The sequence below is a fragment of the Balaenoptera borealis genome, assembly GCF_965194805.1.
Source record: "Balaenoptera borealis genome assembly, chromosome: 11".
Classification (NCBI taxonomy): Eukaryota; Metazoa; Chordata; class Mammalia; order Artiodactyla; family Balaenopteridae; genus Balaenoptera; species Balaenoptera borealis.
In genome coordinates this window covers 87669891-87741979 of record NC_138868.1, presented here as the reverse complement: position 1 = coordinate 87741979, position 72089 = coordinate 87669891, and the positions used below count along the sequence as shown (strand labels likewise).

General features: G+C 43.9%; 1 long non-coding RNA gene across 1 annotated transcript; it reads left to right on the top strand.

The window, feature by feature from the left end:
• Positions 1-26909: 26909 nt before the first annotated feature.
• Positions 26910-41224, top strand: LOC309605922. Its single transcript, XR_014231577.1, has 2 exons — positions 26910-32619; positions 39141-41224. It is a non-coding gene; the product is annotated as an uncharacterized lncRNA (long non-coding RNA).
• The last annotated feature ends 30865 nt before the right edge of the window (positions 41225-72089 follow it).

Here is a 72089-nt window from a genome sequence, read left to right as displayed (position 1 = left end):
GCCCTGCCCAAGGACGTGGTTCTCCTTGGGGAACAGTTTTGCCCTTATCATCCTGGTGCTTGGAGTAGGCAAATAGGTTTCTGAAGTTCTGGCCTGGGAATGTTTCTCTTGGGAGATGCGGGGAAGGGGCTGCACCTGTGGTCCCTGACGGCCCTTCATCACAATTCGCCTCTGTGAAATGTGCACATTCTGCATCGGGCCATTTCGGGAAGTTTTCTTTTTTCCTTTGTAATGCCTTCCAGCCACACTTTTTTGGGGGAGTGAATTATCCAGAACCAGTAATCAGTTCAAATAATGTGTGACAGACACGGTGTCAACTTCCTAAACTTTGATATCATAGGCGCTGCTGTTGACGCGTGAACTCCCTGCCTGGGCTCAGCGTGTCCTCGGAAGTTACACAGGCACTTGTCACACTCCCACAGAATGACAGCTCTGCTTTCAGGCTTCTTTTTCTTCCGTAGCTCAAGGATCTCTAAGGTACCTTCTAGCTAGAAATTTCTATATTGTCATTTACCAAATTACCAATCATAAATTGGGAAATTCTTTAAAACCCAGTGCTAGATGTCCTGCTTCATTCGGGGTGGTGATGGCAGATGAGGAGGATAATACTTTGGGGCCAAAGCATGGTCAATTACCTTATTTTTTCCCTTAGGAGTTAAACTTGGTACTTCATTTTCCTCACTCATATGTCTCACAAATATACGATAACCTGTCTCCCAGGCTCAAAGGTACTTATTCACTTAATCATCCATCTCTTTCACAAATATTTACTGAATGTTCATTAGGTGCAAAACATTGTTAGGTGCTGGGATTGTGCTGGGCATGGGGTTTCCAAGAGACTGTTTGGCTCCAGCAGAGATAGAATTCAATTAGATTTATCAAGCGCTTGTTGAGTATTTGCAGTGGATCAGGCCCTGGGGTGACAGGAAACCCAGACACTCCCTGAAAGGTACACACAACATCCCTGCAGGTCATAAGAAACATGTTTTCAGGTGTGCTGTTCCTTCTCCCACACAACTTGCTTTTCTCCTGCTCAGACCGGAAGATTGAGGGTTCTAGTCCCTTTCGTGGTTGCCAAAACTGTTGACTTGAAAAAAAATGCACAACCTAAAAGTTGAGAGTTATGTTTTATTTGGTAAACATACTGAGGACTTAAGCCTGGGACACAGCGTCTCAGATAGCTCTGAGGGACTGCTCCGAAGAGGCAAGGGATAGCCAGGATTTATAAGAGTTTTTTTGCAACAAAACCAGGTGGTCAGAATATCAAAAGATTACTGTCAATTAAAGAAAACCAGATATCTCAAGGAATTGAGTGCTTTTCTATGTATGAGAAGATGCAAGAGTCCGGGCTCACTGAAATCATTCCTCTTATATGCACCTCAGCTATCTGTGGCCAGTATCCTGTGTTTCCTCATCCGGAATTTCAGGGTGCACTGTTGGAGGGTGGCTGCAGTGTCTGATGATTTGACTTCCACCCGGAGATGACTTTGTCATTAGGATTCTCATCTTAGATCCTTTACAATTTGTATGGAAATATAGGGAGAATGTCCTTATGTTCCAGGGATACCTTCTTATCTACCGCCTTAAGCTTCTTTCCTCACCACCATCTTCTATTCATTTCTCTATTATCATACTTGTGGAGATAGATAATCAGGGGTCCTGTCTAATTTTCATTTACTCAGAAGAAGAGGTTGTGTGACTTGGGGCAAGTTTTTATCCATTCATCAGTTGATGGACATTTGGATTGTTTCTACTTTTTGACTATTATGAATAATGCTGCTATGAACATTTGTGTACAAGTTTTTGTGTGGACATATGCTTTTATTTCCCTTGGGTATATACCTAAAAGTGGGATTGCTGGGTCATATGGTAAGTCTGCGTTTACCTTATTGTCGAATTGCCAGACTGTTTTCCAAAGCAGCTGTACCATTTCACATTTCCACCAGCAATGTCGGAGGTTCTACTTTTTCCACATACTTGCATACACTTATTATTTGTCTTTTTGATCATAGCCATCCTAGTGAGTTTGAAGTGGCATCTTATCTGGGTTTTACTTTGCATTTCTTTGATGTCTAATGACATTGAACATCTTTTTCATGTGCTTATTCGGCTATTCATATATCTTCTCTGGAAAAAAGATCCTTCGCCCATCTTTTGCCCATTTTTAAATTGAGTTGCTTGTCCTTTAAAAAACTATGACCTGTAATGAGTTTATATACTCTAGATACACGTTCATTATCAGATACATATTTGCAAATATTTTCTTCCACTCTGTAGGTTGGATAAGTTTTTAAACTTCTCTGAGCCACATTTTCCTCATTTGTAAACTTGAGATAATAATGGTATCCAGCCCTTAAATTAGGATTAAATGAAATAATAAGTGAAGAGCACTTAACACAGGGTTTGAAACCCAGCAAGCCCTAATACATGTTAGCTATTTTATTGTATTTTTGAAATTCTTCCTCAGGTCAAGAGCCTTAGTTACATAATCCTACTTTGTCCTGGAGGCCACTGGTATATGAAATGAACTTTAGTTTCAGGCAGAAGCCTTACAGTAAAGGACAGCATAATAACAAGAATCAGGGTCATAGTGGCTGCCCTTCCCTGAGGGTTTCCTACTTGCCAGCCCTGCTTCTAGTGCCTCTTAAGCTGGGAGGGGGAGGGCTTCAGTAACAACAGCTGCCACTGAACCTCCCCTGGCTGGTGCATGGAAGGCAACTGGGTCAGCTGGGAGTCCAGGGCCACAAGACAATGGACATTATGTCGCCCCTGTGGAATCAGGACTTGGCATGAAGAAGTCAGAGGCCAGAGGTCTGGGGCTGGTCTGGCATGTTCTAAAACAAAACCTAAGAAAGCAGTTCAGTTGAAAGTTGTCATCATCAGTTAGGACTGGGAACTTGAAAGAAGGGAAAAACATGTTCCTGATGAGAATTTTGCCATCACCATTGGCTGACAAGCCGTGGCTCACACTGTGCCAGATACTTGCCAGGTGACTAGACCCAGTCTGAGAAAAAATTACCCCATTGCCATGACTATGATATTTGGAAAACAAATGCACATGTGGTTTCAGGGTTGGTGAATGTTGGATATTTACTTACAAGATGGTGTTAAACCAAAGCCAGGCAGCATAGCAGGTTCCTAGCACCCTCCCCCATGTCCCCCGAATCCCTGAACTACTGATGCTGAAGTTCCTTACAAACCCTACAAAGTGGGAATGTCCCATATTTTTGCCAGTCTTTCCTGCCCTCCTCTCTCAGTAGGTCCCTTCCGGCATTAAATATTTGGTTCTCACCCTGGGTAAACCACTGGGCAAGGTGCGGAGTGAGAGAGACGGAAGGATAAAACATGGTCTTTGCCCGTAAAGGTATCATAGCTTAGGAACCCTAGAAAGTAGAGCCTGAGGCAAAAGTCTGCTAACATGTTATTGGAGGGTAAAAACCAAAGAAGTGGGAGTGAGGAAGAAAGAGGAGCCAGGCAGGGAAGGAGGAAGATGAAATGCAAGGTGGGTCCTTGTGTATAACAAGAATCAGGGTCATAGTGGCTGCCCTTCCCTGAGGGTTTCCTACTTGCCAGCCCTGCTTCTAGTGCCTCTTAAGCTGGGAGGGGGAGGGCTTCAGTACCAACAGCTGCCACTGAACCTCCCCTGGCTGGTGCATGGAATGCAACTGGGTCAGGTGGGAGTCCAGGGCCACAGGGCAATGGACATTGGCGGGTCCATTGGACAGGTGGGTCCATTTCCCAGGTGGGTCCATTTCCAGGTGGGTCCCTGCTTCATACAAAGCACCAATAACTGCTCAGTCTCCTGACACCGTCTTCAGAGAGGCCATTTGAGCTGCTAAATCTCAGGACAGTTTGTCAAAGGGAAGGAAGGGCACGGAGAGTGGGTGCTTTCCATCTCTTATTCCCTTTCAGCAAACTTTGCCCTGAGGAATTAACTAGTTTGCACGACATGGTCCTTCCAGGGTCACCATGGAGGCCAGGTCACGCCACACACTATGGGGAAGTGATTGTCCGAGTCTGGGAGAGGTGGCTGGGCACTGGTTGGTGAATCCACACAGAGCCAATAGCTAGCATGGAGCACGTGCCCAAGGGTCCCGAGACAGGTGAGGCCAACAGGATCTGAGGGGGCGTCTGGGAGATGTCGATGCAATGCAGGCCGGCACCACTCAGCTCTGCCAGTGCTCTCCCAGCCTGCACACTAGGATACGAGCCTCCATTTCTGTGAGAACAAGATACCCTCACTTTTTCCCTGAGGGGGAGATACAAATTAAATCACTCACCAATTCTCCATCAGGGCTGTAACCAGCCACTCTCTCTCTGAAAAGAGGATAAATGAAAGAATCTACAGTTCCCACCGCCACCACTGGTTTGAGGATATTAACATTCACCTCGCCACCCACTGTCATTACTCATTCTAGATTTCTCTCACCTTCAGCTGAAAGATCTAAGTTGCTTGCCTAGTGGGTTGCCTCATAGGCTTCTCTACTTGAAGTTGCATGTGAATTAAAGGTTGTGCTAAAATGCAGCATCTGACTCAGAGGTCTGGGGAGGTGCCTGGGCTTCTGCAAGTCCATCGAGCTCTCTGGTACCACTGCTGCTGCTGGTGGGCACACGGGGTAACAAAGACCAAATTTATTACTCAGTTGCCCTTGGTTGCCATGCTTTTGCTAGCCCATGGTTGCTGCAGTTGCCCCTTTATAGTTTTTACTGCACTTAGAGAAGTCCCAGTGAATCCCCTGGGTTCTAGAAGTAATCCCCTCTGCACCCATTGTGTAGCAACAACTTAGCTCTTTCTGGGGATCAGGGTTATTAATCTCATGAGTATAGTAACTCCTGCCTTTGCCTGTTTGCCTGCTGGCATGAGGAGTGCCAAGGGACTAAGTTACAGTCTCAGCTTTGAGGTCAGTGGAACCCTGACTGACAGGAGAGTTTCCTCCCTGACAACCAGCACTCTTACCTGGCAGGGCCTAGCGTGTAGACAGAGCATAGATTCTGCAGGTGGAGAAGAGAGGCGTGGGGAGGGGGTAAGTCCTCCATCCACTGTTTGGTTCCCAGAGTCTATATCATGGCTGTTGGGGACACGGCACCATATAGGATGTTGGTTTACCTTCCAGATGACAGTGCCCTGACCCTTTGGGGTGTCGTCACTGAGCTGGTACCTTTGTTCATTCTGCCATGCCTTCAGGCTGCTGCTTCTGGACAATGGGGAACATGGTAAGACTAGTGAACCCCACAGTCATGCACCCATTGTGTGTCTCCTTTGCTGAGGCACAGTGGTGTCAGGTGCCAGCGGTTGGGCAGAGTCCATGCAGAGCTGGTCACTGTGGTGACAACGGAGGTGGAACAGTGGTGATAAAGGGCCCGAGACAGGTGAGGCTGGGGTCTGAGAAGATGCATAAGAAATATCGTGATAGATAGGGGTTACACTCTGGTTCAGAAAACAAGATACAAACACTTAAAAGAAGAGGCAGAAGAAACAGTGAATACCATGGAGTTTGGATGTGGTCAGGGCAGAGCAGATGACCATGGCCTGGGGTAGTCAGGGTGTTTTCAGGAACAAGTATGACTGGACCTGCTCTCAAGGTCACACAGACATGAGACTGGTGGAGAGGAAGGGGGAAGTATTCCAGGTGGTCAAGACCAGTGTGAACAAGGACCCAGATGTGGGAGTTCATGAGGTTTATTCAAGGGACCAGAACACAGACCAGCTTGGAGCTGGTGTGTGTGTGTGTGTGGTGGGGAAGTAATAATTATTTTAGTAGTAATAGAACCTTTATTGAGCACTTACTATATGCCAGCCATCATTCTGAACTCTAACATGTATTACCTTATTTAATTCTCACAATTACTCCTTAAGTAGGCAAGGCCAGGCTGGAGCTGGATTTGGGGGTATCTTGAATGACCAACCAAAGAGTTGGGACATTCATGGATGGACCCAGAGATCAACATATTAAGTGAAGTAAGTCAGACAGAGAAAGACAAATATCATATGATATCACTTACATGTGGAATCTAACAAAATGATATAAATGAGCTTATTTATAAAACAGAAATAGACTCACAGACACAGAAAACAAACTTATGGTTACCAAAGGGGAAAGGTGGGTGGGGGGCTGGGAGATAAATTAGGAATTTGGGATTAACATATATATGTATCTATGTATAACATAGATAAACAACAAGGACCTACTGTATAGCACAAGGAACTATATTCAATATCTTGTAATAACTTATAATGGAAAAGAGTCTAAAAATGAATATATATGATATATTGCTATTTTATATATATATATATATATATATAAACTGAATTACTGTGTTGTACACCTGAAGCCAACACAACATTGTAAATTAACTATACTTCAGTAAAAAAAAAGATTAAAAAAAATTGGGACTTTACCCTCACTACACTGGCATTGAAATAGATGTGGGCCTTATGAGGATAAGGCCAACTTCTTGCAAACCTTTATATTCTTAATTCATTCTGTAGGGCCTGGCACATGGGAAAGTTGTCATGATTTCATATTAAAACAGCTCTTCTTAATAAAGCCATCATTACATTCTAGGCACTGTTTTAAGTGCTTGACATGGAATAGATTATTTAATTCTCACACAATTCTGTGAGGTAGGCACTATTAATATTCTCATTTTACAGATGAGGAAGTTGAGGCACAGAGCAGCTAAGTTACTTGTCCAAAGTAGTAAGCAAGCAAGGGCCAGAGCTAGGTTTTATACCCAGGCAGTCTGACTTTAGAGTCCGCACATGAAATTCCTACTCTACATGGCTTCTCAAAAACCATTAAGGAGAAAGATTTGGAAACCGTATTGGAAATGAGGTGGTGGTGAAAGTTTAAGCCTGGGTGAGTGGGAAGTCAGGTAGGCAGCTGTTTTAGGGGGTAAGAGAGGATGTGCTTCATTGGGTCGTACATGGTCTACCTGTCTGCCTCCCCCAGAGAGAAGGCATGTTCTCCAGGCCTTAAATATCAACTCTTAGATATGCAACTCTGAACATCAGTAGGTGGTTTGTGTGTGTATGTTTTCTCTTTTCCTCCCACAGTGTATTTACACTCAAGATTGAGATAAACATCCATTTGCTTTAACACACGTGAAAATACCTTAGCAACTTCCTGCAGCTCTGGTCTGTTGCTAAGCAGTGACCCTAGCGTTACCATGGCAACATCATCCGAGACTCTGGAGTGCTGCTGGTACCAGCCTGCTGCTCGTGACATGACTTTGGGAAACGGGGTTAGCAGGGCCTCGGGAGAACATTCACTGTCTAGGCTCAGCCTCGCCCTGTTTGGCCCTATCAGAGAGCCCCATTTCTGCCTGAGGGAAGCTGCCTGGGGAGAGGAGCTCTCCGATGCCCAGCTGACAAGGCCTGTGGTCGTATTGGCTGTGCTTCACCTTGCTACTGTCTCCCCATCCTGCGGAGCCCCTTGGAGTGGACTGGATTTCAGGATGGATGCCTGAGAAGGGGGAGGGAGCTATTTCTCCACTCTGCTACTGAGAAAGGCCCATTTCAGTACCTCTGTTCGGAAGGGAGGAGCTCTGCACACGTTGGGGTGTGGTCAGGCAAGCAGGGGTATCCGTTGGGGTCCAAGCAGGAAACAGAATCCAACTCAGAAGTTCAGGAGACTTCAATGAAGGGACAGCTTACAGAGGTGTGGGCAGGGCTAAGGGAACAGGTACAGATCATGATGCACTGGAAATGTCAGCGGGAAGCCGTTCCCACCCTGAGTGCTGAAGGAAGGAAATTGTTTTATAGAAACAATTTTCCAGTTTTAAATCTGGAACTGGGGTGGAGGAGCCACCCAGTAGGTTGGATGCAAATATTGCGAGAGATACAGCCCCAAGGAGGAAGGAATGTAAAAGAGATGCTGGAACTCCTCTCCTTGACCCCCTACCAGCCCCTCCCATTAGTCAAACTTAACTGGAAACTAGATGCCCAGGTACTGCAGTCTGTTAGGGCATCAGCCTTAGGGGCACAGAGCAGAGAACAGGGGAAGAATGGATTTGGTCGGTGTGTACAAATGATAAATGGAAGAGGGCTGGGGCACAAACAGAGAATAAGTAGCACCACTGGGTTGAGTCTAACGGGACCAGGTAGGCTGGCAGGACCAAAAACTCCAACTAGATCTACCAGTGTGTTAGGACAAGACCCAGAGAGCAGAGCCCATTGCAGACACTGGGAGGAAGCATGTTTAACAGGTGAGCATGGCCTCTGGGATAACAAGCAGTCAACTTCAGGAAGCCCAACATATCATTGTCTTAAATGATGCCAACAGTGTAAGCCCTCCGACCCATTGGCAAGGCTGAGGGGATTTTATAAAAACTGGATTGCAGGCCTGAAGAATATCATTCAGGTTCTCCCTAAGCCTTTTCTCTTGCTGCTTCTGCTTGACATTCCATTGCTCTCAATCTGGTGGTCCTTTCTCAGCGCAGGTGCTTTTTAAAAATTTTAATTAAATTAATTAATTAATTTATTTATAGATCTTTATTGGAGTATAACTGCTTCACAATACTATGTTAGTTTCTGTCGCACAACAAAGCAAATCAGCCATATGCATACACAGGTCTCCATATCCCCTCTCTCTCTCTCTCTCTTTTTTTTAACATCTTTATTGGAGTATAATTGCTTTACAATGGTGTGTTAATTTCTGCTTTATAACAAAGTAAATCAGTTATACATATACATATGTTCCCATATCTCTTCCCTCTTGCATCTCCCTCCCTCCTGCCCTCCCTATCCCACACCTCTAGGTGGTCACAAAGCACAGAGCTGATCTCCCTGTGCTATGCGGTTGCTTTCCACTAGCTATCTATTTTACGTGTGGTAGTGTATATATGTCCATGCCACTCTCTCACTTTGTCACATCTTACCCTTCCCCCTCCCCATATCCTCAAGTCCACTCTCTAGTAGGTCTGTGTCTTTATTCCCATCTTGCCACTAGGTTCTTCATGACCTTTTTTTTTCCCCCTTAGATTCCATATATATGTGTTAGCATATGGTATTTGTTTTTCTCTTTCTGACTTACTTCACTCTGTATGACAGACTCTAACTCCATCCACCTCACTACAAATAACTCCATTTCATTTCTTTTTATGGCTGAGTAATATTCTATTGTATATATGTGCCACATCTTCTTTATCCATTCATCTGTCGATGGACACTTACGTTGCTTCCATGTCCTGGCTATTGTAAATAGAACTGCAATGAACATTTTGGTACATGACTCTTTTTGAATTATGGTTTTCTCAGGGTATATGCCCAGTAGTGGGATTGCTGGGTCGTATGGTAGTTCTATTTTTAGTTTTTTAAGGAACCTCCATACTGTTCTCCATAGTGGCTGTATCAATTTACATTTCCACCAACAATGCAAGAGGGTTCCCTTTTCTCCACACCCTCTCCAGCATTTATTGTTTGCAGATTTTTTGATGATGGCCATTCTGACTGGTGTGAGATGATATCTCATTGTAGTTTTGATGTGCATTTCTCTAATGATTAATGATGTTGAGCATTCTTTCATGTGTTTGTTGGCAATCTGTATATCTTCTTTGGAGAAATGTCTATTTAGGTCTTCCACCATTTTTGGATTGGGTTGTTTGTTTTTTTGTTATTGAGCTGCATGAGCTGCTTGTAAATCTTGGCGATTAATCCTTTGTCGGTTGCTTCATTTGCAAGTATTTTCTCCCATTCTGAGGGTTGTCTTTTGGTCTTGTTTATGGTTTCCTTTGCTGTGCAAAAGCTTTTAAGTTTCATTAGGTCCCATTTGTTTATTTATGTTTTTATTTCCATTTCTCTAGGAGCTGGGTCAGAAAGGATCTTGCTGTGATTTATGTCATAGAGTGTTCTGCCTATGTTTTCCTCTAAGAGTTTGATAGTGTCTGGCCTTACATTTAGGTCTTTAATCCATTTTGAGTTTATTTTTGTGTATGGTGTTAGGGAGTGTTCTAATTTCATTCTTTTACATGTACCTGTCCAGTTTTCCCAGCACCACTTATTGAAGAGGCTGTCTTTTCTCCACTGTATATTCTTGCCTACTTTATCAAAGATAAGGTGACCATATGTGCGTGGATTTATCTCTGGGCTTTCTATCCTGTTCCATTGATCTATGTTTCTGTTTTTGTGCCAGTACCAAACTGTCTTGATTACTGTAGCTTTGTAGTATAGTCTGAAGTCAGGGAGCCTGATTCCTCCAGCTCCATTTTTCGTTCTCAAGATTGCTTTGGCTATTCGGGGTCTTTTGTGTTTCCATACAAATTGTGAAACTTTTTGTTCTAGTTCTGTGAAAAATGCCAGTGGTAGTTTGATAGGGATTGCATTGAATCTGTAGATTGCTTTGGGTAGTAGAGTCATTTTCACAATGTTGATTCTTCCAATCCAATAACATATACTATATCTCTCCATCTATTTGTATCATCTTTAATTTCTTTCATCAGAATCTTATAATTTTCTACATACAGGTCTTTTGTCTCCTTAGGTAGGTTTATTCCTAGATATTTTATTCTTTTTGTTGCAGTGGTAAACGGGAGTGTTTTCTTAATTTCACTTTCAGATTTTTCATCATTAGTGTACAGGAATGCAAGAGATTTCTGTGCATTAATTTTGTATCCTGCTACTTTACCAAATTCATTGATTAGCTCTAATAGTTTTCTGGTAGCATCTTTAGGATTCTCTATGTATAGTATCATGTCATCTGCAAACAGTGACAGCTTTACTTCTTCTTTTCCGATTTGGATTCCTTTTATTTCTTTTTCTTCTCTGATTGCTGTGGCTAACACTTCCAAAACTATGTTGAATAATAGTGGTGAGAGTGGGCAACCTTGTCCTGTTCCTGATCTTAGTGGAAATGGTTTCAGTTTTTCACCATTGAGGACAATGTTGGCTGTGGGTTTGTCATATACGGTCTTTATTATGTTGAGGAAAGTTCCCTCTATGCCTACTTTCTGGAGGGCTTTTATCATAAATGGGTGTTGAATTTTGTCAAAAGCTTTCTCTGCATGTATTGAGATGATCATATGGTTTTTCTCCTTCAGCTTGTTAATATGGTGTATCACGTTGATTGATTTGCGTATATTGAAGAATCCTTGCATTGCTGGAATAAACCCCACTTGATCATGGTGTATGATCCTTCTAATTGCTGTTGGATTCTGTTTGCTAGTATTTTGTTGAGGATTTTTGCATGTATGTTCATCAGTGATATTGGCCTGTAGTTTTCTTTCTTTGTGACATCTTTGTCTGGTTTTGGTATCAGGGTGATGGTGGCCTTGTAGAATGAGTTGGGGAGTGTTCCTCCCTCTGCAATATTTTGGAAGAGTTTGAGAAGGATAGGTGTTAGCTCTTCTCTAAATGTTTGATAGAATTCACCTGTGAAGCCATCTGGTCCTGGGCTTTTGTTTGTTGGAAGATTTTTAATCACAGTTTCAATTTCAGTGCTTGTGATTGGTCTGTTCATATTTTCTATTTCTTCCTGGTTCAGTCTCGGCAGGTTGTGCATTTCTAAGAATTTGTCCATCTCTTCCAGGTTGTCCATTTTATTGGCATAGAGTTGCTTGTAGTAATCTCTCATGATCGTTTGTATTTCTGCAGTGTCAGTTGTTACTTCTCCTTTTTCATTTCTGAGCCTCCCTCCCATCCTCCCTATCCTGCCTCTCTAAGTCATCGCAAAGCACCTTGCCGATCTCCCTGTGCTATGCTGCTGCTTCCCACCAGCCAACTATTTTACATTCAGTATTGTATATATGTGTATGCTACTCTCACTTCGCCCCAGCTTTGCCCTCCCACCCCATGTCCTCTAGTCCATTTTCTATGTCTACGTCTTTATTCCTGCCCTGCACCTAGGTTCATCGGTACCATTTTTTTTTTTTAGGTTCCGTATATATGCGTTAGCATAAACTATGTCGCCACATAGTTTAGCCATCCAATAGCTCCATATTGAGCCATCCCATCCATATTGGGATGAAGAAAAGAGAAACTTAGAAAGTAGACATGAAGAATAAAATGAGGATTGATAAATTTTACAAAAAGCAGCACAGAGCCTTCGATCATAATAAAATAGTTAGGTTCAGTACATCTTGTTGGATCTTATCTCAAGGAAGCCAAAATGAACATGAACACCAATCCTCAGATTCCTAGTGAAGAGTAGAGCCTGGGAAACTGTACGATACACACAGTACAACTGAAACCACAATGGTTATGAGGAGGTTTTCTAGAGAAATAACAAGGCCAATGAACAAGAACACACTGGCTGCCTTAATTTTCCGACATCACTGCCAAAAACCACAGGACAAACCTGTGAGCAGCAGTGACTCCTCTCCTGCACTCCTGTTAACTAAGTTCTTGGGGGTTTTTTAAACATCTTTATTGGAGTATAATTGCTTTACAAGGGTGTGTTACTTTCTGATTTGTAACAAAGTGAATCAGCTATACGTATACATGTATCCCCATATCTCTTCCCTCTTGCGTCTCCCTCCCACCCTCCCTATCCCACCCCTCTAGGTGGACACAAAGCACCGAGCTGATCTCCCTGTGCTATGCGGCTGCTTCCCACTAGCTATCTATTTTACATTTGGTAGTGTATATATGTCCATGCCACTCTTTCACTTCGTGAGAGAGCTTACCCTTCCCTCTCCCTGTGTCCTCAAGTCCATTCTCTACGTCTGCATCTTTATTCCAGCGCAGGTGCTTTGGATCGACAAGGTCTACACCAGGGCAGCATCAGCACCACCTGGTTACTTGTTAGAAATGCATATTTGCAGGCCTTACCTCAGACTTAGTCAATCAGAGATGTTTGAGGTAGGGCCCAGCATCTGTGTTTTAAGAAGCCCTCCAGGAGGATTCTAATAACACTGAAGTTTGAGAGCTACTGATTTAGACTGTATGATTAGCGTGTAACCCTCCCTTTGGCCTGGGTGCTGGTCTCCCTACCTTCCTTGGCTCCTTGCTCTGAAGCCTCAGGTCATCTCTGCCCCATTCTTATGTTGTGTCCCAGCTCAGAGAGTTCCCACCATAGGTCAGAGCCTTGGGGACACATTTGCCTGGAAAGAAAGTTTGGATTACTCTCTTTACTTGGGGGAGTGCAGTCATAGACAACTCAGGTGGGTAGTTGGCATTAGGAAGCAGGTCTCAGTGACAGAACTGAGTTTCAGAGGTAGGACATGAGCTCTGACAGAACTAAGAAGGGCAAGGGAAGCCCCAGCAGCCCTGACCCTACACAGATGAGTTCCTGCACAGGGTGTTAGAGCTGGGGTGCTGATGAGTGTCCATTCTACATGGGTCTCTCGCATTTCTGCACCTCTTGCAGGCAGAGCACTGAACTATCTTTTCAAGGTGAAGAGCTTGGAAGACAGAGATTGTGTCTCTTGGAGCAAAGGGCATGCGTGCTTATTGTGCATTATAAAGGAACTGGGTTTCCTAAACTCAGGCTTCCTATCTTATAATACAACCTACTTTGTGTGTAGGTGCCATCTTGCCTTCTTCATGCCCTGTGGATATTGGGGCTCAGGGAACTGGTGCAAAAGTGATATGCTGCTATTGCAGTAAGTAATAAACTGTCCCTTGTCTCTGACCCAGGAATATCATGTCTTATATCAGCGTACATGAAAATGCAGCAGGCTAACTTCTTACCTTGCAAGTATTAAAAAATCCCAGACTCTTCACGGTTCTTGGCAGGCACAAGATGGGACCAAGCCTCGAGAAGTAAGGGACTGGGTAGTGTCTGGACCAGCAGTAAAGACGACTGAGCTTAGATTGAGGGACCTGGACTCAATCAAGGATGGTCCAACAGGTGGGGCAGAGCTGAGCCTAAAGTGTGGGGCTCAAGGGACTCCACTTGAAGGGAAAGGAGGGGAGAAGAGACTAGAAATCAAGACACCGATATAGGCACCAGATAATTGGCTCTAAAAGAGATGCCTGGGACCTAATAGTTCATTTAGCCCATTGATTCTCAATATTGCCTGTACATTTGAATCATCTGAAGAACTTTCAAAAAATACCACTGCTTGGGCCCCAACCTCAGAGATTTTGATCTCATTGACAGCAGAATGGGGCTGGTTACTAGCTCATTAGTTTATCCTAATATTCAGCTAGATTTGAGAACCACTGATCTCTCCCAACTGTGTCCTGTAAGGAAACAGGCTCAGAACACTGAAGTGACATGATTGAAGGTCTGCTCTCTTTACATTTTACTAGGCTGAATTCTTTGATCCCCAGGCTTTGTGCCTGGCTCAAGCCCTCACAGCTGAGGAGGTTGCTTTATGAGGCTCAAGACCTAGACTCAGCTCTGGCCAGAGTCTCACCTGGAGCTTGACTAACAGAGGCTCCCTCTCCAGAGACCCAGAGGGAGGGCTTCAGCTTTATCTTATCCAGTAGGAGTCTGGGTTGCTAAGCAACCAGACATTTCCAGGCAGCGTGCTGCTCTGCGGTGGTGCTTTGCATGTTAAGTTTCCTGGGGTAACTTCTGGAGACTCTCAGGAGTTCTGAGTCAAGATGGGAGCTTTGTGTGTGAGCGTGTGGGGTCCCCTCCCCTTTACCTTGTCTTGCCTCTTCCACATCAAAGATTCTGGTGCCTCACAAGATTTGGCATTAAGAGAGTCAGGGCTTTTTTCTTCTGCCTGGTGGCCAGGAGCTTATCTTGAAGGAGGCGGGGGTGGGTTATAGCCTAAAGGCCCCTTAAAGTTTTTAAAATTTGGAAATAATTTCAAACTTATAGAAAAGTTACAAGAATAAGAACAGTACCAATTACACCCAGATTCCTCTATTTTTAACCTTAAAGTGTTTGCTTTATTATCTCTCACTATCTCTCTCTCTCTCTCTGTGTGTGTGTGTGTGTGTAATATCGTTTCTTAACCATATGAGAATAAGCTGGATACATCATGGCCTGTTACCCTGAAATATTTCAGTGTGTATTTCCCCCAAATAGGGGCATTTACTTTTTCTTTCTTTTACAGATCCACAGGACACTTATCAACTTCAGTAATTTAATATTCATACAATATCTTTATCTAATTCATTGTTTGTATTCCAATTTTGTCACTTAACCCAATGATGACCTTCAGGACATTCTTTTCCCTCCAGTGCCGGCAGGATCCAATCTAGGACACTGTGTTACATTTTATTGTCTTGTCTCTTTAGTGTCCTTTAATCTAGAACATTTCCACAGCCTTTCTTCATCTTTTATAACATTGACATTTTATAACATTTTTGAGTATAGAACCATCCCCCCACCTTTCTTTAAAGGATGTTTCTCATGTTGGATATATTTTATACTTCCTAATCTTCAGATTTGAGCTGTGCATTCCAGGCCAGAGCAGTCCTTCAGTGGTGCTGTGTCCTTCTCAGTGTGTCATATCTGAAGTCATACAGTATCAATCTGGCGTTTCTTAATTTCCATCAACTGGTCAAAGTGTTGTTCAATTTTGCTATTGTATAGTTACTATTTTATCATTTGCAACTAATAAACAATCCATGGGGAAACATTTTAAGTCCATGCAGGCATCAGAATTTCCCCCTAGTTTTAGCATCCTACTGATAATACTTGCCTGAACCAATCTTTACTCTGATGGTTTCAAAATGATGATTTTCCAACACAAGCACTCTGAGGACTCTTTTTAGAAGACTGTGAAAGGGACTTCCTGGCAAGATTCACTTCTGATCTTGGGAGGCAATTCAAGGCTGCTGAAAAAGCTCTCTGATTACCCATCTCCAGGAGGGGCTGCATACACTGCCTACCCCTAAGTTTCTCTCCCCTCCAAGTGCACTGCACCTTCCTGATTTGGGTTTTCAACCTCTAGGATAGGATCTCTGTAATCAGTGGCATTAGTACAGTGTTTCTGGGTTTTGGGGACAATCCATCCTTGTATTTATTCTTTCAGATAATTAACAAGCATTTGAATGCCTATAATTATCATGCACTCTACTAGGTGCTGGGGAAAGTAGGAAATAAGGCAGGCACGGAGCCTACCATCAAGAGGCTTAAAGTTGAGTGGGGAAGACTGACATTGTACATATAATTAATAGTATACTGAATTTTACAAAAGGGACAAGTATGGTGCACCTTATGAGCATGAATCAGCAGAAGCTAGCCTCATCTGGCAGCAGGGAAGCTGTTCCTGAGGAAATAAAGATGAGTCCAGCTGATCTCAGCAGACAGTGGGTGAGCTGCAGCAGAAGCTGTAAACTCTTAGAAGTGGGAGTGCAGGGGTGAACTCCCGTCTCTGTGGCTGGGTGTTGGGGAGTGTGGCTCAGGATGAGACCGAGAAATGGGAAGGACCCGAATTCTGGAAAGCATTTCGATTCTTGAAAGGATTTTGGTTTTTTATCCTAAGAGCCAAGGGAAGTCTCCAAAGGATTTTAAACAGAACAGGGATAAAATCTTATTCATAAATTAAAAAGAACACTCTAGCTGCCATGTGGGAAATGGATCCAAGTGAGTGGAAAAAGAAGAAAGCCAGAGTAGAAGTAGGAAAATCAGTTAGGAGGCTGGAGCAGAGTCCAGGTGGAAAATTATGGTGGCCTGACTAGCGTGGCAGCAGAAGGGATGGAGGGAAGGCTTTTGATTTCTCCGATTTCCCGCATCTCAATAGGGATGAGGGGTGGGATATGGAGGGTGGGAGGGAGGTAGATGCAAGAGGGAAGAGATATGGGAACATATGTATATGTATAATTGATTCACTTTGTTGTAAAGCAGAAACTAACACACCATTGTAAAGCAATTATACTCCAATAAAGATGTTAAAAAAAAATAGGAATCATGGATGCTGTATGAAGCTTAAATTCCTAAGAACCTAGCCACTCTTTAGACATAAGACAGTGCTCGTTAGAGAAACCAAGCTCTCAGTCCAGCTGGGAAACACATAAAGAGTTCCTAAGAAAGAAGTTTACTGATATTTACTAAAAATAGCTGACAATGGACCAGGATCTCACTTCTAATTAATGAATTAGGTTTGCTGGCAATTTCTCATTTGCTCCTTTCTATTTTTACAAAAGGAGATGATCCCATTACTAACTATTCCACAGTTTAGTTTGATTTGAGTAACCATTTGCCCTTAGAAGTGTTATGGACATGGCCATTTTGGTTCGCAGACAATACAGAGTTATAGTGGAATCTTCTTCCCCAACCCAGCATTCTTTGCTTTGACTGCAGTTTTTATGGCATATGATACTTCCCCATTAACTTTTATTAGATCCATAATTTTTTTTATTATCATTGAGTAATGACTGTTTTCAATGGCATCATTCTTCTGAGGAGTCCTCGATTTGTAGTCCATGATAACAGTTGCTAAATTGAAGTTTCTTCTGCCAGCATTTCACCTGCAGTAAATCCAACCATTCAACCTCATCTTGCTTAAAAAGCCATGAAATTCCTGGACATTATCAGAAAAATGACCACAAAGTGTTCTAAATGGAGATGGAAATCGAGCTCTGACCTATTTGAATCAAGATGTTTCATAGTTATGGGCTGGGAGTGGGAACATTCAACCCCAAGTGACATCTCTCCTCTCTGTGAGATTTCTATTAAAGGGAGGTTGTTGGTTGATCCACAGTTCCAGATTGGGACTATGTCTGATGGAAGCTAAGGGAATATCTTAACAGTAGCATAGTAGTTGTTTTTCTTCCCTCACATTAAGGATGAAATGAGCTTCAGGTGGGAACCTGCCCAGAACGGAGTGGGCAGGGGTGTAAGACTAGTTGCTCTCAGGGATGTGCTGTCAAGTTCAAACATCTCTTACCTGAGTTTCCAGTAAAGTTTCTCTTATTTAAAAGGACATGACTTTAGTATACCTAGTGTGAATTCAGTTCAATTCAATTCAATCCAACTCAATTCTATTCAATTCAATTTAATAGAAGATTCTTGATATTTTTCATGTTGTGTCCAGCAGGAAGCCTATATTTGTTAGATTAGGTAGGCTGCAAGTGATAGAAAACCGACAATTTCTCTCATGTAAAAGAAATATAGAGCTCGAGAGTCCAGGGCTCATTGGGCAGGCCACAAAGTGATCAGGAACCTAGGCTGATATCTTGCTGCTCTCATGTCCTCAGCATGTGGTTTTCAATTCATGGTTCAGTATGGTTGCCTGAGATCCAGCTATCTTATCTGTATTTTAGTAGAAGAAAGGAAGAAGGGATGAAAACCAATCCTCCCTTTCTTTAAGGATACTTCCAGGAAGTTGCATATGACCCTTCTACTTAAATCCCATTAGTAGAATTCAGTCATATGATCAGACCTATCTACAAGGGAGAATGGAAAATGTTATTATTCTAGGCATCTTGTGGGGAGGTAAAATTTGGAAGTTTCATTACTAAGAATAGGAGAATGCATATCGGGAGACATCTAATAGACTCTAACAAAAGACATGCAAGCTATCTTTTCTAAATTTCTTTTAAACTCTCCCCAGTTGTTTCTGAAGTATTCAGGAAACACATTTTAAAAATAGATGCTACCTATCCTTGGAAAAATGAAGTTCAAAGTTCAAAATCCAAGGACTAGGTGCTGAGAAAAAAGAATGTTTTCTGTGTATATGTAGCTGGTGACTTTTAGAAATACCCAGAGGCTTCAAACAATCATCCATCTATCCATCCATCTATCCAGTCAACACATTTATTGAGTATCTGCTACATGCCAGACACTGTGCTCATAGCTGAGGAAATGGATATGAATAAGATAGTCCTCATACTTACGGAACTCATGATCTGGTGGAGGAAAATGGTAGGTAAATTAGTTATTTCAGGTGATAAATGCTATAGTAGAGATAATCATTCATTTATTTTTTCATTCAACAAATACTTATTGAATACCTCTATACACTAGGTTACAAAAATGAAAAGTCAAGTTTTCTACCAGATAAATTAAAATGCAGGGTGTTAAGAAGGTCTAATGGAGGTATGGATAAGGACCATTGGAACATATGGAGGAAAGCTTAAGTCTGCTTGGCAAGTCAGAAAATGTTTCTTAGAGGAGGTAGCTCCTGAGCTGAAACATGAAGGAAGCATAGAACTTTTCCAGTACAACCTTGGGCCTCCTTCTTCTTCCATCAAGCACTGAGGGAGTTAAACTCCTTTTTTTTTTCTTTAATGCTCTTATGTAATTCAATATGTCATGGGTGGCTGGTATTTGCCAACAATCTATACTGAAGACTTTTGAATAATTCTCTCTGCTACCCAGTTGGGTGCACAAAGATACTTATTTGGTAATATTTCTTGTGCGAGTGGGTAATGGGAGATGTTTACGATATTTCTTGGTTTTAAGTAGAGTTGTATGGCAATATTTTAATCCCATCTTGGTGCTGGAGGGCTTGATGAACGCATTTCCACCACGGTAGGGGACAGGAATCCAAAAGCGACTGTGTCTCAAATGAAATGAAGAGTTTGACAAAATACATCCTATCAGTGGAATGAAATTAGAGATCTGTCAAAATGCATTTGTCCTCTAAATAACCATCCATATGTTTTATGTTTCGGTGTAAACAGACATTCATCAGTTTATCACAATTGCGCTGCCAGAGACCCAGCAATTTGAAACAGAATTTTAAAGATCCTTCTTGAGCAATAACCTAGGAAGACTTTGGTGGGGAGGTGGTTTTTCTTGTTTCTTTTTTCTTCTCTTTTCTTCTTTTGATTTCTTTCGGCTCCCTTTTGAGCCCACAGTTCATTACTAAAGAGAAGCGAAACGTCTATTTAAAATCAATCCAATAATACTATGTTTCAAAGCATTAATACCTGCCTGCAATCAGCTCCTTGCAGAGAGTGTTGTTTGCTTCCTCAGCCTTCCTTCTTCAGGTGTGGCCTGTGGGGGGATGCTGGGTTTGCGACCCCTGGGTGCCTGAGGTGTGGGCTTTCTCTGGCCCTGTAGCTCCCTTACTGCTGGGGAGAGTGGACTTGGGTCAGGCCTAAGAGGGAGAATGGGTGGGGAGGCTCACTGAGAGCTCTCCCACCGTCGCTGGGCCACAGTCTTTCCTCATGTGTATGGGGAGTGGGCCACAGGCAGCCAATGGGAAATTCTGAGGAGGAGAAGTAGGGGCCTGGCATCTATGAGCCTCGGTGGTGGGCATTTCAGTCTGACTGTTTCTGAGCAGGAAACAGGCTGCTAAAACAATTACTATCTTGTCAAACATTCTGTCCAATGAAGAAAATTAATAGAGTAACTTTGCAGACAAAAGCACATTTTGACCAAAGCCCCAAACTATGCATTTAAATAAACCCTGGAATTAATGCTGTGATTAGCATTAATATTTGCCAAGGGCATAAATTCATTCTTTAAAAAATAGTTTAAGAGCCAAGCCAACCAAAGCTGCCCTGGAGGAAGGAAGAAAAATGTGGAATTTAAACAGGTTTTCATGAGGGCGGTTACAGTCCTGATGCAGGGTGGATGGCGGTCTCCTCTTGGGAGGTCAGCTCCCTGAGCCTCTGTTACGTGGGGCTCTAAGCTCTGCTCCTAAGCCCTGATGGAAGGATGGGACAAGGGCGTGGAAGGGGACAGTAAGGAAAGTCGGGTCCAGAATCTCTAGGAACTCAGGTTCCAGATTTAAGTTCCAAGAAGAGAGACAAATGTGCCAGAGAGGAAATATATGGAAGGAAACATAAATTTGTCTACACAGGACTCTCTGAATCCTGGCATTAAACTCTTCACTCCATCTCCACTCTCTGTGTTTACCTGCCCCCATCTCAGCACACCTTGTCCTGTTAACCAGAGCAAAGCTCTCAGCTGGACAGATCTCAGAGCTTCAAACTCCGTCAGCTCGCTGTGATAAATTCATTCCTATTCTCAGGGGCCCAAACATACAGAATTCGTTTATGATATTTGTAGCACATCACCATTAGCCTTAATTCACTATGGTATCTTTATTTCTTAGGTATCTGAACTGCCCATAAGACAAATTTTTTTGAAGGAAAGGAGTTGGTCTTTTCATCTTTACAACCCAAGCCCCTAGCACAGTGCCTGCTCAGGATGTTTTGACTCTACTCTTTGGACCCCACAGTAAAGGTACTTTGTTAGGTGTCACACAATGAGTTTTGACACCATCAATCAATTTGAGAGTTGTTGATACCATTGTGTGATGAGCAATTTGTTTTTGGCTTTTTCAGTGGGTTGGAGAGACAGTATAACATCTTTCAAAGTGTTCAGAAGGACATCAAAGAATTAGCTTCAAAATCTAACAGGCCAGTCTTGGCCCACAGAGTAAGCCTGGAATATCTTAGGAAGAATGCTTACAGTTTTCTCATAGATTAGCTATAAAACATTTAGCCAAATCATAATGAATATCTGTGGTTGAAATAATCAACACAAAATAAAACTGACAGCAACTAAAATTACACATGCTTTATTGGTAGGGATCCATATGGTACAATTTAGATATGCAAAATTGGATTCAAGAAAATGGGGCTTGTTCAAAATGGTGGTAAAGGAAACTTCCTAATGGTAGAAATAATAACTAATCATTATTTGATATGGATAAACTTTATCAACGATCAATATTTGTTTAAAAAGTTATATGGAAAATAATTCTGATAAAAATTAATTTTGTTAAAAGGAAACAGGTAGGGGAAAATGGAAATGATTTAAGGGTAGTAGTATATAAAACAGAATTTAAATCAACTCAGTGGAGTTCATAACTGAAAAGACTTGCTCTCTGGAAGGAAGTACATTAATGTTGGTATAATTTTGAGTAAAATGTATAATATGTATTGGTAAACATGGAGAAAAATGTCTCTGGAGTCAGGGGGTAAAACTGTAGGTCAAAAGATAGGATAAAAACAGTGAGGTCCAAAAGTTCTGTATTTTTCCTGGCATGCACTCAAAAGAAATGTAAGAGCATTTTCTTTACTACAAAAAACATAATTAAAAAAAATTTTTTTTCTTTTTGTTTTTATCTCATCCTCTTTTTTAAAAAAGGAAACTGAATAGGTAATAAAAATAGTACAAAGATATGTAGGCAAAGTCATTCTCCTTCCCACTTCTGACCCCACAGTCCCCAATGTCAGTCTCCCCAAAGACTATTTACCAATTGGTTCCTTGTCTTTCCAGAGAAAATTGATACTAATGCATTTTAAACATTTTTTTCTCTATAACCCGGAGTAAGACATATACTTCCCATCATAACCCACTATACAATTATATAACTGTAACAAAGTCACACAAAACGATTTTTACCTTTACCATATATGATATAGAAAAACATAATAAGGATATCAAATACGATTTAATCAATATTTAAATAAAACATTAAAAAACCCCAAATGAAACATGCAAGCATGAAAGAACACTCGTTACAAATCACTAAATTGATTTTGTAACCTACAAATGGTTGCCACCCAATTTGTATCTACTGTATGTACAAGTATGTATCGACGTAACTGACTTTTTAAAAAAACACAAATTGTAGAATATTATACAGACTATTCTGCATTTTGCCTTTTGCACTAAACATTTTGGAGATTGTTATATATAATACATATAGGTTTGCCTGTTCTTCTTAATGGCTATATTCATAGTCCATTGTACCAGAATTTACACAATCAGTTTCTCACTGATGCACATTTAGATGTTCTTTCTATTGCTACTATAGATAGCACTGCAGTGAACATCCTTGTGTATCCTATCTATCATATACATTTTTAGAGGTGGAATTTAAAATTTTGATACATACTGCCAAGTTGCCCTCCTAACAGGTTGTACTGTTTGGAACTCCCAACAATAATTCATTAGAGTGCCTGTTTCTCCAATCAATGCATTATCAAACTATTGCTCTATGCCTATCTAATAGGCAAACAAACGAAATCTCATTGTGATTTCAATTTGCATTTCTTCTAATATAAGTGACATATATCTTTCACATGATTAAAAGCCAATTGTATTTTTTTTTCCTGTAATGATGTTTTCAAAAAAATTTGTTTCTTTTGGGGTTTTTGGCTTTTTCCGATTGATATCTTTAAAACTCTTTATGTATGTGATGAAATTAACTCTTTGTAATGTTTTTGCAATACTTTTTTTATTGCTTGCTTTCAACTTGATTTATGATATTTTTGTCATGAAGACATTTTAAATTTTGTATAGCCAGATTTATTCACTTTTTTATGTGTTCTGGGTTTAGTGATTTGCTTAAAGAAGGGCTTTCCACAAAATTATGTAATTTGCTCTTATGGTTTATAATTTGCAAAATTATGTAGTTCTCTTATGGTTTATGTGTTTACATTTAGATATTTTATCCATCTGGAATTAATTTTGGCATGAAGAAATGGATGGTCCAGCCAGTTATCCCAAAGCATTTATTGAATAATGTATATTTTTCCTATTGTATTGAAAACCTCTCTCCACATAAACCAAATTTATGTATATGTTTGGGTTTACTCCTGGTTTTTCTATTTGCTTCCATTCATCTGGCTATTAATTTCTGAGCCAGTGTAAGACTATTTTAATTACAATGACTTTATATTTTAATATCTGATATGGCTAATACGTCCCCCATACTCTTCTTTATCATTCATAGCATGGCTTTTCTTGCATTTTATTTTTTGATATGAATTTTAGAGTCCCGCCCTCCCTCTGCCCCTCCCCTAATTGTCTTCTTTTGGTATTGATCATGTTAAATTTATAGATCAAAGCAGGAAGATGGACATCTTTGTAAGGAATCTTTCTATTCAAGAAAAGGGAACATCTTTCTATTTATTTAAACATTTTACTTGCCATTAGATGATTATTTAAGTTTAATTCATATGGATCTTACAGATTGCTTCTTAAGTTTTTACTAGAAATTTTTTCCTTTGGATTACAAGTCTAAATGGTATCTTTTCTTTCATTAAATCTTCTGGTTGACTGTTGTTTCTAGAAAAGCTATTGATTTTTTAAAAATTAATTTTATAAAGTTATTTCAATCTTATTGTTGGTATACTTTTTAGTTGATTCTCTTCAGTTTTCCAGACATACAATCACAATATCTGCAAATACTAATAATTTCCCTCCTCTTGTCTAATTTTTACCTTGTTTCTTGTGGTTTCAGAGGGGCCTTGTTATGAGATGTTTCTTCAGCCTGACTTGGAGGATGGTCAGACACCTGTGCCAGCAGCTTTGACCTCTGAACCTCTAGTTAGAGGTGGCAGAGTGAAGGAAGAATCAGCAAGGTCTCTAGCTCCACATTGCTGGATTCACATTCCAGCGCCACCATTTATGGTCACACACACAGCAATGTGTGTGACCTTGGACACACTTAACCTTACTTAACCTTTCCGTGGCTCAGTTTCTCAACTTAAAATAATAGGATCCACCTCACAGGGTGGTTAGGAGGACTAAGTTAGTGCACATAAAAGTACTTAGTACTGTGTGGTCGGCATATGGAAAGCATTAAAAAATATCTGTTGATATTGTCATTAGAGCCATTAGTCACGGACACTTCTAGCAGGGCTTCCCTCTACAAAAATCTATAATATATTCACTGGATCTTTAAACATTTAAGAACCACCTTCAAACTCTTCAGGCTTTTTCCTTCATTAAAACTTGTTCTCTATAAAGAATCTAAGTCTGATAAGTTTATTTAAATAAAAGCAGGCATGACTGCGGGGTCTTAAAGTAGTAGTCTCTTTTCTGTAAGGACTGTCTTTTGACTGCAGACAGAACCTGAAGAAACGAAGCAGCCCAGAAGGACCACCTCGCATGAGAAGGCAATTGACATCAGAGTTGATGGCCATTCTTTAATGCAACAGCTGTTAATGATCAGGTGTACTCAGTGACACAAAGATCAATAAGACCATTTCCTGTCACTGAGGGACACACAGTCTAACATGTGAGACAGATGCTCATGCAGCTAACTAGGACTTGTTTTGTAGGTGTCTCAGTTTGTCTAGACAGTTTTGGAGGACCTGCTAAACAAACCCTTAGGAATCTCTTTGTATGAGGCACTGATGAGGTTGGGGGACTCACCCTGAGGCAAGAGTGGAGGTATGACATCTTCATCCTAGGCGGGAGGTGGGGGATCATTTTAAGTGTCTATCACTCAGCAGTTAGCTGCTATCAATTGAGTTCTTGTTACGGACCGGACACCTTAGACATGTCCGTATTATCTCCTTTCATCCTCTCCACAGCTCTTAGAGGAATACATTATGGACTTCATTGCACAGCTAAAAACAGAGGTTCGAGGAGATGAAGGACTTGCCTCAGGCTAACCAAGCAGTGAATGGCAGAACTGGGATTTGAACTGCTGTCTGTCTGTCTGCTGCCATCAGCAGTGCCTTATCCTGGTTGTCCTCTGATTTAGCTCACACGGGCTTATATTGGAGCTCCACGGGAGGGGGTGAGGGGGCTGAACTAGTGAGGGAGTAAGAACTGGAAGAATTCATTGGCTAAAATCTCTGGGACATGGATGCTTAACTCAACCATGTTGAGTTAGGTTGCCCAGCAGGGTTACGTAGGTTGTTTACTGCACAAGGGCACTCAGCTCGGGGGTGAGAGGGGCTGAAATTCAGACTGAGCTCCACTTCCCAGAGGCAGCTTGGTGAGGGCTGCCCGTGTCAGCGGAAGGAGTGCCTTTTTCCAGTTCCTGCGATGGCGACTATAGGCTAACTCCAGCCCTGACTCACGTGGCGGCACAAAAGGGAGTTACCGGTATTTTCCTCACTTGGAGCGGCCTCTGGAGGACAGAAACGGCAGTGCCCCGGGCCATGGATCCGGCAGCTTTCAGGTATGTCTAGGTCTGTCTATTCTGCTCCAGGCTTTTTAAATGAACTCACTGGTTCTTGATGCCCAGCTGTGGGCACCCTCGCTCCATATCTGGAACTGGCTGGTTTGTAGTCCGTCCTCTGCTCCACTATTCTGCATCTCCAGTTTTTCTACTTTCTCTACCTGGAACAGAGTCAGGTTTTGTGGGACCTGAAGCTTACAAAATTTTAGACCCTCTTTCGGAAAAAAATGTCACACTTGGAATACAGAGTCAGGTGCAGAGCCTGGGAAGGGGCCCCGGGCAAGTGAGAAGGCCCTACAGCGCATGCTTCATAGCCTCATTCTAAATCTGCCTGTTTTCACCATACCCTTCGCTCACCCTTTCCCTCGGGCCTTGTCTCTTGTCTCCGCCTGGTCCTTTGGATGCACGTGGCCTAGACTTTGGCCTTCAGTGTTCTGCCAGCACATGACGCTCAGTCTCGGTGCCCCACTCCCACCCACAGCCACCTGGGGAAAAGCAGCTGCTCCCCCAGCTGGTGTGCAGTCCTCTCCATCCTGACCTGCCTCCATGCGGCACCGGCCTGCAGGGGGAGACGACAGGCTGGACCAGGGACGTGTGGAAGGACAACTGGCTTTGGTAGCTTCACAGACTAGGGGTGGCCTTGGGGGGTATTGCCAGCAAGAGGAGACATCACCACCATGAGCCAGAGCCGGAGGAAAATGGAAGATACCAGAAGTCAGCGCTGGGAACACCCCCCCCCCCCCGCTCCCCCCACCCCCTGTGCCCCAACACACACACACACACACACACACACACACACACACACACACACACACTGGTTGGGAATAAACTCAAGGCTCTGACCTTACTTGGGGCAGATGGGAAACAAGCCAGGGAAGCCTGCTGGGTGGTCGTGGGAGAAGCATGGGTTGCACACACGTTCACGGAATGAACCCAGGGAGTGGGAGTGCAGAGGAGGGAAGCCATGAGGATGCCAGGGTGCTTAAGGCTGCCCAGAGGTGACCTGAGAACCTGGCTTTGGAGGGTAGGAAGGTGTCTTTCAGGCAGTGAGAAAACGAGGGCAGGTGTTAGCTCAGCGTCACCTCGGGGGGAGGTGAATGGGACCTGCGAACCTACTTCAACTTTTCAAGGAAAGCCCAGTGGCAGCCTGGGCACAAGCAAACGTGTCCCGTCCCCGCCCTGGGCGATGGGTGGCTCTGGTCGGTCGCAGGGGAGCATCCACGTGGCCCTGGGGCAGCCGGTGGCAGACGTGGTCCTAGAGCCCGGCTGGCTTTCAGACCCAGCTGATTAAGGCCCCAGGAGGTCCCCGGGGAAGTTGGTACATCAGCATGAGATCATGAAACGCTTTCACTCACAGACACCCTGGATAACCACAAAAGAGCGAGCTAGCAAGGGAGGGAGCATTTTTTGAGTTTAAAGGAAAAAAGGTGGGCAAACCAGAAGGGCTCTGACAAGCTACTGAGGGCAGACGCAATTACAGAGCTGTCAGCGGTGCAGAGATTTAAGGCAGCTCAGCCTGCGCGCCGCTGCTGCTCCGGGAGGACAAAGGGAGCCGCCTGCCGGGCGAAGGCAGCGCCCCCGCGCCCCACGGGAGCCCAAGGCCGCGGCGCGCGGCGGGCAGGGTCTCGGCCGGCAGGGAGGGGGCGGCGGCGGCGGCGCTCGGGGAGGGCGCCCGGAACCCCGAGTCCGCGGCCGGGGCAGGCGAGTCGTCGCCTGCGAGCAGGGCGGGGCCGCAGGGCTGCCTCCCGGCCGGGGTGTGAGTGTGTGTTGGTGGAGGTCCCCTAGTGCAGCCGACCGGCCACCTGTCCCAGGAGAGGCTCACAGCGCGGGTCGCCACGTTACCACCTGGAAATGAGAATTTTTAGTAACCTTCAAAACCCGTGCACTACCTTTTTTATTTTTAAAATTTTTTCTAATTTTTAATTTTATTTTTTCACATCTTTATTGGAGTATAATTGCTTTACAATGGTGTGTTACTTTCTGCTTTGTAACAAAGTGAATCAGTTATACGTATACATATATCCCCATATCCCCTCCCTCTTGCGTCTCCCTCCCATCCTCCCTATCCCACCCCTCTAGGTGGACACAAAGCACCGAGCTGATCTCCCTGTGCTATGCGGCTGCTTCCCACTAGCTGTTTTACATTTGGTAGTGTATATATGTCCATGCCACTCTCTCACTTCGTCCCAGTTTACCCTTCCCCCTCCCCGTGTCCTCAAGTCCATTCTCTACGTCTCAGTCTTTATTCCTGTCCTGCCCCTAGGTTCTTCAGAACCTTTTTTTTTTTTTAGATTCCATATATATGTGCTAACACATATATATGGACTTACTGACTTACTTTCTCTTTCTGACTTACTTCACTCTGTATGACAGACTCTAGGTCCATCCACCTCACTACAAATAACTCAATTTCATTTCTTTTTATGGCTGAGTAATATTCCATTGTGTGTATGTGCCACATCTTCTTTATCCATTCATCTATCGATGGACATTTAGGTTGCTTCCATATCGTGGCTGTTGTAAATACTGTGCGCTACCTTTTAATGTGACCTGCAATGTTGCTTTTTTTTCTTTCGTTTTGAGTCCCCTGCCTCGCCCTTTTATTTTTGTCATGATTGCATAAGAAAACTGAACTTTTGATAGCCCAAGGGAAAAGAAAACCACAGAATCTAGAGTCCAACAGACTTGGCCTCCTGGGCCAGCCTGCTAGCCCTGGGACCTGGAAAGGGTCATTCAACTTTTCAGAGCCTTGGTTTCCTGATCTTAAAATGGGGAAAATAATAAAAACCACAGCCCAGTATTTTTTTAAAAAATATACTTTTTATATTAGAATATATTTAGATTCATGGAAAAGTTGCTAAGATAGCACAGTTCCCAAATATCCTGCACCCAGTTCCTCCTATTACTATATCTTACATTATATGAGCCATTTGTCACAATTAATGAACCAATACTGGTATAATATTATTAACCATAATTCATACTTGATTTAGATTTCTTTAATTTTATCTAAAGTCTTTTTTTCTGTTCTTCATATTTCTGATCCTATATTTCATTTAGTTGTCATGTCTCATTTTGGCTGTGACAATTTCTCAGACTTTGTTTTTGATGACCTTGACAGTTTTGATGATATGGATGAGGTATTTTGTAGAATGTCTCTCAACTGGGATTTGTCTGGTGTTTACTCTTGATGGGTTTTGGGGAGGAAGACCACATAGGTAAAGTACCATTTTCATCACATCATATCAGGATATGTACTATCACCATGGCTTATCATTGTTGATGTTGACCTTGATCACTTGGCTGAAGTTACTCCTGTAGAAATAAGTTGCTTTACACCCCTTGACCTCTTTCCATACTAAACACTTTGGAAAGAAGTTACTCTGCACAGCCCACACTTAAGGGGCGGGGGGTGATGTTGCATCTCCCTGAGGGCAAAGTATCTACATAAATTACTTGGGATTCTTCTGCACTAAGGATTTTGTTTCTTTTCCGCCATTTATTTATATCAGTATGAGCTCATGGATATTTATTTTACACTTTAGGTTCTAATCCAATACTACATGACTTATTTTATTGCTTAAATAGTTCCAGCTTTGGCCACTTAGGCTGTTGCTTTAGTTTTAACTTGATTGTTTGTTTACTTATTGTTGAATTTGAAGAGTTCTTTGCATATTTTGTATAGAAGTCATTTATGTGATATATGTTTTGCAAATATCTTCTCTAAGTCTGTGGGGTTTTTTTTCCCATTCTCTTAACGATGTCTTTTTTAGAGCAGAAGTTTTTTTACTTTAATGGAGTCCAGCATCACTGTTTTTCTTTCATAAATGGTGCTTTTGATGTCGTATCTAAAAACTCATCATCAAACCCAATATTATGTAGATTTTCTCCTATGTTTTCTTTTAGAAGTTTTATAGTTTTGCATTTTACATTTAGTTCTATGATTCATTTCAAGTTAATTTTTGTGTAAGGTGTAAGGTCTGTTTCTGGGTTCATATTTTGCATTATATTGAAAAGACTTCTTTCTCCATTGAATTCCTTTGCACCTTTGTCAAAACTCAGTTGACTATATTTGTGTGGGTCTATCTCTGGGCTCTTGCTTCTGTTCCACTGATCTATGTGTCTGTCTGTTCTTTCATCAATATCATGCTGTGTTGATTACTGTAGATTTGTAGTAAGTCTTAAAATCAGGCAGTGTGAGTTGTCCAACTTTGTTGTTCTTCTTCAGGATTGTTTTGGATACTCCAGATTTTTTGCTTTTCCATAGGAATTAGTCTGCTTGGGCTGCCAAAACACCACAGACTGGGTAGCTTAAACAACAGAAATTTATTTTCGCACAGTTCTGGGTGCTGGAAGTCTGAGATCAGTGTGCCAGCATGGCTGGGTTCTAGTGCGAGCTCTCTTCTTGGTTTGTAGACCGCCTCCTTCTTACTGTGTCCTCATATGGTAGAAGAGAGCAAGACCTGGTGTCTCTTCTTATAAGGACACTAATCCTGTCAGACCAGGGCCCTACTCTGATGACCTTTTTTAACCTTAATTACTTTCACAAAAGCCCTATCTCCAAATAGAGTCACACTGGGAGTTGGGACTTCAACATATGAATTTTGAGGGGGACACAATTCAGTCCACGGCACCACATAAACTTTACAAACAGTTTGTTACTATTTACAAAACAGTTTGCTGGGATTTTGATTGGGATTACATTGAATCTAGAGATCAAGTTGGAAAGAACTGAAATTGTTACCAAATCCAAGCTCAGTCTGTTTGCTGCACAACAGGCCAATAGTCAGAAGACAACGTGTTGAGGCAAGGAATAGCGACTTTATTCAGAAAGCCGGGCGTCTGAGAAGATGGCGGACTAGTGTCCTAGAGTACCATCTTATCAGGGTCTGGATGCTAGTTTCTTTTATAGAACAAAGAAGGGGAGGAGGTGAGGAAGTAAAGTAAAAAGGCCATAAGTCTTGCAAAATAGCTCCTGGTTTTGGCCAGCATCAGGGAGGGGCTGTGTTAATTTCTTCTTTTCTGTAGCCATTCACAGGTGGGCAGGGTCAGGGTGTTTCCCTGTGAGCTGAACAAAGACACTTTAGTTAACATTCAGGCAGAGGGGCAGGGTTCCCAAGGCAGGCCATTATGTATGCCTATAGCTACAGGCAGAATAAAAGCAGTGGAAAGCAAAGGTCAAAGTAAAAGAAACAGATCCAACATAGAGTCAGATTTTGTTCTTTCCTGTTACAAAATCTTACCAATACTGAGTCTTTTAATTCATCAACATGGAATATTTCTCCATTTATTTAGATCTTCTTTGACTTATTTCATCAATGTTTTGTATTTTTCCACATACAGATCCTATGCCTATTTCATTAGATTTATACCTAAGTGCTATTGTAAATGGTATTTTTAAAAAATTCAAATTCCAATTGTTCATTGCCAGTATATAGGAAAGCATATGACTTTTGTATATTGAACCTGTGTCCTGAGACCTTGCTGTACTTGTTATTAGTTCCACATTTTTTGTTTTGTAGATTTTTAGATTTTCTACATAGACTATCATGTTACCTATGAATATAGTTTTCTTTCTTTCACATCTGTATACTTTTTGTTTTCTTTTCTTATCTTATTGTATTAGCTAAGACTTCCAGTATGATGTTGAATAGGAGTGGTGAGAGAGGACATCCTTCACTTGTTACTAATTTTAGATGGAAAGTGTTCAGTCTTTTGCCATTAACTCTGGGTAGCTGTAAGTTTTTTAGGTTTTTTAAAAAATAAATTTATTTATTTATTTATTTATTTTTGGGTGTGTTGGGTCTTCGTTTCTGTGCGAGGGCTTTCTCTAGTTGCGGCGAGCGGGGGCCACTCTTCATTGCGGTGCGCGGGCCTCTCACTGTCATGGCCTCTCTTGTCGCGGAGCACAGGCTCCAGACGCGCAGGCTCAGTAGTTGTGGCTCCACAACTTAGTTGCTCCACGGCATGTGGGATCTTCCCAGACCAGGGCTCGAACCCATGTCCCCTGCATTGGCAGGCAGATTCTCAACCACTGCGCCACCAGGGAAGCCCCTAGCTATAAGTTTTTATAGGTGTTCTTTGTAAAGTTGAGGAAGTTCCTCTTAATTTCTAGTTTGCTGAGAGATTTTTCATGATTGGGTGTTGGATTTTGTCAAATGCTTTTCTGCATCAATTGTTGTGATCATATGATTTTTTTTCTTCAGCTTGTTAATATGGTGGGTTACATTGGTTGATTTTTGAATGCTGAACCAGCCTTGCATACATGAAATAAATCTCACTTGGTTGTGATGTGTAATTCTTTTTTTATAAATTGTTGGATTTGATTTGCTAATATTTTGTTGAGGATTTTTGTGGCTATGTTCATCAGAGGCATTGGCCGTAATTTTCCTTTCTTGTAGTGTCTTTAACTGGTTTTAATGTTAGGGTAATGCTAACCTAGTAGAATAAGTTAGGAAGTGTTCCCTCTGCTTCCATTTTCTGGAAAAGATTGTGGAAAATTGGTGTTATTTCTTTCTTAAATGTTTCATAGAATTCATCAGAGTCTGGGCCTGGTGCTTTGGGTCTGCTAGATCTATAGTCATGACTTCTCTAAGTTATCTTTTTTCATAAATGATTACACTCTGTATGTGTGTTTCCCATTTTATTCTTCCTGATATATGGTTGAAGATACAGAATAACCTGAAATAATTCCAGGAAGGTAACAGTCACTATTCATTTGGCTCCATCTGCCACATTAATTCTGATCAGATATGAACCCTCTGAATAGACAGCAGGTGTCAGATAGAAACCAATGTTTTGTGTGTTTGTTTTGCTTTTCTCTTCCCCATCATATTTACAGGGCTACGAGTCTAAAGATAATGCCCAATAGAATTACAGAATTGTGTTCCTCAGATGGGTCCAAGAAAAGACATTGATTTTCCATTTGTTCAGCGTTTTCTTGTTGTAAAGGTGAGTGACGACTTCCAAGCTTTTTACATGGCAGAGCATAAACAGGAAGTCTCCAACACAGTTTTTATGAGAAATCATACATGTGAAAACTCTTTGTAAACTGTAAAATATTATAGGGTCTTGGTTGGTTTAACAAGTGGGATTAGGTTAAGAGTAAGTGGGAGAGAGAAGGAAAGACAACCATGACCAGCTTCAAGAACATAATTTCAGGGCTTCCCTGATAGTGCAGTGGTTGGGAGTCTGCCTGCCAACGCAGGGGACACAGGTTCGAGCCCTGGTCCGGGAGGATCCCACATGCCGCAGAGCAACTCGGCCCGTGTGCCACAACTGCTGAGCCTGTGCTCTGGAGCCTGAGCTCTGCAGCAAGAGGGACCATCGCGATGAGAGACCCGCACACCGTGGCAAGGAGTGGCCCCTGCTCGCCGCAACTAGAGAGGACCACGTGCAGCAGCGAAGACCCAATGCAGCCAAAAATAAATAAATAAATATATATATTAAAAAAACATAATTTCATTCAAATGGGATATGGCAAAAATAGACAGAAAGGAGAAAACTGAGATGAAGAGAAATATTCTTTCCCCTTGTGCACCTGCCCTGCTTTCTCTCCCCATCTCCATTCCATCAGTCACTTCTCTGAGTTCCACCAACTCAGTCCTCTGGCATCTGCTAAGCAACCAGCCCTGGGTTCTTTCAGGCTGTCCATCTTCAGATGCTTGTTGCCATTATAGTGGTTCTGAGCCCACAAGTGTTGCTTAGAAGGGCTGCAGAGGAGTCTCACGGCTGGCTGTGATCCTCCTCTCATGGAAAGCACAATTACAGAGCTCATCATCTCTGGCTGCCCACACTGAAAAAGCATTTCCTTTACTAAGTTAGCTTGGGATACGAAATGAGACAACCTACACTCCTTAAAAAAATGAAGGTGAATAAGTGATGTCAGTTCACATAGAGAACAAATCCCACTGCTCTCCCAGAGGAAGGGGCAGGCTGAGGCCAGCTGGAGTCTCAGCTCCCCAGTTCTACAAGTGAATGGCTTTGGTGTCTGACATAAAACACACAGAGGGATCCACTACCCTGGTGAAGAGGAAAGGGCACCAGCTCTGACTCTGACATTGGCTCAAATTCTAGCTTCTCTCTCATTATCTGTGTGGACTTGTGCAAGCTACTTGGTTTCATTGAGTCTCAGTACGCTAATTAAATAATAGCTAACCCTTAAATAGAACTTCCTATGTGTCAGACACTTAGGCTCTTTGCATATATCTCATTCAGTTCCTACAATAACCTCTTGAGGTGGGATAATATTATTCCCATCTTTCGGTTAAGGAAATTAAGGCTCAGTAAATGGGGAGAGGGGCAGAGATAAAATGTACCTCTCTGGCTCATTAGGATGATTATATAAAGTAGTTTATGTAAAATGCTTAACGGAGTGCCTGACACACAGTAAGTATGCAATATATAACAGTTATAAGAAAGCCTGACCCTATTTCTTTTCTTTAAAACTTTTATTTTTTTGCTGTGAAATTTAACATAGAAAAGTGAACAAAAGTGTCCAGATCAATTATTTATCACAAAATGAACACATGTAAAACAACACTTGAGCACCTCAGAAGTACCCCATAATCATTACCTTTCTTTGTCCCCAAAGGTACTAATCCCTTGACTTTTATGGAAATCATTACTTTACTACTATTTATACATTCCTAAACACTAGTTTTACATGCTTTTTGAAATTTATATAATAAATTATGCATTCTTTTGTGTCTGACTATTTTGCTCAGCATTGTTTGAGATTCATTCATTTTATTGCATGTAGCTGCAGTGAGTTTATTTTTAGCAAAGCTTTTTTTTCCCAATAAAGCTGCATATTGCTTTTTTGTGTGAATATACTGCAATCTTTATCCATCCTGCTATCCATAGGCATTTATGTAGTTTCCAGTTTGGAGCTGTTACAAATAGTGCTGCCATGAATTTTCTTATATGTATTTCTCGGTGCTTATGCCTGAAATTACTGAGTCATAGGGTATAGGTTTGTTCAACTTCAGTTTTTGAAAGTTGTTGTACCGTAAGCGTATGAGAGTCCCCTTTGCTCCACATCTTCATCAACACTTTATATTGTCTACTTAAAAGCCACTTTAGTGAGTGTGTTATGGAATATCATTATAATTGTAATTTATATTTTCTTGTTATTAATGAAGTTGAACATGTTTTTGTAAGTTTATGCCTTTTGGATATCCTATTTTGTGAAGTGCTTGTTCAAATTTCTTGTCCTTTATTCTACTGGGTTGTTTGTCTTTTTAATTTTAATTGATTTGTAGATATTCTTTAGATATTGAGTAAGGGGCCCTTTGGAAGTAACCTGATATTTTCTCTGGCTGGTATTAAGATATTTTTGTGTGTGTTTAATTTTCAGAAGTTTATGAATGCTGTGCCTAGTTGTGAATTTATCCTTAATGCGAATTCTTGAACCCATGATTTTGATGTCTTTCATTAGTTTTGGAAAATTCTTAGCCACTGTCTTTTCAACTTTTGCTTCTATCCTGTTTTCCATCTCTTCTCCTTTTGGAACTTTAATTAAATTCATATTAGACCTTCTCATTTTATCTTCTATATCTCTTATTCTTTCCTTTGTATTTTTCATTCCTTTGTTTCCTGTTTCTTTCTGGAAATTTTCTTCATGAATTATCCTTTCATCTTTGCTGATATGCTGTTTAACTTTCAGTTGGGTTGGATTGTAACTTTCAATTATTATAGTATTTTGTTCCAGAAATTCCATCTTAAAGTTTCTAGTTCTTGGCCAAAATTTTTGATCTTCTCTTTTATATTCTTGAACATAAGAAGCACAATTATTTAGCAGTTTAAATGTGATAAAACTAATATCTGTAGCCCCTGTGGGCCTGATTTTATTGCTTGGTCCTCTTGCTAGTGTTGTCCATGTAGTCTTTTTTCCTCATATGGCTGGTTATTTTTGATTGTGTGCTGGGTATTGTTTTGCAAAATTGCTTGTAGGAATACTTTGAGGTTGAAAATGTTATCCCTTTCCAAAGAAGATTTATTTTTGTTTCTGCTAGGTACTTGAGAGAACTAACAATTTGAGATAATCTCAGTTCAATTTTAGGTTCTGAAATTATTTGAAGTCCCTAGGAAGGTCTGTATTCTTTTGAATCCCAACCCAAGAGAATTCATCAGGACTTTTCGTGTGCTGACCTCTAGGCTAGTAACCTCTTTTTTTATTTTTTTGACCCCACAAGACAGTTAGAGGCATTTATCAGCTTATAGGTCACCCCCTCTGGAGTTAGTAAACATCCCAAGGGTTTTGAAAAGCAGCCCTAAATGCCAGTTCATCTCCCAGGGGTTCCATCATTTCCCCCAAATCCTGGAGCAGTAATTTTACCCTATTTTTTTGTTTGTTTATTTGTTTGTTTGTTTAGTTCTCTGATGCTTCAAGCAGATGTTCTCATATATTCCTCAGATTTTCAGTATCATATTTGGTTCTAATGATATAGTTTGCCATTATCAGAATCTTAAGTCTCCCATCTTCACTTCTCAAATTTAAATTCACATGTCTTTCCCTTTTTCCCTTGTATACGTTGATAAACCTACAGGTTACTTTAGTACTGTGATTGTACCAGGTAAAATCTTAAAATGGATGATCTTCATTTTCTAGGTCTCACTGCTTCAAATTTTGTCTTTCAGCCCATTCAGATGTCCACACTTCTACCCGACTCCTACCATTCATTATCTCTCACCTCTTATCAATCAACTCCACCTTTTTTCTTCTTATCAATAATCTTATCTCTTATCAATAAACTCCACCTCTTCCCTCAAGGTAACATCTCTATATAGGCTACCCGTATCACCAGAGCTCAATATGACCTTTCTTTCTTTTGAATTCCTCCACCACTTTGTGGGTAATACAAGTTTAACAGTTAACCAGGTATATGTTAATTCATTCCTTAACATTTTGTGTGTGTGTGTGTGTGTGTGTGTGTGTGTGTGTGTATGTGTGTGTTGTGAAGTCCTTGAGGGAAGGCACATGTTATCTTCTTTATAATCTCCTCAGCTTCTAGTCCTATACCTTGAACATGGTGGGTACTCAAAATATTTAATTGATTGAGCATCTCAGGTATGCCTTGCAAAAACTGTGCCATACCTAGGCCTTCATATCACAGCATAGCACAACATCATGTACATCACATCACAATGCGTCCCTGTATTTGAATGGTTCTACTGCCTTCACTGATCACAGACCTAATCTGGGAGTCCCCACTGAAGGCATATACCCAGTCATGAGCCCCATTTCCCTGTTATAGCTGAGTTGACTGGGGTATATCCCTATCTAATCCCTCATCAGTTCTTCTGTCAAGATTTTAGATAAAGAGATACGGAGCTTGAAACGGAAATGCTTCAATCATAGCATATCTGTAAAAAGGTCATATAGATTCCATGTAAGAATCCAGAAAGAGGAAATAAAAGTTATGGAGATAAAGAAACTGTGAGTAAACAAAGGAAGCTGACCAATAAAGCAGAGGAAAAGAGATTTTATGCAAAAAGACTGAAAGAGTTGAGCGTCCATGTGGCCTCTGAGGGTCAGCTTTTGTTCCTAGCAATTTCCCAGTATCTTCTCCCACAGTGCCTCAGTCTCTGTGTCTGTGATCTTAGGCCTTGCATCCATCTGAGGTAAGTTGCATGGGCTTCTATTTCTGGTAACCAAAGCACATGGACTAGAATAATAGTACCTATATCCTTAATTCTATCAGTTTGGGTGCTTTTGGTTGCATGTAAACTAAACCTGCTCTGGCTATCTTAAGCAAAACAGGGTGTACTGAAAAGACAAAGGGAGCCCAGAACCATCAAGTGGCTAGAGGATCAGGTATGGGAGACAGACAGGAACTGAGCAGCACTGGAGGACCAAGAATAGGAAGCTCAACAACTGCGTTTAGCAGGACTTGTCTGGCCAGAGCACTTCCACTCTTGCTGCTGGACACTTTGTGCCACCACTGGACTCCACTGCTAGATGCTGCTGACCCCTTTGTGATGCAGTTCTCTTCATTCCTTTTTCATGTGTCATTTCTCTAAGACTGAAGCTACTGAATAGTAGTGTCTGATTGTCATGACTGACTGGGTGGGTCCCATGTTTTCACAATTATCAAAAGGCAGGGAGGGAAGGATATGGTTCCTTTGGGTTTTGTAGTGGGAAGCAGGGCCCTGTTCCTGATAAGAGGACACACAGTGACGAGGAGGGGGGTCCTCCAAAAGGAGAAGGAGATTGGATATTATTGGACAACCAACAACGGCAAAGACAACATGAGTCTCTACAGGAAACTTTCGGGTTAAGATAAATATACTAGAAATGTAAATATTTATATAAGGTTGATGGGATGCAAAATGATTTTGTGGGGGAAAGAAATAAAGCAATAGATTTGGAACAGCCTCTTAAGGATGGGATATACAGCTAGCACGTGCCTTTTCCCCCTTTCCTCCTTCTTTATCCTTCCTGTCTGAAATATGGACATGATAGCTGGGATACCAATAGATGTACTGGAATCTTAAAAATGGAAACCATGAAACAAAGATGGCTGAGTAGAAAGGAGCCCACGTGCCGCAACAAAGTAGACAGCAAGCCGCAACTAAGTAGACATCAAGCTGCAACTAAGGAGCCCACCTGCCGCAACTAAGAGCCAGCGCAAACAAACAAATAAATATTTTTAAAAAAAGATGGCTAAGTAGGAAGATAAAAGACTTCTGTGTCTTGATAATGAGGGAGGCACCCTACCAGCCTCCACATTTCTTTTACACGAGTAAACCCATGTGTATTCAAGGCACTGTGGTCTGGTCTCTGTTTGTAGCAGCTGAACACAATTCCTAATAGATAGAGCCATTATTATTATTATCGTGATTGTTGTATTGGCCACCAGATTGAGTCTTTTGCAGCATGGCTATTGTTCCCTGATTTCAGAATTCCTGTCACTCCTTATGTTCTCCAAAAATAACTGAGAGGTGGATAGTAATTTTTTAACAAAAAAAGCACTAAAATGAATTGGGTATAGATTTTTTAAAAGACTTTCACAATGCACTTTGAGAAACTAGGAGATTTCCTGGCATATAACTTGCTCTCCGGTAAGGGCTCTTCGCTACAAATAAAGAGGAACACTGTTTTAAGAGCATATTACATCCATTCATTAATGATAGTGATGTGGGGTGAAGGTAGAAACTGAAGCATGAAAATCCAAAATAAAGAGAATCGTAAGAGTAGTTTTGATTTTTGATGTTTTAGAATTTTGTATCATCATTTGAAAAATATCTAAAAAACAAAATCAACTTGTGACTATTCAGCTTGGGGTAGGTCAATGTCTAGGTCCCTCTTCGTGGCATACCTCTGTCGGCACTGCTCAGTTCTTCCTCATTCCCTTTGCCTCTGGCATGGAGTGCAGACAGCATCTCTCTCACTCCAGCCATGTATAAACCAGAGAGGCTGTCTTCTTGTTGAGATCGTTCTATTCATTCCCTTTTGTTTTCTTTGTCAGAGGTGAGTGCTGGGGTGGCGGTGACAAAAAATGAGGTAGAAGAGGGCTGCAAGTGCTGAAGAGCTAACTGACAAACTGTTTAAAGGTAATTAGGTGTTTTGTTTTCTTTTTTCCATCTCTTGTTGGATTGCAGGCTGCATTTAGGAATAAAATGAAACATGTTGATAATATTGCATGGACGTTAAACAAAGGAATTAATTAAGGGGAGGAGGCAATAATAGCAAAGAAAACTTTAAAAGGTGGCTTAGCACAGATTATCCACAAGGAAGGTGTTGACAATACAGAGTATAGTACAATTGGCAGCAGTTATGTTGTTAACCAGAACATTAATACAGGCAACAGAGGCTCTCAGAGACCAAAGTCTAAACCATGGGGAATGATATCATCTCATCTTTCCCAGGTAAAATTTTCTTATTTTCTCTTCAAAATAAGATTTCAAGCTCCCAGAGGGCAAAGCACCACATCCACATAAACTAACCTACCCGCCCTTGTTATAACACCCAGCAGAGAACTTTAAATAACAACTGCTTAACAAGTGTTCCATAATGAGGTCTGCAAAGAAAAGAGCCAAGTGTTGCTAAGTCATTGACTATAAAGGGCACTAGTGGTGGCGGTGGAGTCTGAGCAGCCTGGTCCAGGGCCCTGCTGGGTGATGGGGTGGACAGCATGGCGCCATCTCACCAGGCCTGAGCCAGAGCTGGGTTTTCTGCTCCCATACCCATCCCTCCACTTACCAGTATGTGGGGGGAAGTTCCCAGCCTGAATTTAAGTGTCCACCCCTGGCATTCAGGCATGTCCAGATATTTTTGAAGACAAAGAGAGAATGGGTCTCTGGGATGCTGTTTCTCTGAATAGCTGAGGAGCTCTGGGATAGAATAAGGTCAAGGAATACAGGAGCCAGAAACAATTTTGTCCCATCAACAGAGCCTTAGCCATTTGTGGTGAAAAGGGATGAGTAAGCCTTTCTGGGTGATAAAGAATAGAGGTGCATTTGGGGTGCCCCAGATGCTGGTGATGTGTTGCAGGACACAGGGGCAAGTGGGGGACCACAGAAAACACTGCAGGCAGACTTTCTGCAGACCAGGAATGTTGTCCAGAAGCAACAGCCACTCCAGCAGGTTCTCCTTTCCTTGTGGTTCAGCTTCTGCTTTCTTTTAACAGCTTATTCTTCAAAGAGCATGATAAACCTCCCTCCCTCTACTCAGCTTCTCTACCCCTTAGGGCTGCCTTCACTCATAACTTCAAATCCCATGGATATTGCTTTCTTCTTTCCATCGGAAGTTTCTCCACTCCTGCCTTCCCTACAGCTTATCTCAGAGGACCCCCTTGGGCCAGTTGAATCATCGTGCAGGATGGAACCTTCTTTGGTCATTATCTTCCTGCCGAGTCATGTCATGTTATGAGTCAGAAACCTGTTTGGTCTTGCAGATGGGATTTTGGTGTCTGAATCCTACCATTCATTCCTTCTCTACTCAGGGGTTCCCTGCTAAGGGAAGATACCAGAAAGGAAAAGAGCCAAATGGAAAACAAAGCACTATTTGTATTAAGCATTACCTTGTCTACCACACGATGGTAAAAATTGCCTTGAAAAATGTGGCTGAAGCTGAGGATGTTCAGTGAGGCTTCCAGCTTCTTCCCCCGGAGTCTGTCCACCCAGTCTTCTCAGGTGGAGAGGCTGGAATGGAGGATGGAGGAGGGAAGCCAGACCTGACTCAAGGGCATGAGCCCTGCCAGGTGGGAAACATCCAGTATCATCTGAGAAGCTAGACCTGCTTATGGAACCAACTAGTTGGAAGAAAGGAAGCAGAAGCAAAGAAGACGAACATTGATCCTGACCATGAAATGTGACCCTCTTAGAGCCTCACTGTCTAACATGGGAGCCACTAGCCACATGTGGCTACTGAACACTCGAAAACATGGCAAGTATGAAGTGAGATGTCTCGTCAAGTGTATAATACAAACTTGATTTTGAAGACTTAGTACAAAAGAATGTAATGTACCTTATTAATATTTTGTATATTGCTTATTTGTTTAAATGATATTTTAGATATATTAGGTAAAATAAAATATATTATTAAAATTAATGTCACTTGTCTCTTGTTCCATTTTAAAAACATGGTTACTAGATAATTTAAAATTACATATATGGCTCCCGTGATACTTCTATTGGGCAGCATCATTTTAGTTCAAATGTGTCAGCTGTCTGGGGAACAGGGAGGAGGGAGGTGGGGAGAGGCAGGGCTGCAGCGGGGAGAGGCAGGAGCAGCCCTCGCCAACATTGCAGATCTCTGGTTCAATCAGCAGTGGCCAGGGTCACAGGGTCACATGATCCAGAACATGGCAAACCATGTGGAAGGACCTGCTTGTGGCTCCTTTGCTCAGAAGTGGAGCCTGGGCTGGGCAGGCACCTGGCATCTTAGATTCTTCTCCATTATTATTAAATAAAAGTTATTTTACTTGTTCATCTATTCAACGGACCTCTATTGAACTCCGGCTACGTGGTGGCACTCTTCTAGGCTCTGGGAATACAGTCTTGGGTAACACAAGATCTTGTGGAGTGGATGCTAGCAAGGGAAAAAAGGCAATAAACAAATAAGAAACCCAGTCTACCTGTGCCATAAGGGATAGGGCTGTGAAGCAAAACAAGGTAAGTTAAGTTTACAGAGAGTGTGTGGGAGGTGGGGTGCTATTTTAGAGGGTGGTGAGGGGAGGACCTCACTGACATTTAGCGGAGACTAGAAGATGGTGAGGGCGAGAGCCCTGAAGACACCTGGGGGAAGAGAAGACCCTATGGCAGGAGAAGACCCTACACAGCATGCTCAAGGACAAGGCAGGAAGGCAATGTGCATGGAGCATGGCGAGAGGGTAGGTGCAGGAGTGAGGGCCCTGGGTCATATCCTCAGATGGATGGGAAGCCATTGGAGGGATTGGAGCAGAGCAGTGATGTTATCTGTCTAGGTCTTAAAAGGATAAGTCTGGACACTTATTGAGAATAAAGTGGGCAGGCAGAGCCAGAAGCAGAGAGCCCAGTTACAAAGTTATTGCAATAATCTGGGAGAGAGACAGTGAAGCCTTAGGCTAGGGCTGTAACAGTGACAGATAGGTCTTGGAGGCAGAGCTAAAAGGATTTGCTAATGGATTGGATGCTGGGTGTGGGGGAGGGCCGGAGTCAAGGATGACTCCAAGGGTCCTGGCCTGAGCAATTAGAAGGGTGCAGCTGCCATCAGCTGAGATGGGAAGAGTGGGAGGAGCAGGCTTAGTCAGGAAAGATGGGGTTCAGTTTGGGAGCCGTTCGAGTGTGAGATCTCCAGCAGATGAGGAGATGAAGGGGGATGGCAAGTAGGCAGTTGGATATATGAGTCTGGAGTTTTGAGAACAGGTCAGGGCATGAGAAATCAATTTCTCAAACCTCAAGGAACAAGTGAGAGTCATAACATAGAGATAATATCTGAAGCCCTCAGGGATTACCTAAGGAGTGTGTATAGCTGGAAGAGAGAAGGCTGCAGCCTGGGACCCCTTCTCTGCTTAAGGGTGGGGAAGATAGTGAGGAACCAGCAAAAAAATACAAAAAGAGAATGGCCAGTGGGACAGGACTGGGAGCCTGGAGACTGGTGCCCTGGAGTGCTGGCCTTCACACCCACGTCTGTCTGATTCCAAAGATCACACTTCACCGCCTGGCATCTATTTTAACACTCACGGCAAAGACTTGTTTTGATGTCTGTCTCCCTCTTGTATCCCCAGGTCTAATACAGATTCTGGCATTCAGTAAACTCAGTAAATATTTGTTGAATAAATTAATAAGCATTTAAAAAAGGAGAAAGTGTATCTGACATATTTATGTATTTTTCATATGCATTGAAATGCAATTTTTTTTTTTAACACATATTCTCTTGGGTTAGGGGTAGGGAGGAGGAAGGGTGAGGGTGACAATGGGGGATGGCAAAGGGGCACCACTGAACACAGCCTTGGTCCAACTTTGCCCTGTGCACAGGCAGAAAGTACAGAGGCTCCGCCATCCTTGCAGCCCACGAACCACGTGAAGGGTGAAATCACCAGCAGGCAACCCAGGCGTTTCCATTGTCACAGTCCCTCGTGCTCCCGTCAGGGGACTTAGCTGAGGTGTCGCCAGACCCAGAGCTCAGCCCCGCATCTGCATGAAGCGGAGTGCCCCCAGGAATCATCCTCCAAATTGGCGTCTCTCGGAAAATCAAGCTCCATTTTGTGCTCAGCCAGAGTGTCTGGATGGCTGCTTTATTATTGATCAAACAGGGCTCTACAGAGAGCCGCCCTGAGATGTGAAAAGTCTTAAAAGGCTCCCTTGGCTATGATTCAAGTCAGAGAAACAAGCCCTGAGCTTATTTCAGGACCAGAGGCCTGCCAGTGTGGAGACAGAAGCTGAAAACCTTTCTATCTGACTGCGCTGGACCAGGAAGTCTGTGTAGCTTCCACTCCACGCTGTAATGCTTTCATTACTGTGATCAGAGCAAACCACACGCACAACTCTTCCCAGACCATGCTTCCTCCCTTGGCGGTATGGGGGGAAACGTCAGCCATTTGGAGAGCCGCCGGCATCTGGGTGTTCAGCGCCGTGTGGTAAGTCCTCATTGAGCCAGCATGGGGCTGTTGCTTCCTGCACGTGCTTTATGGACGATGTCTCCCGACTTCTCAATCTCAATGCATAGGGAGGATGCAGATTTCTCTTGAAGAAAGCCTACTTAGGAAAGGAAAGAGAGAGAAATAGGGATTTTGACCAGGCATTTCATATTCCTTTCTCCATTTACGCTGCACAGATAGTGTGAATTTGACCCCCTGCTGTGAATGCTCTGAGAACTGATGAAACTCACATGCTTGTGAGGAACAGAGGTTGGAATCAGATCCAGGAAAATAGCAGAGGTGAGATTCAAACCCACCACTTTATGCTGCTGAGGTGAAGGCTCTAGAAAGAGAGTGGCTAGGGATAAAGCTGAGGGGATTATTGATGGAATCACAGCAACTGGAGGGACAATCTCCCCTCCTCCAATTATCCTTCCCCCAGACTGGGAAAAAGAATGGCACCTTGTTTAAGAACTTCCTTAATCAAGCCCTTGTAAATGGTGATTTCACATCATCAGCAGGGTCTTTATGTAGCTAAAGGAACAGTCATTAAGGAGTGGGAGGTTAGTAATAGGTCCATTTTTTATTCTCAGTGGCGCAAAGGGGTACAATTTGAAAGGAGTTTGGGGATTGGGAGAGAAGAATTAAACTAACACTGGTGCTCATAGTGATGTAGTTTATTAACTCCATTGTGGGCTGAGCTGGCCTTGCAAATTATGGAATATTTGGTAAGATTTCTTTTCCTTCTTATGCTCTGAGAATTAATGTTCATCCTTGGGAGGTGTGTGTGAGTGTGTGTGTGATATCTCTAGGGCTCTTTGTGTCTGTGTGTTTGTGTCTGATTAAAAAATTGCTTCTAGACCTGAACAATCTACTACGGTAGCCATGAACCACATATAATAACTATTTAAATTTAATTTAATTAAAGTTAAAATTAAATGTGATTAAAAATTCAGTTTCTGGGCTTCCCTGGTGGCGCAGTGGTTAAGAATCTGCCTGCCAATGCAGGGGACACGGGTTCGAGCCCTGGTCTGGGAAGATCCCACATGCCACGGAGCAACTAGGCCCGTGAGCCACAATTACTGAGCCTGCGCGTCTGGAGCCTGTGCTCCGCAACAAGAGAAGTCGCGATAGTGAGAGGCCCGCGCACTGCGATGAAGAGTGGCCCCCACTTGCCGCAACTAGAGAAAGCCCTAGCACAGAAACGAAGACCCAACACAGCCATAAATAAATAAATAAATAAAATTTAAAAAAAAAAAAAAAGATGAGAAAATACTTATATGTTAAAAAAAAAATCAGTTTCTTAGTCACACTAGTGACTAGTGGACAGCACAGACGTGGAACATTTCTATCATTACAGAAAGTTACACGGGACAGCGTTGCTCACGACCCTCGGAAGAACAGACAGCAACTCACACCTGCAGGGTGACCTCAGAGGGGACCAAATTTATGCCAAGTCATACCTGAATTGTCTTGGTGCCCGATTCTAGATTGATGGATTGAACAAATGGATGAATACATGTGATTACTGTAGTGAGATGACTGTCAGGGTGGGAGGCTAAGCACAGAGGAGTAGTATTAGACTTTTTAGACAGGAAGCATGGAGTTAGGGGTGTGGAGCCTGGTGTGTTTGGGGGTTAAGGCCATGGGGATGATGGAGGTCAAAGCACTGTGAAGCAAGAATGTTTGGTGAGTCACCATGGGTGGTCTGTGTCTCTTTTCATCTTTCTGTCGACTGGAAGAAAAGGGGTGAGGGCAGAACCAACAGATGGTGCCAACATGGCCCTTCCTTCTTACACGAGCCTCCTAGAACGTGGTCTACACTTGTCTGCTTTCTCACCGAGTTCTTCTGGGATTGTCTCTGGACCCTGAGGGAGGCATCAAATACCTTCCCCCAAAGGTCCCTGTATTAGTTTCCTAGGGCTGCTGTAACAAAGTGTCACAAATTGGGTGTCTTCAAATGGCAGAAATTTATTCTCTCACAATTCTGTTGTCTAGAAGTCCAAAATCAAAATGTTGACAGGGCCATGATTCCTCTGAAGATTTTGGGAAGAATCCTTCCTTGCTTCTTCTAGCTTCTACTGGATGTGGGCAATCCTTGGCATTCCTTGGTTTGTAGATGCATCACTCCAATCTCTGTCTTTGTTTTCGCATGGTCTTTTCAGCCGTGTGCAATATCCCTCTGTGTCCAAATATCTCTCTTTTTGTACGGACATCAATCATATTGGATTTAGAGCCCATTCTCATCTAGTATGGCCTCATCTTGACTTGATTACATCTACAAAGACCCTATTTCCAAATAAGGTCACATTCACAGATTCCAATTGGGCATGAATTTGGAGGGGGCACTATTCAACCCAGTATAGTCCCTGACTTGGAGGAGCCCCTTACCTACTGGTTTAATGCAAGTAGAAATAAAGATCTTATATTTTCACCTTATTCACTTAACTCATTTTAGAAAGTTTCCCAGGATCTACCATGCCCAAGGCTGTAGCTGGAACCAGGGACACAAGAGACACAGCCTTTGACCTTAAGCTCCTTGCAATCTCACATGTGGCTGGGTCTGAATTTCAGTTTTCCTTTGTGAAGGTGATAGTGAGTCAGAACTGTCTTGTGTTTCTAATTTATGGAGTTTGGGTAGGCACATGGGGGAGGAAATCGGAGACAGCAGTGGAACCAGGAAGCTTTGAGAACAAGCCTGCAATGTGCAGAGTCCCATCTGCAGCCACACCCTTAGTTGGAAGAGTGTCTTCTTAGCCTGGATGCTTAAAGGACCCTAAAAATCTGACCTACACGAGGTGTTAATAACATCACCTCCACATTATCCCTGTGCAAATCTCATTTTGTGGTGGTTATATAAATCATATTAATGGAAGTTCCTTTGCAAAAGAAATCTATTTTGATACCATTATAATTTATGGCAATGAACAATTTTAATATACTCAAGAGTTATCTGGATGTGATAATGAGTCATCCACACAATGGGATTTAAAAAATTATCTTTTTATTAGAATTTGATATTGACTCATTAAACAATAATGAATTTCCCTCAGTCCAGCCCAGGGGATAGGGGTGGGTGGAGGGAAAGAGCTGAGGATTATTTTTTCAAATGGGATTGATGAGACCCATATATCCAATTGGACACACTTCCTAGACTCTGCCAGCTGCACCCCACCTTCCCCCCAGGCCTGTCAGTCCCGCCCTTGGCTTGGATATAATGCTCCCTGTTCCTTAGGAGGGAACCACTTGCATATATTTTGTATAGAAGAAAATGCCTAAAAAATGGCTCTGGAATTCATGGTGTACAATTGGACTTTGCATTAATTACCCCCTGACTCCAATCAAAAATTTTTCTCTCACGGTGAAGTGCCTTAGGCTGGCCCAGTTCACACCAGGGTGGAAGGACGTTCTGCTGGTACCAGATAAATCTGATAAACAACCTCACTACTGCCCACATTAGTCCTTTAGAAAGATCTACAATGGTTTTTGTACAAAGCTAATGTGAATGTTGAGTGTTGCAGGGCTCTCTCTGGGTGACCTCCAATTACTGTGTCATTATTCACAGAATCTCTTCTTCTGTTTCCTCTCATTATGCAACTCAATTACAGAGACTTGTTCTCAGCTGTTATGTCCTTTCCATTTGTTGATCATTGGTGTGTGCGCATTTTCAGGTGGGGCCGATCCACGGGGTGCTAAGGAGTGTGGCCAGTCCTATGTCTTCTAATAGAAGCATGTGTCACACTATTATTTTTCAAAACAAGAAAATTGCAGTGGGGACAGAAGAACACTGATTGTAAGTGAAGTGCTACTAGAAACAATTAAAGAGCTGGGAAGGTGAATTTCATTAATGTTGTGTTATCGTGAGAGCTCGGCCGCTGCAAAGAACCATCTGGCAAATCTCATTTTCTCTCTTCAGTGGTAAAGGTCCTGGGAGGTCTCGGGGAGTCTAATGAGGCCTAGGAGAAGCTGGGTCCAAGGAGGACCAGCAGTTCCTCCGACTGCTGGTCAAGAATTCGAAACAAGCCTTCAATTTAGCACAAAGATGACCTCCCTTCTACCGAGACCCTGCACTTCAGGTGCAGAACTCTTAACTGTGATGAGATAAAGTGGGAAATGAGGCAGTTAATTGAATTGGGTGATGAGGACCTGCTAGGGAGAGAAAACACTGTTTGTAGCTTCAGATTTTCCAGGTTTACCTTTTAAAATATCCATCTAGATTCCAACCTTTCAAATAGACTCCAAACCAAACCCTTTATCTGGCACAGTCTTAACTGTCAAAATGTTTCATTACACAAGAAAACATGTGTACTGCTCATATTTTCAAAACAGACACATACTGCAGCAATCACAGGACAGGCGAACAGATGACTCGGGACTGTTAGGAAAGTCACATGCTTCTGGAAGTTCCTACCCGTGTCGTCTTTTGAGGGTAGGGCCACCCAGCGGTGGAGATAGATGAAATTTTTTTCCCAAACACTCTGCTTGTTAAGATGATCCAGTCAATGGGAAAAGTGAGAAGACTCTGGAGAAAAGGTTTAAAACAGTGTTTCTGTCTCTTGGTGGCACTTTAATCCCTCATCGCAGGTGTGTCTAATCAGCTCCAGCATCCCAGGCCCAGGGTCCTCTAGGACTGGCACTCAGTGTGCAGTATGGTGTTTCATGAGTAAACACACAAGGCCCATCACTGCAGCTACAAAACAACTTTCCTGATGAAATTCATTTTTCCAGCCATTAGTATAATAACCATAATCAATCTTCTCATTGCCAAGCACAGAATCTCGGTACAGCCAGTTCTCAGTGATGCAAAGTAACTGATATGCCAATCAGACAAATATTGTGTTAAATTGCACTAAACAACAGTGACAAATGGCACGTTGCACATACATTAAAACTGTGCTTCTCCTTAGATCCATCATAGAATTCAAGGGCATCAGAGTGAAGTCCATCATCAAATCAGTGAGTGACAGAGTGGAGGTTGGCAGGTCTTTCTGGGTACTTTGATATTTATTGCATAAGAAATCACAGCAAAACTTAATAGCTTACACAATGACGATGTTTCATTTTTCATGATTCTGCACTTGGGGCTGAGTTTCGCTGGGTGGTTGTTTGGTTCCATGAATGGCTGCTGGGTCTAGACTACCCAAGATGAATTCTTCACTCCATGGCTTCCCCCCTCAGCTGGGGTAGCTGGAGTGGTTGGGGGCTGGCTGGGGCATTCTCTCTCTTTCCATGTGGTCTTTCTGTGTTGCTGGACCTATTCTTATAGTGGCTCAGGGATCCAAGTGAGAGCATTCCAAGAGGACAAGCCTCCGTGTGCAAGCACTAATTCAGCCTGTTTGAGTCATTCTTGCTAATGTCCAATTGATCAAAGCAAGACAATGGCTGAGCCCAGAGTTCCTGTGGGAGGGGACTACACAAAGAGGGTGTGATGACAAGAAGGCATGGCTTATTGGTGGCCGCCAAAATAATAACAGTCCACTATACTGGGAGTGTTCCTGACTGAGCCTAGGGAGTACATACACACACACACACACACACACACACACACACACACACACACGCACACACACACGCACACACACGGAGGCATGCACTATCTGGGGACTAGAGTATATTACCCCTGGCATCAGAAAACTATCCTCTGTGGCTTTAAAATTTTCTCCTTGTTCTTATTCTCTTCCTCCTCCCCCCACCCTGTCCCCCTCCTCCGTCTTGTACAGTTTTCTTGATATATAATTTACATATCATAAAGTAAACCTGTTTAAAGTACACAGTTCAATGGTTTTTAGTTTACAGAGTTGTACAATCATTACCATAACCCAATTTTAGAATATTTTATCACCCCCCAAAGAATACTTACTAGCATTTACTCCGCACCCAACCCCTGCTTTCCCGGCCTCCCAGCCACAGGCAATCACTACTCTATTTTCTTTCTTTATAGATTTGCCTATTCTAGACATTTCACATAAATGAAGTCATACAATATGTGGCCTTTTGTGAGTGGCTTCTTTTGCCTAGCATAATGTTTCCAAGGTTTACCTAGGTGGTAGCATGTAACAGTATTTCCTTCCTATTATTGATGAATAATATTCCCTTATTTGGATAGATATACCACATTTTGTTTATCCATTCATCAGATGATGGATATTTGGGCTGGTTCCATTTTTGGCTCTTATGAGTAATGCTGCTATGAACATTCACATATAAGTTTTTCTGTGGACATATGTTTTCATTTCTCTTGGGTAGTTATCTAGGAGTGTAATAGATGGGTCAAAACTCTATGTTTATTACTGTGAGGAACTGCCAAACTGGTTTGCAAAGTGGCCACACTGTTTTACATTCCCACATTTGTTTGCTTTTATGCTAGTGGAGGACAGATCCTCCCCTGTTTAAGATGGCTCGGTAAGGAGGTAGAGTAAAGACAAGATGCTATCTCAAAACCACTTTGGGCCCCAGGACTCTGTAATTAATGGTTGATTCCCAAAGCCAAAACAAATAATGGAATCAACAGAAATGTCTGAGTATGTTGTTGTCCTAGATTCCAACTTCTAAGACAACAAAGGGCAGCAGTGGTTGTGGGCAGTGGTCTAGCCTCCGTGGACCATGGGTCTTTGCTGGTGGCTAGGTTGGTCCACGCTTGGCACTTCTGCTGCCTACAGAACCAAGTGCCTTCTTCACTAGGTTGAAGGTTATTGGGCCTTCAGAACCCTGCCAGTCGGACAAACTGAGGGAGGCTTGAACCACTTGGCAAGAGTTTAGTAAACCTGTGTCTAACCAAGGTCATTTTCCAGGCATTTCTTATTTTGCTGACTACCAGTTCTGCAACCTGGCCAGCCAAGAAGGTTGTGCCTCAAATTCCTGAGGTAGAGCTGAGAGAGAAGCAATTCAAAGCCCCCAAGTGTCTCCAGCGTAGAAAAATCCCAGCTGTTATGTCCTGCTCCTTGGTGCCTGGTGGGATGCTTCTGTTGTAAGAATCAGAGGTCCTGAGGGGCCAGGGGGGAACTCAGGACATGGACTGAAGAGATGCCATCTTCCTTGTTGACTTGACCAGAGGGCCAGGGAGCTATTTTCCCTCCCTTCTCCCCAACTCCTCTTTGGAGACTTAATCTCTTGAGGTAACAACTCAAGGGATTGCCTCTTAACAGCTGTGTGTGGGGTGGTTGGATCTAGATGGCAGAATCTATCCACCAGCTTGGCATTCCTCCTTCTAGCCAGCTGGACCCTCTTGTTCTCATTTACAATGCTCCCCTCTGGATCATGGCCTGGGATGGAAAAGCTACAGCTAGAACCTTGTACACTAAAAATAACTTTATAAAAATACAGCTAACTTCATTTTAGTGGATTCTTAAAATGCCCTAGAAGGCTGGGCCCTTCTCTCAGTTTCTAATGTGTGTTGACATTGTCCACGCACTCTCTGACTCCCACAGGAAATTCTGGGCTGCTGGGGGCAAGTCTGGCTTTCTTTACGGCTGTCTTGCCAAGGCCCAGTCACTGCACATCACAGAGCAGGCTTGCAGGGAGCATTTGGAGAGGGAATGCATACATGGATGAATGAGGACAGTGATATGCATGAGAAGACTGTCTTTATGCATCTAGTGGGCTCTCACATGATGAGGAACCAATCTAGTCTATGTAACTTCCCAGTGAAGACCATGGCCCAGGGGATGGATGTCATAGGTAGATTGGCTCTCACTATAAGGAAAGCATCCTCAGCATTAGAACTGCTGCCTTAGGAAGGAGTGATTGCCCAGTCACTTTGTGTTCAAACAGAAGCCAGCTGTCTATCCAGAGAAATAGGGGAGAGGATTCCTGGTGAAGACTTGGATCCTCTTTGGATCCCTTTCAATACTGAGGTTATCCAGCCGCAGCAGAGGGCAGCTTCTGCCCTTCCAAACTAACCTTAAAGTAGACTCAACTCTTCCTCCCAAATTTGTTCCAGAAGGTATTTGGGAAACATAGATTGTACTTAAGATGTTGTAGTAGAAACTGGAGAAGGCAGCAGCTGCTCTGTCCCCCAAGTTCTCCTTTGATGTCCTCTCCCTGGTCTCCCCTGTTGGCCACCAGCATCTGGCCTCTTGTTGGTTTCTCCGTCCCTGTGTTTTTGCTCTGGGATCTTCCCTCCTTCCTTCAGGATCCCTCTCTACCCTTCTCCTTTTGGGACAGAGCCGTTTGACTTCTTGGCTTCTCTAATCTTGAACACACACACCCATCACCTCTGCTCCACATGCCCTTCACCAATAAAGAAGCCTGCAGCCACCAGGATCCATTCTGTAGAAAGTGGTCTGTGTGTTTAATGACGTGGATTTTCCTTTGGAATCTTTGTGGGAATTCAACATTTTCAACTATAGAAGAGAGAGAGGAGAGAAGGAAAGGAAGAAAACAAGTGAGTTCATTTTTCTCTCTGATTTAGAAGGGCTAAGAGCCTCTTTCCAACCCCACATCCTCCTCTCCACCCAGGAAGAAGAAACATGATGAGGTCAGGGAGGGTAGTGATGGTGAGGTTAATATTGCTCAAGAAATGGAGTCAATGTCCTCAGGACCGTCCCTGGTCCCCAAGATGAGGTGAGCAGCCCTTCCCTCCATGCTCCACATGCCTCTCCTTATCATGCTTACCTTAGCTGTGATTTTATATCCATATATGAGGGTATTTGATTGCTTTTTTGCTTCCTCAAAATATTTTAAGCTCCATAACAACTGGGACTGTGTCTGTTTGGATTCACCATGGAATCCACTCAGGGCCCAGAGAAAATTCTGGACAGAGAGTAACTGGTCAATTAATGTTTGTGAAATGAATAAATGGATGGAAATAGAAAGAAAAAACATAATTTTTATATGGACATATTTTTAAAAATATATTTATTTATTTATTTATTGGCTGTGTTGGGTCTTGTTTGCTGCGCGTGGGCTTTTCTCTCTAGTTGTGGTGAGCAGGGGCCACTCTTCATTGCAGTGTGCAGCTTCTTACTGCGATGGCTTCTCTTGTAGTGGAGCATGGGCTCTAGGCGTGCAGGCTTCCGTAGTTGCGGCATGTGGGCTCTGTAGTTGTGGTTCACAGGCTCTAGGGCGCTCAGGCTTCAGTAGTTGTGGCTTGCGGGCTCAGTAGTTGTTGTGCACGGGCTTAGTTGCTCCGCGGCATGTGGAATCTTCCCGTACCAGGGATCGAACCCATGTCCCCTGCATTGGCAGGTGGATTCTTAACTACTGCGCCACCAGAGAAGTCCCTGGACATATTTTAAATAACTATTTATATGGACTGCAGAACAGTCTTTGGAAGGAAATTAATCGTCATAGTTGTATTTGGTTTCAGGGACTTGAGTGAAAACCAGATGAAACCCCAATAAGAGTCCCCACCATCCCCAGCCTCACTCCCTTCCACTTCCAAGGGACCAGAGCTCACCCTTCCATTTCCCAGCCAAGCCTGCAGATGCTGAGCCTGGAGCCCAACCCTCCCCTTAGGGAACCTGCCAAACAGAATAGCGAAAGCCTTTGACATGCCTGTGGGCATATCACAGGAAGGGACCCAAGCACAAGGACTTCTTTATCTTCTAGGGAGGGTGTCTAGTCAAAAGGAAAGGAAGAATGGTCAGGAAAATTGGTGCAAAGTAAGGGCTTCCAAGGATAAGACTAGAGGAAGAAGGAGAAGTAGGAGAGTTAGGGAGTGAGGGAGGCTCCGTGAGGCTTGTCTTCCAGAAACCAGGGCAATGAAGTGTGCTTTGTGTGCAGCACAGGGGGACAAGGTGGCCAGATCAGGGACTAACACCAGTAAGGAGAAGTTCTCTACTAGTTGAATGGGCAGAAGGGAAGAGAGACAGAGAGGAGGAAAGAAGAAGAGCCAGAGGCAGGTGCTTCCGCAAAATTTGTAAGCAGGCCAGGTTCACTCAGCAGCTTATTTGCATCTGATATGATCCCTGGGATGGTGGGAAATGATGCCTACAATTTCAGGGTCATTACATCCAACGATCACACTCCCTCCTTCCGCTTCCCAGGTGTTGTCTCCAGCACCAATTGCATGGTTCCACTCTAGACCTTGAAGAATGGTGAGGGAGGGACAGTGGTGCCAGTGGATCCCTAGGAAGGGGACTCAAGAAGAAAGGATATTTCCAGGGGACCGCTGAGGAGGGGGCTGCAGTATGTCAAGAGTCTACCCCCATCTCCACCAGCTTGCCAGCCCACTGCCAAACTGCCTATTGATATTTATTTGTTTCTTGTTTCTTTGACAGCACCACATACACACAAAGCGTTACTGGCATACACAATTAATCAGGCGGAGTATTTCTGATTTGTTGTTTAACCCTGCCTTGCACTTAACAGGTCTAGGTCCCAGGGCCCCATGGCTGTCTCACATGGTTCCCTAGCAACCAAATGAGACAGGGAAATGTGCACAGTTTCATCACGACAAGATGTTAGGTCAATTAATATTCATTAGCAGTGCCTGTGTTTGGCTGCTAGGAGACATTTCGGAGGAAAAAAAAATCTGTTTTGCCTGAGTGGGGGATGGAAGGGGTGTAGGGACCAATGAATATATATTATGTACGGAAGATGTGTTTTCTTATACTTACACTAGCACATTGGCTTGTGCATGCAGATTTTAAAAAATCATTGTGTATTTATAATTATTCTTTTAAGTTAATTGTATGGGAATAGGTTTCAGAAACAAGAGGAAGGTTCTACCCCAAAATATTTATCATGGCCCATTCAGGTCACCTGAAATTATATCACTAGTAATTATTTTATTGATTCTATGATTTTTTTAAGACTTTGTTGTATGTTCAACAGAGTCTGAAAAGTACAGAAGAAAATCCAGATATTTCCTATATACTCATCATGTTAAATAACCGCTTATTAGCCTCTTGGTATAGGCCCTTTCAGTGTTTTTTTTTTTCCCTCCAGAAATCACACAATCACACACACACAGAGTCACATACTGTTTTACAAAAAGAGTATTCTATACATACTGTTTTATAGGCTGCATTTTATAATTCAGCATTATGATGAACATTTTCTTGTGTTTATAAGGATTCTTCTACAACATCATTATTAGTTGCATAATATTTCAGAAAGTGTATTTCCTATGGCTCATTTAACCAAAGTCTTATTTTTATTCATGCCTTTAAGTTGTTTACATTTTTTGATGTTATAAATAATGCTGCAATGAATGTCCTTGCACAGTCATCTTTGAGACTTTGTCCAATTATTTCCTGAGAGTAAATTCCTAGCAGCAGAATTACACATTTAAAGGTCTTTTAAACACTTCGTCATGTTTCTCTTCAGAGAGAAGGGAACAATTTCTACTTCTCCTGAAAGTGTATGAAGGTACACCTGTAATCTTTTTAAGTAACCCTAGCAAAGATCACACATGAAGTTCACAATGTCCATTGTCTGAGTTTTATCAGAAACTTCCCTTTACCACAACAAGACTGGAGCTCTGAGCCCCTTTGAGGGAGAGGGTGCAAATTCTAAAAGAGGGGGAACTGGGGGTGCAGAAGACTGGTGATTTTACCTCAGCTGTGTCTATGTTTTCAGGCAACTCATCCGCCATAGCCCCAAAGTGCAGCCTGAAACCAGCCAGCACAGAGATGAAACACTCTGCCGGCCTCCAGCCTCCTGCCCATATTGTGTTCTGGAAAGACTGCTCCTGACCCTGGAGGTGGCCCCCAGAGCTCTGGTTTTAGTCTTGGGGCTCTGGTAGCCCCTAATCCCAGCTCCAGAAAGATGATGGGCGGGGAGGACCAGAGAAGGCCCTGAGGATTGTTGGTGGACCTGAAGGGCTTGCCTCAGGGAGAGAGAAGGCAGGTCGCAGCCCCCTTGGGAGTTCCGGTGAGGGAGACAAGGATGGGATCACTAAGGGCAGGGCTGCCTGTGGCCTCCGAAGTCCTCCTGTGGCATTGTTTCCTTTTCACTCCCAGAAAACAGAAAACTCCTCCCACCCTCAAGCTACATGCGACAGGAGGTGGGGCTGGGGAGTGGGAACAGGAGGCCTGTTTGTCTCCTTTTCCTGGATTCTGTTTAAAAACAGGTCCTGGTCAAGCACGATCAAGTACCATAATTTGAACTTCCAAATCAATGAGACAAACGCAAACTCTTGTGCCTGTTGGCCCAAACTGGGCAAAGGATCGCACTCTGGGGACAGTTAGCGAGGCTTGATGTGGTCTGATGGCTTGTGATAAGGACTGGTGGCCAGAAGTGGGGTAAGATAGAGCAGTGGTTCTCACAGTGTGGTCTGTGGGCCAGCTGATCAGCATCTGGGAGCTTATCAGAAATGCAATTTCTTGGGCCTCACCCAAATCTACTGAACTGGAATCTCTGGGGAAGAAACCCAGGCATCTGTGTTTCAACAAGTTCTGCAGATGATTCTTACAGAGGCTTAAATCTGAGGACAGATAGAGCATGGGGTTGTAAGTTTTCAGTCCTGACTTTATCTGCCATCCTGTGAGACACCATGTAAGGCCCCTTATCTTTCTTGGCTTTAAGTAAGGAGAAGGAGACTTGACCCTTTTTGCTGCAACTCTCTCCTCTTTAAGTATATCATCTAAATAAGGTGTGTGCTGCTATATTTAAAATGGATAACCAACAAGGACCTACTGTATAGCACAGGGAATTCTGCTCAATATTATGTAACAAACTAAATGGGAAAAGAATTTGAAAAAGAATAGACAAATGTATATGTATAACTGAATCACTTTGCTGTACACCTGAAACTAACACAATGTTGTTAATTAACTATATTCCAATGTAAAATAAAAAGTTAAAAGTACATAAATAGGGGCTTCCCCTGGTGGTGCAATGGTTAAGAATCCGCCTGCCAATGCAGGGGACACGGGTTTGAGCCCTGGTCCGGGAGGATCCCACATGCCGCGGAGCAACTAAGCCCACGTGCCACAACTACTGAGCCTGTGCTCTAGAGCCTGTGAGCCACAACTACTGAGCCCACGTGCCACAACTACTGAGCCTACGCTCTTGAGCCCGCGAGCTACAACTACTGAAGCCCACGCACCTAGAGCCCGTGCTCCACAACAAGAGAAGCCACCGCAATGAGAAGCCCGTGCACTGCAACGAAGAGCAGCCCCCGCTCGCCACAACTAGAGAAAGCCCACGCGTAACAACGAAGACCCAACGCAGCCAAAAATAATAAATAAATAAATTTATATTAAAAAATACATAAATAAATAAGCTCTGTGTGTGTGTGTGTGTGTGTGTGTGTGTGTGCGTGCGCGTATGCACGCATATGTGTGTATGGGTGGGTGGCTAGCTTGGCCTGATCCTTCTATTCCCTTCCCTTTCCTCTCCCATGAGATGATAAAGATAAAGCTTGTTGGAAACAAAAGCCCAGAGTAAAAACCAGCCACTGATGTTTACGGCAAAATCCGCTGGGAAAGAGGATCTTTTGGTCCTCCAAGGAGCTGCCTGGCTGATTCTGGCAGGATAACAGATTTCATGGAGAAGAGGGAGAGAGGCCCTTACATTTTAGAGCACAAATGCAATACTGGTTTGGATTGGACATGATTTGACTTTATGAATTTCTGTCAGCTTTAACACTTCAAAAATGCTCAGTTCCAGTTTGAACTGCTTAGAATGTGCTTTTTCTTTTGTCTGAAAATTAACTGGTTGTGCTCATGATTCAGCAAAACATTGCTCTCTGGGTTTGATTAAGAGTTCAGCAAATTGGTGAAGTCCATTTTCGCGGGGGGTATCCCCTGGAGCTAATGTGCCTGGGTGGGAATCCAGGCTCTGATGCTTAGAAATGTGTGACTTTGGGCAAGTCACTTAATCTCTCAGGGCCTCAGTTTCTTCACCCATAAAAAGGGAATAAAAATTATAACTACCATGAAGTTCTGTGAGGATTACATGGTTAATATATGCCAAGTACTGAGGCGGCAGCTTGGCACAGGCCCGCTCTGCTCACTATTCAGATGAATTCGGTTCAGGTCTCCTCAGGTCAAATTCAGACTCACATGTGGCTTTCATGCAGCTCCGCCTCGCTGGGGACAGGGCTGATATTAACTTTTTCTGTCATTTCTACAGCAGGATCTAGCCGCATTTGGAGCTAACTGCATCTCATTTGTTTGCAAGGTAACTGCTTTCTCTTGTTTCATCTCCCTCTCCCTTCCCGCCAATTTCCATTTCTTTTGTGAAATGGTTAAAGTGCTTGACATAATTAGCTGTTAATTGTTAGCAGCTGTACCCATTATCAGTTTAATGCCTAATTAATTGCAACAATTAATGCTGCCTATCCTGTCTTAGGAACTGTTGATGAGGGAAGGCTTGTGTTTTTAAGTTACATCTTAATTAATTTACTTCTAATTTTTAGCATTTAACTAAAATTCCTAAACTGGGGGCTCCTTTCCTCATATGAATAATGAACAGAGGGTCAGTGCAATATGCAGTGGCCTGGGGTCCATCCTGTGAAGGTTGGGTGCCCTTCCTAGCAGCTCCAGGCCATCCTACTACACTGGGGGACCATGTACACAAATGCACTTTCTGTAAATTTTTCTGTGCTTCCCTGTTTTGAGAAGGTGAAAAGCCAAGCACCTCAAGAGCAAATGGTTTCCTCCCCATGACTGTGTTTAATCTGCGACAGAGCACTCATGCCCCTGTAGGTGAATTGTGTGGGACTCAGACCTGGGGCATGAGCTCCCGCAGAGCAAGACTGTCTGGGTCATGACTGCACCTCCAACATCAGTAGGATGTTCAGTCAACTATCGGAGGGAAAACAGAATGAAAGAAGCATAGACTCCATTTTTCGAGCTTCTCGCGGGAGCCAGGCATGGTGCTACGTGCTTCACACACATTTACAAAAAATTCTCACAACAACCCGCAAGGTGGATGTTATTATCCTTCCTATCTCCATTTTGCAGATGAGGAAACCAAGAGGTGAAGTGTCTGGCAAATGACCAAGTTATATATAGCTCAAACCTACATTATTCCACATCCAGTCTAGGCTTGCCACCGAACAGCTTCCATTTTCTTTGAATAAATTAATAGGTGAATCTTTCAGCACTGTGTTCCAAGGTGACTGGTTTACTTTTAGAGCCTTAGGACTGGACCACATTGCTTTGGGCAACCTCACTGTCAATCATCCAAGGAAGAGGCCAATCCTGGTACAGGAGATGACAGTGGGGTGGGTGGGCTTCTGACTTAGCAGTAGGGTATGAGGCAGCAGGCAGGGGCAAGCATGGGGGACACATTCCTCTCTCTGGGCCTGGAGGAGTTGGGAACTCACACCCTGGCTGTGGGAGATGTGCTCCAGGACACTGTGCAGGATGGTAAGCTTGTTTCTGCAGCGTAGCAGCAGGCTAACGGCTGGGGGACGGACACCTCTGTAAGGCATCACTGTGGTCATAGATCTTAAGCTCTGAGAGGAGCCATGCTTAATATCCAGGTGTGGAAGGCTAAAATGATGGCCCCCAAGATACCCACGTCCTAATCCCTGGAACCTGTGGAATGTTACTTGATAAGGCAAAAAAAGGACTTTGCATACTGATTAAGGACCTTGAGATGACGAGATTACCCTGGATTATTTGTGTGAGCCTGACATGCGATCGCACATATCTTTGTAAGGGAAAAGCAGAGGGAGGTTTGATGCAGAGGCAGAGATTTGAGTGATGAGACCACAGCCAAGGAATGCTGGCAGCCACCAGAAGCTGAAGGAGGCCAGGGAAAGATCCCCCATAGAGCCTCTGGAGGGAGCAAGGAAGTTCCTGCTGACACCTTGATCTCAACTGCGTGATACTGATTTCAGTCTTCTGGCCTCCAGAACTGTGAGAGGATAAATTTCTATTGTTTCAGGCCACCAAGTTTGTAGTACCTTGTTACCAAAGCCCTAGGAAACAAAAACTGGTTTAAGGTTTTCCTTGTTCTAATCTCTTTATGTTATCCCTGAGTGTTCAGCAAAGTGTAAAAGAAAAGAAAAGACAAAATTTTAAAAATAAAAGAATTTATGATGAGAGCTTAAGTTTCCTGTTCTCAGAATTATCTAGTTGAGAAGTCCCTTGGGGTAAATATATAACCCATTATAGTGATTTTAAGGTGGTAAATTGAGGATTAAGTCTGAATGCATATTTAAGAGAATCCTCGCATATTTCGCTAGAGAGAAGTTTCTTTTTTAAATTTTTATTTATTTATATTTATTTTTGGCTGTGTTGGGTCTTCGTTTCTGTGCGAGGGCTTTCTCTAGTTGTGGCAAGCGGGGGCCACTCTTCATCGCGGTGCGCGGGCCTCTCACTGTCGCGGCCTCTCTTGTTGCCGAGCACAAGCTCCAGACGCGCAGGCTCAGTAGTTGTGGCTCACGGGCCTAGTTGCTCCGCGGCATGTGGGATCTTCCCAGACCAGGGCTCGAACCCCTGTCTCCTGCATTGGCAGGCAGATTCTCAACCGCTGCGCCACCAGGGAAGCCCCTAGAGAGAAGTTTCTTTCTGGCATAAAATGAATCTGGAGTTGGGCAGTCCTGGTGTGACAGCTCCACAGGGTTGTCAGGAGCCGAGGCTCCTTCTATCTAATTGCTCCTATGTGAGGTTTTCGTCTTCATGATCCAAGATGACTGCTAGACTAGAGTTCCTGGTATTGCTTCTGAGTTCTAGAAACAAAATGGAGAAGAAGGCAGAAAGAAGGGTCTGCCCTCTCACTCTTAGGGAGACTCCAAGGAAATTTCTTATGTAATTTCTGCTTACATCTCTTTGGTTAGAAAGTAGTTTCATGGTGACACAGCTTCAATGGATGATTGCAATTGAAATATTTTACCTGGGTTGCAATGTGCCTAGCAAAAAAAAAAAAAAAAAATTAGGTTCTGTTAAGTTAAAGAAGGGGAAAAAGATATTTGGAGGCAACTAGCCATTTCTGCCTCACCAACTATTCAAGCTCTAGAGTTCTGCCAATAAGGGAGATAGAGAAGGATCAAACTGTAATTAACTAATGTGGATCTTACTTTTTAAATATCTCACCTGGAGTAGTTCCTGGTTCTGATGCTACAACTAAGTCCAGTGTGTATAAACTGGAAAGTATCCAGGCAAGAGTGAATAGAATGGCTATGGGTCTGAAAACCATAAGGAATAGGAGGGGAAATGGGTTGCTCAGCTGGTGGAGAATTTTTTTTTTAAGGAAAAAAAAATCTATTTTCATATAAATTCAGGTCTGACCCATAGATACGAGAATGAATTATATCTCTGATGAGACAGAAAAGGAAATGGGGTGGAAGAGAGATCAATTATAGCTCAATGGGAGAAAGAACTTTCTAACAGCTGAAAAGCCAGCAGTGGAACAGCTGCCTCTGGGGAAGTGACTCCCTCATAGGCTGGGAGCTGTCAGGGTCGCAGAGGGTGGGTCCTGGGTAGGAGGTTGGACTGGATGGCCTCCCTTCTGACCCTATGAGTCTTTGGGGAGTCAGGGAAGACCCTCCAGGGGCTTGTCAAGGACCGCAGTAGAGGACACAGCACTGTGGTGGTCTGTGTGTTAATGAGTCGGATGATTTATGCTCTCAGGGAGGGAAATTTCCATGCCCCAGGATAACAAAGCCGATGTTGTTGCTGGGCTAAGGCCTGGAGCTCTGTGGCAGCATCCCAAGGAAAGAAAGAGGGGAGTGTGGCTCAGCTTGGAGCTGAGCCCTGAAAATGGATGGTCCAAGGTGGGAGGGAGCCAGGAAAATTCGATGGCGGGGGCCTCATTTGATGTGACTGCTGCAGTGCTGGACTTGGTAGTGGCAGTCAGCCCGTTGCCTGCATCTTCTGAGACAAGCCTGGCAATCTGGGATTCCCAGGGTCAAGGGCAAGGGCCAGAGGGGAGGAAGAGGCCTGGATCTTTTCTCTGACTAAATCTACACGGAATTAGACTGGAGCCTTCTGCAGACTTAATGCTGCAATTTCTCCAAGAGGCTGAGACTCGCTGCATGACTTTAGGCTGGTATTTTTGTAGGTGTTTGGATTGTGTTGGCTCTTTTGCGAGGTGCTCATAGGTAAAGCATGAACAAGAGATGCCTCTCTAGCCAGAAGAAGTACAATGGCCCAACTTTCGCGAAATGATGGCTCATTCCCACTAACATCAGTGGTGAGCATATGCAGAACTTGAAACATGTATAAGACTCTATGAAACTAGCTTGAACAGCAAAGGACGCTTCTCGGCTCCTGAAACCAGAGGAGATTTGGCACAGAGGGTGCACGGCCTCACGCTTTGCCATCGGGGCTCTCATCCCTCTCCCTCTCTCGGCTTGGCTTTGATTCTTTTTGCACATCAGCCAGGCAGTTGCCTGGGAGAGATTGTTCAGGGGGCTCCAAACCCACAGTTCATATTTCAGCCGCCCCGTGTCTTCATCTCCCCTCTGTCCTTAAGCCTAGAAGCCAGCTCTCTCTGAGACAGTTGTCCTGATCAGAGGGTCTTCAGGAAACAGGAAGGCCCTTAGCAGGGAGCTTGTAGACACATGCCCCAGGGCCTGCCATGCCTTTCTTCTTCAGCTCCCCAGGAGTCTGGGAAGGTTAATTTGTTTATGCTCAACCAGGCATGCTGCCAGCATTTCTGTTAGCAGTGCCAGGACCCTTTAAGGGCTTAAAGTGGTGGCAGCTTCCAAGCTCTGGCCAGGAGGAGTTGCAGGCAAGGAATCACAAACACATCCCGCTGTGTCGGCCTGAGCTTCTCAGTCTTTCCCACCACTCTTCCAGCCTCGCCTCGGCCTGGCGTCTCAGACCCCTTAAGCTCTGGACTCAGGTGTGACCGTTGTCCCTTTGCTTGGTGTATGTCCGCTGCCTGGGAGAGACCTTTGGTCTCAGCCTGTAGCTGTGGCCCCTGGGGGCTGCTTTTGGAACCATCTCAGCCAAGGCAGCCCAGCCCCCTGCCGTGGACGAAGCTGTTTTGACAAATGCTCCGATGCTGTTCATTCCTTCTCAGACCACAGTGCAGGCCCCCAGCCTGCTCTTCTTGCCTAGAAACCACTTGAGTCTGAGTCTTTTTCCTTTGGGGCAGTGCCAGGGGCACAGGGAATTTAAAGGAACTGAACAGATTTATTAAGAGATCTCAGTAAAACTCAACTTCTAAACTGTCATCATGTGATGTTCACCTGTAAGAATCGAGGTTCTTCATTGCAAGCAATAGAAGCCAATTCTGGCTGATTAAGCAGGAAAGGTTTGGTACAAGGATACTGGGTGTCTCACAGAATCAGTGGAGCCTGGAGAACCAGGCCTGAGGCTACACTTCCAGAACAATGTTCCATTACAGGCTCTGGAACTGGCCTAATGAGAAAACTGCTGTTACTGCTGCTGCTGCCAACTGGATGCTGCAATTTGCATCACTGCCAGGAAGCTGATTATCGCCACCACTGCTGCCTTCGGTGTCAATGCCACATCTGGCCCAAGAATGTGACCTTGGCCATCCCTGTTGCCCCTTAGTCACCTGCTGTGTCTTAGCTACAAAGGAGGCTGAGGTTGACTGCTCTAGTTTCTACCTTTGGGAGGCAGAATCCATAGGGTGGGATATTCCTCAAATGTAAAAAGGGTGTTCAGAAGGTGCTGGGCAGACAGAAACCTTGACAACTGCCCACGTCACCCCCTGTCTAAGGTGTGCACCCGCACCTTTGTGGGAGAGCAGTTTCCGTTTTACTCAAGGGTGCTGCCTAAGGGGGTTGATGCATTGACTGTTTTGGGGGCAGCAGGCGGGAGGAGCAGGGAGTAGCACATGGAGGAGGTGAGGCCTCCAGGGCCAAGTTTTAAGTGGGAAACACAAGTTCCTGGTGGCAGTGATGGGAGGACAGTTCCTGCAGGGGAGGTTGCAGCAACAAAGTCCAGGGTCTTACCTGTTTGTCTCCTGGGACAGATGGTGGGATTCACAGCTGGTCACTCTTGGATGGTCCTTGCCCTTCAGCCCCAGGTTTCTAGGCTGGAATAGAAGACTTTCTAGACTGTTTCTCCCCTAGAGCTGTTTGATGTAAAATGCTGGGCCACCAGCTAAGACTCACCTACAAGAAATCAAAGGAGGAGGGCAGCACATGGAGTCCCAAAGTGGGACTGAATCCATCAATGTCATCTCTCTTAAAAAATACCTTCTTCTGGGCTCTGCCATCAAGATGTGGCTCCTACAGAGTCTTGCTTGGGAACTGTGCTACCCAACATCTGAAAGAAGCTTCTGAGACTAAAGCTGATATTTATTGATGCTATGTGTCAGGCACTGTACAGAGGGCTTTACATAAATTATCTCAATTAATCCTCACAGAAACACCATGAAGGATGAGCTATTATTACCCTTACTCTACAGTTGAGGAAACTCAGGCTTAAAGGGGATCAGTAGCTCAGCCAATGGTTAGCCACTCGGCAACAGAGCTGGGATTTAAAGCTCAGCAGCCTGACCTCAAAGTCTATGCAGCTAAACTCCCTCACCAGGATCTTGCCCTAGAAAGTATTTTGACACCTCAAACATGAGCCTTGGAGTCTCCTTCTCTCTTCAAGGGTTCAGTCTACGTCAGGATTAGGAAAACTCTGCTGTAGAGATATCTGTGTTAGGTCTTGCATACAAATAGAAGATCCAAGTGACAGGGTGGCAGCCCCTTCCTAGGTCACACAGCACATCATCCTCAGATGCTTAAATCTGGAGCTCAACTAAGTCACTCACTTGTGAGCAATGAGTGTGACCGGGGCATAGAGGAGCTGAGACTGAAGGCAATGTCTTCTAGGAGGACTTTGACATATTTGAGACCCTCACTATTTAGAGAAGAACCAGGAAGCTGGTGGGCAGGAGGACCCAGGTGTCCAGGGCAGAAGGAAACGTGAGGAATCACCAAAAAGGAAATGAATGGAGAGAAGAGGCTTGATTGGGAAAGAATAAAATGAACATCACCCAGGGAAGTCTCAGGAGGCTGGAGGAACGCCCTCAGGCTGTATTAGGCTTCTTCCTCTGCATCCCCTACTTTCCATGTATTTTTTTTTTTTATATTTATTTATTTGGTTGCACCAGGTCTTAGTTGCGGCAGGAGGGCTCCTAAGTTGCAGCTCATATGTTTTCTAATTGTGTCTCTAGGTGGTTGCCTCTCCTAGTAGACTGCAAGTCACTCGAGACAAAGGGCCCGGCATGCAATAAGTGCTCTATACATGTTTGTTTACTGAGATGAATGAATGAATCCTATCCTAGGCACAGCAAGGATTTGGGGGAACTGAAGGAAGATCCAGCCTGAGAAAGGAAATCCTAAAAAAAGGGAAAAAAAATCCTCTTTGAAGTTAAGTTCTGCCTCTAGTCTAGGCAGAGGCAGTCCCCGAGAAGTGAACACCTGGCTGGTGACGTCCTGCCTGTTAGAGGATGCCCCCACTGTGTAACACCCCCTCATTCCACTGAGGCTGCTCAGGCTGATGGAGACCCCAGGGTGACATTTTTGCTGTTCCAGCAGAAGGAGGGGGTGAACTCTATACTCTAGAGACTGAAAACTGTCAGGAAAGAGACAGAAGTGGCAACGGGGGTGGGGAATTGTAGAATGTCAAGAGTTAGCGCAATATCTTGGAAGAAGCTTTGCATTAGAGTCCTTCATTCAGTAGACATTTATTGAGCATTTATTATGTATCAGACCCTACTAACCACAGAGGACTGAGCGATGAGCGAGACAGACAATCCCTGCCCTCATGGTGTTGATAACCAGTTGGAGAAGACAACCCACAATTATCACGTAATCTGAGTAAACTACGTTGGAAAGGTCCAGGGTGCTATGGGGGACACAGGAAAGGCATGGAACCCAGGTTTGGGGAGCTGGGAAGTGGCACCTAAGCTAAAACCTTACGTAGGAATTGGCCAGGGGAAGATGGTTTCAGATCCGGGGAGAAAAAGCCTGGCCTGTTAAAGGAGCTGAAATAAGTTGCATCTGGCTAGATGTAAACTATGACTGGAACAATGGTGACAGGTGACTCGGGAGAGTTAAGGCTGTGTAAGGCCTGGTTAACCATGTTAAGGAGTTTAGACTCCATCCTGATACAACCTGAAAAAAAGCCATGGTCCCGTGTGGATTAGTTTCTATATAGAGTTGCATTTAGAGAAGGGTGTTCCAACCACCAAACAATAATTAAAATCTTGACTTAGATCTCATAAGGAATGTTAAGAGGGATCTTCTCACAACCCACAGGAATCCTTCTCAGAAGTCCCCTGTTCTCCTCTCCAGTTGTCTCACTCCCCACAGCTGCCTCTGACACCCCAAATCCCAAACTACTTCTCCAGCCCAGCTCACATGATTTCCCTTCTCTTATCCCTCACGCCTGTGCCGTGTGGATTGACGATCCCTACGTTGAGTTAGTTTAAAACAATATTAATTCAGGGCTCAAAACATGAGCCTGGCAAACCTTTCTCTCCCAACCCCAGTCCCCATCTTATGTGTGTCCCACCAGCTTTACAAAATTCGAGTATTTGGGCCATCTTCACATATGGGCTTTCCTGAAGCCACCACACACCTTGATGCCTGTACTGTGACACAGCCCTGGATCCAGACAGAGTAGAGATGAGGGAAAGTGATACAAGAAGATCCAATGGGAAAGGAACAGAAATCAGAGCCAAGGTCACCCAGCCAAGCCATGAACCCAAAAGAGCTGGAAAGAGATGGCAAGTCCGGATAAAAGGCTGCTGGGCAGAAAATGGGAAATTACATGAAAATAAGAAACTTTTAAAGTGAAAGATGGAAAGTGGAGCCAGCAAAATTTCTCTAAATTGGAGAGGGTGTCGCTAGAGTTTTCAGAAAGTGACTGCAGCCTCATGATCTGCCATCAAGGGAGAGAAGACAGGCCATGGGAGGCGGGCAGCCAGCTGAGTGCCCACAGTTTTACACTTTAATTCCTCCAAACCACAGAGAGATGGGGAGAGGTAGAAAGGTAGAAGAGGAAGACTAAGAAGTAGAAGGAGGAGGAGGAGGAGGGGAAGGGGAAGAATCAGGAAGAAAGAACGGAAAAGAGGGAAGAGAGGTGGCGTGTCATTCCCTCTCTACCCACAGGCCCATCACAAACTTAATTGCTGGACTCTCTCCAACGATCCTAATTCCTGATTTTACCTCAAATAGGTTTTAGTAGGAATGGTTGTGGAAATGTTTTTTTTCTTTAAAAAATATCCAAGCATATTTATGCTTCTAATTAGCTTTCCGGTTCCTGGAACTCTCTGTGGAAAAGCCATTGTCCCAGAATTGAGCTCTAATCCTCAGCAGATAGGCAAGTTCTCATTGAGAGACGCTTCTCAAGGGCTTCCTGGGGTAGAGCCGCCCAGCAGAGAGCCTGGCAGGAAGGGCCTTAGGGATACAGAAGCAGACAACTTAGGGCCAGGCCAATGGTGAGAGTGTCTGGACTACAAACCACCAGCCATCCAAACGTTTCTAGAAGCTGAGTCCTGGGCCCCAGTCCCTGTGATTCTGATTAGCTGGTAAGCCACTGAAGGATCATCTAGATAATGACTGTCCTGGTTAGGAAAGGATACATTTGCTAAGACACTCACATTGAGAAGGCAACTTCTCAGGCCTTAAGTCACACCCTAATGCGCCCTCATCTGGAGTTAGCACCTGGCAACCAGCCTGACGATGTATATGGATGAATCTAGAAGCCGATGTGGATGGGGCTTTTTGAGTGAGCAATCCAGGCCCTCCCTTAGCTCTGTGGGCCCTGCTGCCAGACCCTGAGAGAGCCAGGCCAGCTGGGCCATTTCCTGGACCACAGTCTCTAAAGAGCGTGAAAACATCACCAAAAATGTGATAAGATGGAGAAAACTTCTCTCAAGAAGAGTATTCCATGAACTTATTAGAAATGTTTTGATAAACTTCTTGGAGGTCAGTGGTGAAACCCCCTCAAAGGGCAAGCTTGATCAACAAAAACACTTGCTAAACTGTCTTTTTATTTTTTTTAAATTTATTTATTTTTGGCTGCATTGGGTCTTTGTTGCTGTGCGCGGGCTTTGTCTAGTTGCAGCGAGCGGTGGCTACTCTTTGTTGCGGTGCGTGGGCTGCTCATTGCGGTGGCTTCTGTTGTTGCGGAGCACGGGCTCTAGGTGAGCGGGCTCAGTACTTTTGGCACTCAGGCTCAGTAGTTGTGACTCTTGGGCTCTAGAGCACAGGCTCAGTAGTTGTAGCGCACGGGCTTAGTTGCTCCGCGGCATGTGGGATCTTCCTGGACCAGGGCTTGAACCCGTGTCCCCTGCATTGGCAGGCAGATTCTTAACCACTGCACCACTAGGGAAGCCCGCTAAACTGTCTTTTAAGGAGGGTGGGTCTAATTAACATGGGAATCTTGTTTTAAGGATGGGGGTACTGTGTGTGGTGTGAGAGCAGTCGCTCAGGGAGATGAGAGCTGGCAAGGATTTCCTCCTTCTCTGCTTCTCCCCTTCTCAAGCGTAGTCTCTTCTAAAGCCTCGGGTTTCTGTGTCCACATCCCTCCTTCTCCAATGGCATTTATAGGAGCACATTGCTTTTATTAAAAAGGTCAACTCCTCTTCTTCCCCACCCTTCTGGGAGCTTCCCCTCTGCCAGCTCTCAGTTCAGGGCTCATAACGGCAGGCTCCCACTCCTGCCTGGTCTCAGCCCTCTCCACCTGCAGGCCCCTTGCCACCTGCAGGTCACTCCCTGGCTCCTGCCCTCATTCCCACGAGCACAGTCATGGCTCCAGGCCCCTTGAGGACTGGACTTTAACCTCCAGCACTTTGATTTTGGTGACACCCTCCCTTCCTGGGGTTTTGAACTTTGGATTCTTACAGAGTTTGATGCTGTGGCCACTCTTTGGGTTTTGGGGAGGTCCCTGCAGCCTCAGAGGCAAAGATTTTGCCCTAGTTACTGATCATGGAACCCCTTCTCCATCAGTGCTCTGGGCACCCTCATGCATACGAAGAGGAGATTGCGTGTCCAAGCCTTCAAGGCGCAACCCACTGTGGATCCTGTTGGGCCTTATACTTTGTACTGGGCTGTGCAGATCTGAGCCTGGGGAAAAAAAGTGGACTGAGAAGCAAGGCCTCTTTGTGGGTGGGGAGGTCTTTTAAACCCACCGGCAAGGGTTGCCTTTTATTGAGAACAGCACCTCCACGTTTGAGTTCCAAGACCATCCTGTGAAGATATACTTCCTGCTAAGGAGCACTTACTACAGTCGGTTCTTGTCCTTTGCAGTCTCGGGGTCTGTAAAGTCTCCACGATGCTGAACTAGCGAGTGATGAACTGCAGTTCCTCCGTAGGTACCGGGTTCGCTTCCTCCCAGCCTCTGGTCACCACTCTGTTGTCCACCATCCAATACACACCCTTGTTTTCTGTGTGTTTGTAAAGACACCTTATATTTTTTGATTCACTAATGCTGAACTCACGGCCAACAGCATGATCACTCACGCTCAACGGAGCTTGTCTGCTATGGGGACTTTCTCCGTGGGGCACGCTCAGCCTCCTTGCTCGTGGGAACCTAGATGGCACTTCAGCACGAAGCTCGGTGCCATTCGAACGGTGACATCTCACACACACACACATGGGCAAAAGCACAAAAATATGAACAATGTGGCACTAAATAGACCGTGAAAAGGACATTTGTTTGCAGTATGAGCTCAGCACGGACGCCGAGCCTCTCCTGGTGCCACCTCAGCTGGGACTGTGTGTGCCAGGTCATTCAGATTTGTCACTGCTCCCTGCGTGCGTGTCCGGGAGTGGCCGTGGATGTGCCATGAGTCTCAATTTGGAGATGACAGAAAAATTTAGCAAGTAGGCAAATTTGACAATGCGGAATCTGCAAATAGTGAGGATTGACTTGCAGTGCCAGGCACTGCCCTGGGAGGTGAGGCTGGGGTGACCCGTGCTCTGCAGATATTCTTGGAGGGTCTGCCTTTGACCTTCCTTCTTGGCCCACCAGAATCTGATGGCTTGAGGGGAGTTTTCTGGCTGGACAGTCTGTGTGTTCCAAATGAAACATCTCCTGGGGTTCAGTTAATCAGCAGATGGAGGGGTGACCTTCAGTGGGAATCACCTTAATATTTAAGGTGCAGAATATCCGTGGCAGCTCTGTTTGTACTGTACAAAGAACAGTCCCTTGTAATTTGGTTCTTTTTGAAGAGTTGCTAATAATTTTGCACTCAATTTCCATTTAAATAGAAACATTAACCTCTGGAGCCTGGAGAGGAGAAGGGGTGCGTAAGAAGGGGTGCGTAAGTATGGCTCTTATCTCCATGGCTCAGGATGTCCCCGGAGCCAATCCAAACAGACTACTAAATCACATTCCTCAGCAGATGAGGGGCTGACTGCTGCTCTGAAAGACCCTTCCCCTCTCTCCCAGAAAGTCCACTCTCTCATTTACTCACCTGCTGCACGGTGAGGAAGTTCTCCCTTAAGTCTACCCTAAAGTTTTCCCGCTGGAACATAAGCCTTCTTTTTCCTGGACCAGCTCAGGGCAGACAATGGAAACCCACTTCCTAAGCTGACAGTGAAGTGCCTAAAAAACTGAGCAGGAGACCCAGGTGGAGGTTGGAACAAAGCCCAGGTGTCATCGAAAATAGCGTTTTATCATTCAGCAACTACAAGAAGCCTTGTAATGCTATGTGAGTCACAAAACATTTTCATATGTATTCTTTCACTTTATTCTTATACTTCCTCTGTGAAAAAGGTACTCTACTTACCTATTTCTTCAGAATAAGGAAGCGGGAAGTATAGTTACCCCAGATCAGTTAGTAATTGGCAGGGCCAGGACCCCAGATCTTCTGGCCTCCACTCGCAATGATTAGGAAGTGCTGGGAGCAGCTCTGCTTCTATATCAAGAAATTAATGATAATAACAATAATGATGATGATTATGATGTAAGCTAGAATTCAGTCACTGGATATCCCTAAATCCTCCAAATTCTTCCTTTAAGATTTCAGTGAACTTGGCCTTCACTGGCCTATCACGTAAGACAGAGAACCCAGCGCTCCTCCCGGTCTCTGTCATGGGTACGCTGTACCCTCAGGCCCTGAATTACTTCTAAACCCTTGTTTCTCACCTCGTGTCTTGCACTGGGTCTCACTTTTCTGTAGATGTTATTCCCACATATGGTGAAGACAAGCTGAGGTGCACAGCTGTGGAGGGACTCCTGTCTGCCACGTTCATTGGGCAGCTGTGCCCTGTTGAGAAAGGGTAGAGGGTGGAAATCCAGCTGCACACCATTTGCCGAGTCAGGGACCCTGAGGTACTCTGTCCAACCGAGAAAGTTCACTTATTTACCTGCCTGAAGGGAATGTCTTCTTCTAATCTGCAGAGAAACACCCTGTAGTCTGGAGCTGGCCCTCAGGAATACATCCAAGGTCACACAGCTAGAAAGTTGTGTGGTCAGAGTGGAAATCCAGGCCAACTTCCACCATCTGGCCCAGCGCGCTTTCCTCCTGGCCCATACTTAGTTCCTGGGATGGGAGAGGAAGATGGGTGGGGAAGGCAGGAGAGGGCAGGAGGGGAAAAGGAGGAGGGGCAGGACTGCCCTCACCCTCCCTGGGGAAGTGCAGCCTCCCTGGTCCCAACTTCCCAATCCCCCTCCTCAGCCTCTTTCCCTTCTGTTTCCAACAATGAAGTGACCTCTTTGGTCAGCTTCCCTGCTCTTAGGGGGCATGCTTTTCTCTTTCCAGTCATTTACTGTCTGCTTTCTAAAAATAGTAACAATTAGAGAAGTCTGCCCATCATTCCTGTTTTCTTTTCCTTGTCTAAATTTAAATTCCATTGGTTTTATCTCCTGTAATTTTTGAGCTGAAGGGGCCTCTGCAGGCTGTGAGTGACTGTGGAATGTGCATGTGTGCACGTGTGTATGTGTGTGTACGTGTGTGCATATGCGCATGTGTCTCTGTGCATATATGTGTGTGCATGTCTGTATGTGTGTGCATGTGGCACACTTACACATGTATGTAGGGGTTTTTGAGATCAGTAGAAGGCAGAAAGGAGTGTGGACCAGTTATCTGTTGTTGTGCACTGGTTGCTTCTCACAGCATCCCTAACACGCAGGGATCCCTCATGGATGCTGGTGACGGTGAGATACTTTCCATTTGCTCGCCAGATTCTCTCCCCAGCTCTCTGCACTGCTCTCACCCCCTGGGGCCGACCTGATGGACAGCATCAATGTGCTCCTTGCCCTTTAGCTTTCCGTTGAGTTTGGTCATTGGGGAGCCCCAGTGGTTGATGGGAGGGAAAGGAGAGTGTAAGGTCAGAGCATTTATCACTGGCCTCTTTCCCGTAGGGTTGCCTTGGGCTGGCCACGTTCCTAGACCACTGCCCGTATCAAGGCAGCCCTTTCTGCTGGTTTGTTCCTTCCAGGTTATGGACACTGCCCCTTCCCTTATTCCTCCAGGTTACTGTGTTCTCTCTTTCCTCTGTGTCCTGCCTACATTTTTGTGGATAGTCTTTTGTTAAACCCTCCTTGAATCTTCCTGATTTGAGAGTGCTCTGCGTTTTCTATTGGG